Source organism: Manihot esculenta, chromosome 5, assembly GCF_001659605.2.
Source record: "Manihot esculenta cultivar AM560-2 chromosome 5, M.esculenta_v8, whole genome shotgun sequence".
Classification (NCBI taxonomy): domain Eukaryota; kingdom Viridiplantae; phylum Streptophyta; class Magnoliopsida; order Malpighiales; family Euphorbiaceae; genus Manihot; species Manihot esculenta.
The window spans coordinates 7,892,951-7,964,607 of NC_035165.2; the positions used below are offsets into that span (position 1 = coordinate 7,892,951).

Consider the following 71,657-nt stretch of genomic DNA (forward strand, 5'->3'; position numbering starts at 1 on the left):
GCAGATTGATTAAATTTTCTGACGTGTTGGCTAAGGCATACATTTACGCCTCCAACTTTGTTTTCTGACGTGTTCTGTACTAATTCAGTCATTCTCTCAAGGAAATTTCATTACACAATAAAATTAAAGTGCCAAGGAAGCCGTTATGGAATTTTTTTTATTATTATTCATGGATTTCTATCCTATGTAGAATTATAGGATACGTAATATTAATTAATTAATTATAGGAGCAGATTTATGATCACACCAACTGCTTACAGAAGATTTACTTTTAAAAAAAAAAGTTCTATTCATGTTCGAATCTTACTGGACTAGACACAAAAAAAAAGTTGTAATTCTCTATGCATAACTATAGGACTTTGGTCTTGAACAGGCAGGAAGCAACTAAAGAAAATAGCCTGCAGTGCCAATTTCTATAACCAAATAAGCGTAAAGAAATTTCTGGGAAGGTCCAGAGTAACAAGATCTTGCACCAAAAATTTGCCTTAAAGTTGGAAGATACGGCTTGGTTTTGAATTGTATGGACAATTCTGGGTCAGGATGGCCACCTTCATTTCTTAATTTTTGTACCCTTTTCTCTGTTTTTTTTTTTTGGATGCGTAATAATTCAGATTCTTTCTATTTGATTACTTTTGGAATGACTTCTGTTTCCCATGTCAACATTAAATAATTCAAAAAAGACTTGAACATAAGAACCCAAATATTGAGTTATGTTAATTTCTCTCATCTTTGTCCTTTGAACATGAGAGCCCCAATGTGCATTCATTATGTGATTCTACATACAACATCCCAGGGGCAATTGCCAATTTGGCATACGTCAATATATCAGAAAAATATAAAGATTTGGTCTTAGTTTCACCAGCAACACTAAGAAGAAGGTCTATTTCGATGCCAACAAAACGACAAGTAGAAGATCACAAATATTCACATCATCCATTAATAAAAAATTATTTAGTAAGAGATCAGCCTGTAGCAAACCAGCAGACTAGCCAGTGGTAGAATAATTATCTTTTACTCTTTTTTATTTAACTAGTTTTTCGATACGCGTTATTTATACACATTATCATAAATGATAATTTATCATATAATATTACAATGATATATTAATTTTTTACAATTAATAAAATTTAATTTAATGTTAGGATTTAAGAAAATAGTTATTTTATTTTATTTCAAATAAAAATATTATTTTATTAATAAAATAAAGTTTAAAAGTTAGTTATTTCAAATTAATAGTAGGTTTGACAAACCATACATGGAATCGCATTATGCGGTATCATTTCTCCATTTGTTTCACCATCGTATGGCCAACAATGACGTCCAATGAATAAGACTTAACTAATGGATTTGCATGAGATTGGCGATATTTGTTGCGGATTTATTGGGGACACTATGCTTGAATTCTGCCACCTGGCTCTCATCCCACGACTCATGTTTATTTCAAATTAAAAAAAAAAATTATTATATCCACTCAAATGTACGCATTTATCCAAATTAAAATTGACATGTTATTTAAAATTTAAAAAAATATATATATTAAAAAACTTATAAAATACATCTAGCTCTTCCTAATTGAGATGCTGATTATTCTTTTTTATTCAAAATTGTCTTATTGTTTGTGAGAGAAAAAAAAATAGTCTAAGATCACCCAGCTGATTTCAACTTTGGCAAATATTTTCAACCAGAATAGCGCGGTGACTGACCAAATCTTCAAATCCTTGACCCTAAAAGTCCAAAGGAAACAGGTAGTTGCTTTTCTTCAAAGGCTTATGGTTGCCAATTTTGGATTGGAAGATCTTATTGAAAGCTGCTTAGTCATTGATTGCAAAAATATTTCCTTTCTGTCAATTGACAGTAAAACAAGGTAGGGATAAAAAGTTGAAGAATTTTGCACGTGGCAGTCAATGATTTTTGCCTAACGGGGTTGCACGAGGCAAATAATTTGAAGTCAAATCCAGGTATATGTACGGGAACTTTGCATATGTCCACGTAAACACGACTTTTACCTCTTCTTATAAACCAAAATGAGCTGAAAACCAGGCAACTATTAATTCGCTATGAGTCATCTCAGCAAACTGATGCCATTAAAGAAGTGTCAGTAAATTCTTTCGAGCTCAATCTCTCTTTCACCTGTCGCTCATCAGTTCCTCCTAACTAAATCTTGTTCCGATTCCATCCGGGTAGGAGAATCTCCATCAATATTAAAGAGTAAATTCTCTCTCCACCTATGAGTGATTTTATTTTCTTAGTTTGTGTTTTTTTTTTAATTTTTGAGGCTCATAAATCCATTGTAAAATGGTGAGATCGGTAAATCTATGATACTCGAGTTTGACATTTTATTTCTTTTTTTTTTTTATCTTAATACCTTGAATTTGATATTTTACTCTTTTTTTTAAATTTTTTTGTCGAATGGTGTTTGAATAGTTTGCATGCTTGTTTTGAGCTTTATTAGTTCGATTCAAACTTCTTGGTTACATCTGCTTACGTCAGAAGGTTCAAAGGGTCCTCTCTTTGATGGCTCCTTGTCTCCTTAGTTTTACACCATCTTCGCTTGCATGTGCATCAATGGTTTGTTGATCTCTTATCAGCTATTTTGGAAAATTCCTTAATTGAGATCTCAAGATTTTTTAAGATTTTTTAACCGCTTCTCTTGCGTATTGGACAGTCGATCCTAGGGTTACTACATACTATTAAGAGCTCTTCTCAGTATCCTATTCATTAGCTCAAGCGAAACCCTTGGCTGCTCTCTTTGTGACTTTTGAGGTTCATGATTTTTGGGCGGTTCGCACGGCAACCAAGCTCTGCTTAGCAAGCTAGACTTATTTTTATGTTTGGGCCTCAGGCATTTATATTTTTAGCTTGTATTCGTAGGGGCTTTCATCTTCTCATAACTTTGGTTGGTGTACTTGGGCATCACCCCCTGTTTAATGATATACCATCTTGCGACCCAAAAAAGAAAAGAATAAGCTTGACTGAACTCTGCAGCTGAGCATTACAAAGCAGCCAAAGCATATTGGTCCAATTTAAGTGAAAAAGGAGCAAAGATTTTTTTTTTTTTTATATCCATACCATACATTCAAAACATGTTTGACATATTTGGACATCTTTATATAAACATGCCCGATTATCTAGCAGACGGGAAGTACCATTGATTACGGAAACCACATTAAAGGATCCAGTTCTAACATGACTGCAAGCAACTGTATCACCATCTCATAAGACTTATTACCTAGTCAGATAGTACACTACAAGGAAAATAACAACAAAGGACGCCACAAGTGTAAACATTCTCCTGCTTGATTTCGTCTCAAAAACCTTGCAGAAAAAACAATCATTAGTTATCACAGCCATTAAATATTCCAAATATGCAAGAAGAAAAGAAGTTAAATAATTTAGGTACCGTCTTAAATCGATCCATAGTTCCTGATAGGACACCTCGAGATGAATCCATGTCATTGCCCTATATGCAGTATTTTCCATGTCAACGGAAATAAAATAATAATTAATAAATAAAAGCAGAAACAACGTAAAAGTAACTCCATATGCATATATATACCATTCTGTCTAACATGTGATTATGAGTCTCCACCTCCTCATGTATATCACCTGACAACTACAGAAATGAAGTGCATTAATTTTGTTTAAGCATTCACAATAGCTAAAAATTTAACAAATGCAGAATTTAGTTTTCCATTGTTTCTGTTTAGTCATATTCTAATATTTGCATTCAAAAATTTAAAGTCAAGAAATACATAAAAATTTATGTTGTGATTGTTGAATTACATAAAGTTCAACAATCACGAATTTTTCTTCATAAAAAGGATTTAACAATCTTTTATTATGTTTCACGTTGGATTGCTGAGACATTGAAGTAAAAAATAACTACAAGTAGATATTAGGAATATGGCAGGGTGAGATGAAATTTCCACCTTTTTCCCCATTGTGTCGTCAAATTCTTAAGCAAAGAATAAACTAGTAATATATATATATATATATATATATTGATATATTGCACTGACACAACTCTCTTTACTGTTTGAGATAAAACTCACTCTCTTCAGAAGATTGACTCGATCTTGCAATCCTTCCATAGCTCTTTCATTATCTTGCTCATCAATTTCATGGGAGTATGAAGATGAGGCCCTGATGCCACCCTCTTCGATGCCATCAAAAAGAGCAGCTCTATTGGTGCGAACATCTCTGTAGAAAGGAGGAATTGGAATAATGCCAGATGGAGAGATCACAGACAGCTAAATTATGAATATACTGAAGAAAAAATGCACAATCCCCAATGGCATTTGAAGTAAAACTATGAAGAAGGATAGTTAAAAGATGAAGTTCACATTCAAGAGAGATGCATGCAGATTATCATATACAAAGACATGCTAGAATTATTCTGTGCCAAACAAGTAAGAAGGGATTTTAACTTTTCTAGGAATAACAAGAAATGCATAGCACGTACATGATAAATAAACCAGATCCAAGAAAATGTTGACTTGCATTGAATTTCCAAATCAGAAAGGTTATGCGTTGTTGTAAAATAAGAAACAAGGACAAAAGCTAGAGCATACACTTAATGACAAGAGGACTAATGTAAATCTCTTGCAGTGACATTTCTATGTGTGAAAACAAATAAAAAAATGAAACAGAAAGCATGTATTGAGATCATTAGCAAAACACATTTTTTGCTAACATGATCCATGGTGGTATATTACAAGCACATGACAATAATGATGTGTTACCCTTGTGCCAAGTTCATCAGAGTCAGAGTTTGGTCCAGAATAATATGAGAAGATGAGCTTATATCATGATTTCTTTCACCAAAAGAACATCTAGAACAGAATGCCTCAAGTATCAGACAACCTGCTGAGGACTTAGATGCAGTAAAAAAACTATATGTTGCAATAAAAATGAATGAAAAAAAATAATAAAATCATGGTACGTACATTTAGCAGGATAATCTTAAAGGACCTGGCACTAATTGGTTTATGGTGAAGTGATGAAAGACATCATGTTTATGAGAGCTTAATCTTAAAAAGACCAATGAACTTCAAAACAGAGTACACACATGTCATATTCTAATTCTAAAGAACCAAGTACCAGATGGATCCTCAAGGGTTTATCTTTATCATGAAATTTTTCATGGCTGAGGACAGCATAACACCATTTGCCCAATTCAACAAATAACTGACAGCTCTTCTCCAACCAAAACATGAAGTTACTGTAGATTCTGTACCACAATCATTGGAGAACTCTGTCTAGGTTCAGTATACATATCAGCCACAACTAGAACCTCAAGAGAATAAGTGTAACTTTGACAATCTCAAGTAGCCCATTACACTGGAGATCGATCAACTCAAACATGGGAGGCTCTCAAGCTAACATCCTTCTCATCCAAATCAAGTATATAGCTTTCTCTCACTCACTTTTAAGTACCTAATCTACCATATGCATTACAGCAAAATTCATTAGTTCAAAACCTCTCGCAGTACCTAAGCTTCTTCAGAGCATATACTTTTTCATAAGTCTCAAAGGGAATGTTCTAGGGAAATTAAGGATGGGTGTAGCTCTTCAAATACCGCACATGATCAAAAAAAATATCTAGCACTAAATAAGATGATTTTGGGGTAGAGTACACAAAACACGCAAAAGTCAAAGTGAATGATCCTGAGAACTGGGAAGTACTGACACGTAATAATGGAGGAAGCAAAATATCAAATTAATGTAACAGAGCTGTCAGATAGCCAACTTCTATATCAGGTATTTATGCTGAATGCAGCTATTCTAATCACCACCCAGCATATACAGAGGCTAACTGGTCTAATTTAGTGACAGAAGAATATATTCAACACGCATGCAGTCCATTGGTGCAAAGCCACTGTCATCACCTTCTTTTGCATCATATACTCTCGTAAAGAATCTGTGCAACATACAATTAGACCAGCTTATTTTTAATCTTATTCTTAAATACATCGGATTGGCACTTAATTAACTCACAAATGTATGACAATTAAATACAAGGATAAATACTTAGGACACAAACGATAACTAACCTATTAATTTCCACAGAAAAAGAAAAAAGAAACTAACATATGAAGCAATAACAATTAAGCTGAAATTGAAGCGGGAGAGGCCAGGGGTGCCTAAGACAGACAAATCACAAAAAGCTAATAATCAAATTCAGAGTGTTATCATAAACGCAACTAAACAGGGAAATCTAGGGGAAATTGAAATGTTCAAATCAAAAGCGGAAAATCATTCTTATTCAAAAATAACAGCAAATGGCTCGACGTTCATCCATGTACAGATCCTATTAGTTATCCAGACCAGCTGGATCAGATATGCAAGTACTCAAATTATATGGAGGAAGGTGGGGGCTGCAATTGGACTAACCTCCTAGGATTCATGATCTAATGATCACCGATATCAGTTTACTCAATTGCCTATCTCCAGTGAAGCAAAATTGATACACCTGAAACATCAAAAATAGGGAAAAATTTTCAAAAGATCATATACATGGATCAAATTAAACATCTTAAAATTATTAGACATGAGAGTGAAAAGAGACTAGTGGATGAGAGATTCCAGATCTGAACTGATTATCTTTTTCAGGAGAGGCACTACGAAAGAATACTCAGAGTTAAGAAGCTTGAAGCTACCTTTGGAGGGGAGCTTCCCTTACTGAGTAGACAGCATGAATGAGGAAAGGAGGAAGGTGAAGAAGTTCGCCGGGAATTATATAGAGAGAGGAAAGATTAGCAAAATTGGGTGAAATTTGCAGAATGGGTCCCGCAGAATTGCGTAAGGTGGGCAGCATTTGCATGTGAGTAGAAGAGGATAATCGTTAAGCTTTCTGTGGGACCCTAGCAGTGATCACATCTTCCCTGCCGTTGGATGAGACTGGGTATGGGATAAGCCTCACTCCCGCTACCTTTGTCAGAGGTCGTCAGGCCTACAGACCCGTCCGGCTGGGCCGGCTCATTTAAAATGCCCTGATATTAGTTTTTTTTTGTTTAAAGAAGGTTTCTATTATAATTATAAGAATATTAGACTTCAAAAAAGAAATTATAAAAATATTAGCTATCGTTCAAATATTTAAATTTTTCATCCAATTAATGAATCATATATCTTAAAAATAAATGCAAAATTTGCTAAAAAAATAATTTTTTGTAATTATAAAAATACAATATAATCAACAATTCTAAAGATATGAAATATTAAATTTATTAAAATAAAATTATGAATAAGATGAGCAATTCATTCATCATGGAATAATTGACTAGTTTTTAATTTTTTATTTTCAAATTTAATAAATTTTTTAACCATTTAAAATCATTAAATTTGAAAATAAAAATATTTAATTCATCTATTTTAATAAAATCAACCATTTAATTATTTTTAAAAAATTTATTTATTAGTCTTGTATTTTACTATGTCAATTTTTTTATCCCTTCTAATTTAAATTAAATTTTCTATTATCAATAGATGTTAAAAAAAGAAAATTACTAATACAACGACCAAATAATTTAGAAAGGAATAAAATAAAATAATTAATTAATTTCATTCACAAAATAGTAATTATCCCACTCAAAATTCTAAAGATTAATTCTCCAATACTCCATTTAGGAAAATTACGACATGCGAATTCCATTTACGCGAGCGAACACCCCGTTGCGAAGTTGGAATCCTGTGTTTTCCGCCGCAAAACTTTACTTCCAAATAACCCCGTTTCCTGCCAAATAGGGTCCGGAGGAGAGTCGGGTTCTGAGGGGCTTGGTGGCGCTACAATAGCAAAGTAGCAATCTCGAGTTATGGGTTCCTTGAACGCAGCCACCACAACCGAATCTGGATCCAAGATGGAGCAATTTCTTGGCGATCGTTTGCTCGACCCGACGCTGCCTATCTCCGAACGGTTTAGAGCCCTCTTCTCTCTCCGCAACCTCAAAGGCACCGCTCCCCGTAACGCCCTTATTCGTGGTTCGCTCTTATTCTATCCTTCCTTAAACATAATTCTTGCCTTTTAAGCGTTTGTATAATTTTGAAGCAGGGTTAGCGTTTATTAAGTTGAATTAAAGTGCATACAAGTGGTGTTGGTTCTCTTTCAGTAATATGAAGGTTTTTGACCATAGAAAGCATGAAATTATTGCTCATTTGTTAGTAAGGCGACCTCTTTAATCGTCTAAATCCAAAAATGATTTTATACTTATCGTTGTTGAAGCTTTGTGTCTCAGTTGAGCAGCCAAATTTGCTAACTTAATTTCCAGCCTGTTATGTTGGTATAATTTTTATAATTAGAGTTTATCTATCATTATTTTCTAAAAAAAAATAAATAAAGCTTATTGTTATTGTATAATTCAGGATTGATTTTGTTGTTTTAAAAATATTCTTAGTTTTCTAAGCAGATTATCTTGATTACGCTCAAATTATGTTTAACATTGAATGTCACAATATTTATTTTAGACGTTGTGTGTAAGAGAAAGGTAGGATAGCGAGGGGAGAGTTTTGTGGGGGAAGAGAGGGGAGAAGAGAGAGAGGTGAGAAACGAGAAAGAGTAGGAAAATATGGGCATTTTTATCCAAAAAATGTTATTGTTTTAACTTTGTGGAATTCATTTAAATTATTTATAATAATTCCATAGAATTGATTTTATTTTTTTCAAACCTGCATTATAATATGAAATTCAATTGAATTCCACCTTTTTTTTTGGAATTCATTTGAACCAAACAGAGGCTTACATTCTGAAACTCTTTGAGTTATTTGTGCAAATTTTCTTTGTATGTTACGTTTAGCAACAAGGGACACTTCAAATTTGCTGGCACATGAAGCTGCATTTGCATTGGGCCAAATGCAAGATACTGAAGCTATTCCTGCCTTAGCAGCAGTTCTAAATGATCTTTCCTTACATCCAATTGTGCGGCATGAGGTTAGTTTTTTATATTGAATTTAGTTGTTTCCCCCCTTTTGATTCTGTTGTAAATACTTAATTATACCCCCCTTTTGATTCTGTTATAAATACTTAATTATACTTAATGCGACTTGTGCTGTTATATTGCAGGCTGCAGAAGCTCTTGGTGCAATTGGTTTAGAGAGCAACATTCCTCTTCTGAAGAATAGCTTGTCTGTAGACCCAGCAGAGGAGGTTAGAGAAACTTGTGAACTGGCTCTCAAGCGAATTGAGCAAATGAATGCTGCAGGCACTTGTGATGATTCATCTACCACTGAAAAATCACCCTTTATGTCAGTTGACCCAGCTGCTCCGGCTGCTTCTTGTTCTTCTATTGATATGTTGAGGTATGTTTACTTATAGTTCAGAGATATAGACCCCTTCTGCTACTGTAGTTCAGAGATCAAAAAAGCATTCTTTTAGAAAAAAGCTCCACTTTAGATGTTGAAATAAGCAATTTGAATTTTTTTTCTTTTGTGTTAATTTGGTTTTCTTATGACTGAAACATACCAAATTTTGTTTTAAATCAATTTCTAAATCCTAATGCTCTTTGCTAATATATTTAAGTAAGTGCTTTCATTTAACATCTCCTGCAACATGCCCAACACATTATTTACTGACAGTAAATAACTTCTAGACCTATAAACTTTTTGCCATTTGTATTAATTTGTCAGATTGTTTACTGATGTTTAGTCACTTTTAAGGGAAGCTCTTTTGGATGAAGAAAAGGGCATGTACGAGCGTTATGCTGCTCTTTTTGCACTTAGAAATCATGGTGGAGAAGGAGCTGTTTCTGCTATAATTGAATCTCTTGGTGCAAGAAGTGCTTTGCTTAAGCATGAGGTATGTTAAACTTAGTTGAATCTATATGTTTCTGCTATCTGGGGCTTTTCTTATGTCACAATCCATATTAGCTGATATTCTATAGAAGATGCATATGTTTAAACATATTAAGTTGCCCAAATTATGTTATGTTTGTGAGAATTTGTGCTAGCAATTTCTGGAGTTTGCTTGATAGAATGCTTCTAGCATATAGTTATTTTTATGGGAACTTCTGTCCTTGTCTGACATTTTTTCACCTCTATTATGATCTCTAACCTTTCGTTGCGCACTTTTGTCCTTGTTAAAATATACAGGTTGCTTATGTTTTGGGCCAGCTGCAGAACAAAGCTGCTTCAGCTGCACTTAGCAGAATACTTAAGGATGTAAATGAGCATCCAATGGTTAGACATGAGGCTGCTGAAGCTCTTGGTTCTATTGCGGGTACATCAGTTATTTTATTTCTAATGTGTCTGATTATTCTTCTGATTGTGAATTATGATTGATTGGACTCTCGTTGGTTGGTGAACTTCCTTTTTCCACAGTAGACAATATATGTATATATATACTCACATGATTGTATAAGACATCCAAGATGGAAAAAATGAGAAAGTATGAAATATACCTCTGTTGGATAAGCTATCGTTGCGAAGTTTGTGAAACACGTCAAGGAGTAATCAACTGTAACTTAATAATGAATAGACGTGTATATGCCTTGTCACTGGCTGGTTCGGTACTGGAATTGAACCAAAAGCTGGTCTGGTTCCAGGCCAAACTTTTCCCCCCCTGTAAAAAATGGGTTCATCAAAACCAGAATTGATTTGGAAACGGAACAGGGAGAACCTTGGAGGGCCGGTATGTTCCCCTGAACCTTGAACTGGAACTGCCGGTTCAGGCCCAGAAAGGGCCCTTGGGCAGGTCTAATTTGACAGTCTGATACTGTTCTCAAAAAAATCAATATGAATAAAAGCATTGCACTTCTTGAACTACTATTATGTTCTGTAGCTTTTGAACCTCTACAGTGTTCAGTTTAATCTAACAGGTTTTGCTTTGCTACTATTTTAGATGAACAAAGTATTGCACTTCTTGAGGAATTTTCAAAGGATTCTGAGCCTATTGTATCACAAAGCTGCGAAGTTGCTCTTAGCATGCTAGAATATGAAAGATCAGGAAAATCATTTGAGGTAAGCATATTTGGAAACTAAAACTTGAGATTATTTGCAATTAGGCATTTAGCATCCTTTGATTAGAAATGACTTTTTGTAACTCTTTCTTTGCAGTACTTGTTTATGCAAGATCCTTTAGCACAAGCATAAATTGGATCATTTCATCTTCTAGAAACTCCCTTGTTAATGATGACGGGTTTCGATTCATCTCATCAACACAATCTTTGTGAAGGCAGTGTTTGTGTAACAGAGTGTCAGCAGAATAACAGAACTGAACTAGAAGAGGATATAATCTGAAATTCAGAACTGGTCTTCTTCAATCTGTACTAATTTATTCTTGTAATGCCCGACTCTTTGGTGACATGGGATCCAATTGTGGTAAACTTTTGCAAGCTATGGGATTCTGCACTTTGTTATGTCAACTTATGAGTGGGTGATTACTTACTGTCCTAACGATTATTAGAGCGGGCAATACTTATCTAGAGTGGGTTCACATGCACCGGTAGTGTAAATATATGGTTTTATGTGGATCCTACCATTATTTTACACTGTGGATCCAATCTAGGAAGGTATTTTCCTATTAAAGCTTGTCAGATAATTCTAACTCTTTTGCTAAACCTTCCAGAACAAGCCAAGCTGCAGTCTGCTTGTTGCATAAAAACAAGGTTGACTTTGAATGGCTGACATGAATGCAACCAACCGTCTAACAGATACAAGAATATAATGTCTTTGCTGTAAATTATAGAGCGAGCAATACCCGCAGGCTTGGAGTCTGTCTCCTAACCCAGCAAAATTAAGTTGACGTAACGTCCTTTGAATTTGACTTCGTTAAAATAACAATAATCTGAAAATATTTTTTGATTGGCTCAACAAATAACAAATCAAGCTTTTAAATACCAGTTGTGAAGTCAATTTTTAACAAAACCATTTAGAAGTACTTGAGTTTTTCAAATTTTTATTGTTGATTCGCTTATAGATTATCTATTTTTAGCTAAATCCTTCATCTTATCTCCTTCAATATTTATCTGCAAAAAGTAAAAACCAATTAAATATCACTCTATAAAGTTGTGTTATTGTGAAATCAAAGAAGAGTTGTGTGTCAATTGCTACGGGTCTTTCATTCTCCCCTACAGCTTAAAGCCAAGACAAATCAATCAATTTATATTCCGCATGTTTTCAATTTTAAAAAATAAACAAATAAAAGACTTTCGAATTAACTTTATAATAATATATTTTAACATTATTCTATATTGTGTATATACAGAGTTTAATTAAAATTTTAAATTATTAAACCTGTAAAATAAAATTTAGTGTCTTCTAAATAAAATTTGCTTTTTACTAACTTTAAAATTGACTAATAAACTCGTTGACAAGACAACTGAGAAAGTAATTCTATAAGAATAATGTAAAACTAAGTGGCAAATGACTTTTTTTTTTAATTTACTAAATTTTTTTAAAATAATTTTAAATATTAATAAAAAAACTATTAATTAATTATTTAATTTAAAAAATAATTAAAATATTTTTAATATTTTAAAAAATATATTAATTGGTTAATATTTTTATTAAGTATTTATTATTTAATTTTTATAATTTTAAAAAATTTACTAATTAATTTTTTAAATAATTTATGTGTTCGTATTAAAAATATTTTAAGTTTTTTTAATATTTAATCATTAAAATTAATAAAATAATTTATTTTAAATTTTTTTAATATTTAACTATTAACATTAATAAAATAATTAATTAATAAATTTTTTAAAATATTAAAGATATTTTAATAATTTTTTTTAAACGAAACGAGTTTCTTCGCTAATTCTCCTAAAAACAATTAATAATTTTAAGATATTATAATTAAAATTTGATCGGTTTTTTTTAAACGGTGACACACATACCTAATCTAATCGGATCAGTAATTGCAAAAAGAATTGGCGGTGCGGGCAAGAAATGAAAATGAATCAGTGAAGTAACAGGAACTGTAGAAAGAGTGAAAACCCAAAATTAATTGGAAGCGTCCTTGAGGCCGTCCAAAACGCCCAGAGATTCCTTCTACAACTCTTAGCGCATTTTTTTTTTCACAGCCAAACACGTACCTATATAAGTGTGAGGCAGTGCGAGTGAGAGTATCTGCACATCTTTCTGACACAGATAGAAGAGAGCAATGGCGACCCCTCCAAAGCCATGGAAGGCGGAGTACGCGAAGTCCGGGCGATCGTCATGCAAGACCTGCAAGAAACCCATCGATAAAGAGAATCTCAGGCTTGGCAAAATGGTCCAAGCCACTCAATTCGATGGTTTCATGCCTGTATGATTCTGTATCTCTATCTCATTTTTTCCCCTTGTCTTCACACACACACTCTCTCTCTCTCTCTCTGGCATTTCATGCCCTAAAGTTCTTGCCTTTTCATTTTCCCTTTCATTGCTATGTATTTATTTGTGGAAGAATCGTACATTCGCTATTCTTTTGTTTTTTTTTTTTTCCTTTGCTTCCAGGAGGTTGTGTGTCTTTACTGGTATTCAGTGGCCTTTTAGTTTTCTAGCATTTCTTCTGTTTATGAATAGGATTATTGTGAATTAATTTAAGCAATGAGGGTACGTTCATACACGTCAATTCGTAATACATTCACGCAAATGCCAATTTGGTGCTTTGTTTTTATTTGTATATTCTTTTATTTCCACTCCCATTTCACTATTTGCGAATTCCAAACGTTTCTCTCTATGTTCTGGGCTAGAGCTTATTTTGCATTTGTATTCTGCGTGAGGTCTTGCCTTGTTAGTTCACTTTTAGGTACTTCCTTTAACTGTGCAAGCAACTAGCAGCTCAAGTGGAATAATTTTTATTTTTATATTGTAAAATAGTTCGCCTTTTTACCCCCATGTATTCACCTTATCTTTTATATTTTACCATCTTTGTGTCTAGTGAAAAATCCTAATGGACAATGATTTGCAGTTTTTAGTGCCAATTATGAACCCATGGCCTATGCTATTATTCTCGGTTAGTAATTTGCTAATGCATGCTTCGAAATCTTACCTGGTGTTGTTTTTAGTTTTGTATTGCTTAGCTCTTTGGAGAATTATTACTTCATAGCTTAGCTATATCCAACCAAATTGTGAACAATCTACTGGAATTATTTCTGAAGTCTATTACTACATCCTCTGTGTCAGATTAAAAGGATGACCTAGATATTTTTTTTGCTTGAAAGTTATTGCCACTTCTTTTAATGACCTTATGCTTGGTGAAGAAAAGGAACAAAATCTAATACATTTTGTTTCTAAATAGATGTGGAACCATGTCGGTTGCATACTGAAGAAAGCAAAACAGATAAAATCGTAAGTGTTTTGTATCATATACTGTAATTACAAGATGTAATGCACATGGATTGCAATGCCTGACATCTAGGTCTTTGCCATACTTTTAGGTGTGATGATGTTGAAGGTATAGAATCACTACGGTGGGAAGATCAGCAAAACATTAGAAAATATGTCGAGGATGGTGGTTCCTTAAATACAAATGCTGCAAGTTCTATGGAATATGGTATTGAAGTTTCACAAACTTCTCGTGCTACTTGCAGAGGCTGCAACCAAAAGATTATGAAGGGACAGGTGACCATCTATATATTTTTCTCTTTGCTTTTTGGGAAATTATCTTTCAATTGCATGTTTTGCACTTCCAGTTGAGACTACATATTCATAAATCAGCTGATATTGGTGCAGTAAAGTGATACCAAAATGCATTTCTTGCCCATTTATTCGATGACATATAATTATAAAGATGCTGCAAATGTTGGACGAATAATGGAGCTGTCTTTTTTTTTTAGATGATTTTTCTGATCTGATTGTTCACTTGAAGCCTGAAGTGCAAAGTGTGTTTGTATTTTGCAATATTATGTAAATAGTTGCTTATTTAGTTGTCTGATCTGCATTTGATTGCAACCCTTAGCTCATAAGAGCATGCAACAGTAATTCCCTTATGAATTCCCTGGTTAGTTGGCTTGATGATTTTTCATTGGCCTTCATGGTACTATCTTTGGTTGTAAACTGAGATCTCTTGTAGGCCTCTTTTCATTTGTTCTTTAATTCCATGAACTTGCTTTATTACTAGACCAAATTATGGTTTCTTAGTTAAAACAACTAGGACTGGTATCTAGTGTTGGTCCCATCAATTTAAAGGAAGGGAAAAAATAGGAAGAGAACCCAGGTGGCTGAAAGCTTCTACTTTGATTTTCATAGAAATAAGATGCAGTTTCAATTAAGGGCAGGATTCATATCACCTTTTACTTTTAGGGGCTGGAACTGGAAATGCTCTATTTGGGAAAAACAAAGGAGAAATTGACAAGATAGAAGGTGTGGGTGGGAGATTATTCTCTTGTGTCTTGTTTGTAAAGGTGTAACATAGGAGGAGGGGAGATAAGAAACTTCCAATATTTTGGAAATCTAAGAAGGCAGGGGAAAGAAAATTAGGAAGTTAAAATGACATTTTTGCAAAGTTTAAAGTGTTGAGTTTTAAATAGGGGAAGAGAAAATGAGTAAACATGTTTTATGTTCTCTTCAATTTCTCCTCAAGTAGCGTAATTGTTTTTTATGGGAACAAGTTGTAGAAAGATAATATTTGTTGTATATCACAATAGAGATTACAACCTATTTATACATGAGAGACGGTATCTAAACAGGAAGGAAAATCAAGTCTATGATTATACAATCTCTAAGATTAAGTAATTAACCCATCTATCAATATTTACTTCCTATAACCTATAACACTCCCCTTCAAGTTGGAGCATAAATGTTAATCATGCCCAACTTATTACATATATAATCAACTCGAGTTTCATTTAGAGTTTTAGTAAAGATATCTCCTAATTGTTCTCCAGTTCGGATGTCCTGTTGATATTATCTTTTGTTGGACCTTTTCACGAACAAAATGACAATCAATCTCGATGTGTTTAGTCCTCTCGTGAAATACCGGATTGGAGGCAATGTGGATAGCTGCTTGATTATCACATCACAACTTAGCAGGCATTGAATTTGTGAACCCAACTTCTTCTAATAGTTGACGTACCCACAAGACTCCACAAACGGCTTGTGCCTTGGCTCGATATTCAGATTCAGCACTAGAACGGGAGAACACATTTTGCTTCTTACTTTTCTATGAGACCAAGTTACCTCCCACAAAAACACAATACCCAGTAGTTGACCTCCTATCAACCTTCGAGCCTGCCCAATTAGCATCAGAAAAGCATTCAATATTTGAGTGCCTATGGTTGCCATAGAATAGCCCTCGCCCTGGGCCCCTTTAAGGTAACAAAGAATTTGTCCCAAAGCATCCCACTGGGCAACAGTAGGAGACGACATAAACTGACTTACCATACTCGCTGAATATGCAATATCAGGACGAGTCACTGTCAAATAATTCAACTTGCCAACTAATCTTCTATAACTTTCAGGATCTGCAAATGGCTCACTGTCTTCTGTGGTAAGTTGAAGGTTAGGGGTCATTGGGGCACTACAAGGCTTAGCACCCAATTTTCCTGTTTCTGCTAACAAATCAAGAACATATTTTCTTTGAGACAAGAAGATGCCTTTCTTATACTGCATAACTTTGATTCCCAAGAAATATTTCAATGAACCCAAATCCTTTGTATGAAACTGTGTTTTAAGAAATTCTTTTAGGGATGTGATGCCAGCAATATCACTTCCTGTGATAACAATATCATCCACATATATTACAAGCAGAATTACTCCACTATCAGAATTTCTATAAAACACTGAGTGAGCACACTTACTCATTTTCATTCCAAACTGTTGGACCACCTCACTAAACCTGCCAAACCATGCCTGAGGACTCTGTTTCAAGCCATAAAGGGATTTTCGAAGTCTACAAATCTTGCCCGACTCCCCCTGAGCAACAAAACCAGGTGGTTGCTCAATATAAACTTCCTCCTGAAGATCATCATGAAGAAAAGTATTTTTAATATCCAGTTGATGCAAAGATTAATCATGTGTAGCTGCCAAGGAAATAAACAATCGAACAGATGCGAGCTTGGCAACTGGGGAAAATGTATCAGAATAGTCAACTCCATAAGTTTGTGCATAACCTTTGGCCACTAAATGGGCCTTGAGGCGAGCAAACAGATCCATCAGGATTTACTCTTACTGCAAACACCCATTTGCACCCAATAGCCAGCTTTCCTTGCGGCAAGGACATCAACTCCCAAGTACCATTAGTGTCAAGGGCCATCATTTCCTCTTCCATTGCAGCACGCCAACCAGGATGGGACAAAGCCTCAATAACAGTTTTGGGAACTGAAATAGAATCTAAAGCAGTGGCAAAACAACGAGAAGAAGAGGATAATTGATCATAAGAGACACAAGCTGAAATAGGATAAGTGCAAGTACATTTACCTTTGCGAAGAGCAATGGGCAAATCCAAATCAGACAGTGAAGGATCAGTGGGAGCAGGATCTGTCGACGAAGAAGCGGGTAGCGGAGCGGAGTCAGAGTCCTCTAAGCGTCTGGAATACACATGAAAGATGGGAGGGCGACCTGGCACATGAGCGAAAGGTGTAGGAGTAGTCTGAGGAGACAGAGAGCGAACAGTGTATAACAAAAGGTCATCTTCCTCACCTTGGGTGTTATAAACAGAGGATGGTGGAAAAAACGGAGTAGACTCAAAGAATGTTACATCTACAGACACAAGATACCGATTCAGATCAGGAGAAAAACAACGATACCTTTTTTACGTCGAGAGTAGCCAAGTAAGACACATTTGAGTGATTTGGGATCCAATTTAGTAACCTGTGGACGAACATCACGAACAAAACAAGTACACCCAAAGATACGTGGCTCAATAGGAAACAAAGATTTAGTGGGAAATAAAATATTATAAGGGATATCACCATGAAGGATGGAGGAAGGCATGCGATTAATCAAAAAACAAGCAGTGGATACAGCATCAGCCCAAAAACATTTAGGTACTTTCATTTGGAATAAGAGGGCTCTGGCTACTTCAAGAAGATGTCAATTTTTTCTTTCGGCAACTCCATTTTGTGAAAGAGTGTCAACACAAGAGGACTAATGAAGAATCCCTTTTTGTAACAAATAAGATTGAAATTCCCCAGAGAGATACTCTTTAGCATTATCACTTTGCAATATACTCATTGAATTGGATTTGGATTTCAGCATAAAATGCACAAAAGATAGAAAATAATTCTCAACGACTCTTCATTAAAAATAACTAAGTAGTACGAGAGAAGTCATCAACAAAGGTAACAAAGTACTTAAAGCCAGACTTAGACACAGTAAGACAAGGACCCCAAACATTTGAATGTACTAACTCAAAGGGGGACGAAGCCCGTTTATTGACTCGAGATACTGAAGGCAAACGATGATGTTTGGCAAATTGACAAGACTCACAATCTAAAACAGACAAAGAATGAAATTGTGGATATAACTTCTTCAAAGCTGAGAGAGAAGGATGCCCCAAACGACAATGAACATAAAAAGGTGTTAAACGCGTGGAACATGCAAGTGATCTAGGTAGTTGCTGATCCAAGGCGTAGAGACCCTCTGACTCACGTCCTCTACCAATAATCTGCTTCGTCGAAAGATCCTGAAAAATACAGTGATCAGGAAAGAATGAGACACAACAATTCAATGCACGAGTGAGTTTACTAACAGAAAGCAAATTAAATGCGAATTTAGGGAGACATAACACAGAGGATACAGAAAGAGAAGGGGTTAAGTTGACATGACCAGAACCCATGATAAAAGATTTAGTATCATCAGCAAGAGTAACATAAGAAGTCGATGCATGAGACTCAAGATTGGACAAAAGGGTAGAATTACCTGACATATGATCGGTAGCACCAGAATCAATAACCCATTTGGAGGATGAAAGCACAAGACATGCAGTAGATTTACCTGACTCGGCAATTGCAGTGATAGAGGAGGAATTAGAGGATTTCAGAGATGCCTGGTATTGGGTGAATTGTGTATACTCATCTTCAGATATCAAAATCCCCTGATCTGAAGGGGCCTCAACTGCCATATGCGCCATTTGTGTGCGCTGATTCTTATTCTGTAGTTTTTGACATGTCTTCTTAGTATGTCCTGGTTCGCGGCAGTAATAACAAATGATTCCTCCTGAGTTAGAAGTAGAACTTGTTTCCCCAGAACACTGAGATCTTTTACCACCATTAAAACCTCCCCTTTGCCCACCTCTATTATTCTGTCTGCCACTATCATTGCGGCTAACAAGGGCACTAGTGGGGTGTGAAGGAATTGGAGATTCTTACGCAATACCCTAGTGAACGCATCATGTAATGATGATATTTCAGAGTTAGAAAGAATCTGAGATTTAGCTGTCTCAAACTCTGGAGGGAGACCTGCAAGAAAGCTCATAACAGCCATTTGCTCTCGTTGAGCTTGTTGAGTTTTCACATCTGTACCAAAGGGCATCAATACATTAAGTTCTTCATAAACTTTTTTAAAATCCATAAAATAGGATGTGAAAGTTCTATCATTTTTCTGGGCTCGGTAAAACGCCTTACACACATCATAAATACGGGAAATATTCCCTTTGCCAGAATATAGAAATTCCAAAAACTCCATTAATTCTTTAACAAATTCTCAGTGATTAATAAGACTAATCACCTCACTATGAATAGAATTTCAAATCTGCAGAAACAAACGAGCATCATCCCTCATCCAATCTCTATGAGTTTCATCAGTTGGAGGATCCTTGGTAAGATGATCATCTATGCAATACTTCGTAAATAAATACAGATAGTCTTACTCCAATCTAAAAAATTAGATCCATTTAATTTGTGTTCTGTGATTTTAGTCATCACAAGAATCACATCAGTTACGATGGTTTTAACTTCAGCTATCGGAACAACCAACCCAAAACAATCAAAATAGCAAAGGATCAATACCTGTGAACAAGTGCCAATGAACAGTACCTGTGAACAGTGCCGATGAACACCTCCACCCAACACCCGAACAGCAAACAAACCTCAGATCCGACAAGGGGTCGGTGTGGCGACTCCAGCGATGGTGAGATCCAAATGTTACCCTTTATGGATAACTCAAATGAACGGAGCCCTAAGTCTCCAAAAAAAAAAATTTTAAATTTGACGAGAGAGAAAAGAAAAAAAAAATCTCTACGAGAATGGCTCTGATACCATGTAGAAAGATAATATTTGTTGTATATCACAATAGAGATTACAACCTATTTATACATGAGAGACGATATCTAAACAGGAAGGAAAATCAAGCCTGTGATTATAAAATCGCTAAGATTAAGTAACTAACCCATCTATCAATATTTACTTCCTATATTAACATATTTACTTCCTATAACCTATAACACAAGTAATTGGTGTTTAATCTATTTCTCTGTCCTGGGTTGTGGATCTGGTTATGGGTCTGTGGGCTAAGGGTATGGCAGGAGTTTGAGTGTTTGGGTTAAGAGTCTTTTTACGACTTCTGGTCATTAACAATTCAGGCTCTAAAAGAGGAAATCTGAAACCTCTGAGACTTAAAGCGCTCAAGACTTAATTGATTTTGGAAGCTGTCCTCTTCACTTAAATACAGAAAAGAAGCATAACTCCTTCCTGCATCAAAGGAGCACTACTTCAACATGGAGGAACACCCTTCTCAACTAACCACATGAAATAAAAAGTGGTCCTACATCAAAGGAGCACTACTTCAACATGGAGGAACACCCTCAACTAACCACATGAAATAAAAAGTAGAGGAATATCCTCCTATAAATAGGGAATCATTAAAACAATTAACTGAAAGATAACTGAAAGATAACTGAAATATTTGACTAATTCAGAGGCTCAATATGTGGCTGCTTTGACTTGGATCCATGACTGAAGGTATAGACTTGCAGTGGTTTGGTAACATTACTTCCCACCCCCAAGGGAAGCTTGTCCTCAAGCTGAAAATCTGGATATTTGGCAGAGAATGCATGTACCTTCTCCCATGAAGCATCGGCAGGAGAAGAATGATTCCAGTGGACGAGAACCTCCTTACTTCCTCCTTTAATACGGTGGTCTAGAATGGCCAAAGGATGAATAGGTTCTGGCAGCAGAAAAGATGGCAGCGATGGTGTAGGAGAAGATTGACCTTCATGATAAGGTTTTAGACTTGAAATATGAAACACTGGATGGAGCTTTGAATCGGCAGGAAGACCCAACTTATAGGCCATGGAACCGACACGTTCCACTATCACAAAGGGGCCATAGAATCGTGCTGAAAGTTTCTGATGGCATACTACCATTGAATGTCTAAAGTATGCCACTGGTTTGTTTTGCTGTAACAGAACAGCTCCGATTCCTATACCCGAGGCATCACATTCTATGAAAAAGGTTAGTTCAAAATCAGGGAGAACCAAGATTGGAGTTGATGTCATTGCTTGCAATTCGATCAAGGTTCCCTGTTGAAAGAAACACATTCTCATGACAGCAAAATCCCAGAGAATGGGTCCCAAAGTTCGAAGCCAATTAACTCCCAAAACCACATCGAAATCGGTTAGTGGCAGAACAAATAAGTCCACGGAAAAAGAGTGGGAATCTAGTAGAATTGGGATTCCCTTGCATATACCTGGGTTGTCCAGTAGCTCACCATTGGCGACATTAACTTTCAAGCCATACTGCTCGTTTACTTCGGCACCAAGTTCCTCGACTTTTGTTGCAAACACAAAATTGTGAGTGCTGCCAGAATCAATTAGAATTAAGACTTGTCCCCCCTTCCAACATCCCTGTAGTTGCATGGACTGAGGATTTCGAATTCCAGTGATAGCGTTAAATGAAATCTCTGGTTCTAGCTCTGGATCAGAATTTGTGTCCTCTATTTCTTCGGTCTCCACCAAGTCTATCCAGAAAAGCTTTTTACATTGGTGGCCGCGAACAAACTGTTCATCACTGTTAAAACACAGTCCCTTTTTTCTGTCTTTCTTCCATCTCCTCACGGTTCAGTCGCTTCACCAATCGGTTGGCACGAGGTGCAGATGTGAAGGCAGCGCGAAGAGTGTCTCTCACAGCCGAAGAACTTGGGAAAAGTTTCTGTTCATACAGCCAGGAGATGCTTATTGCATTCACCAAATCTTTTGGATGATGTAGCTCGACCTCAACAGCAATGGAGTCTTGCAATCCACTGAGGTACAACTGGACCTTTTGATCCTGCGTGAGGGTGCCAGTGCGTTACACCAAGGCTTCGAAACGATTCTGATATTCTGCAACAGAACCAATTTGCTTTAGCTTCGCCAATTCGCCTAATTTGTTGCTGCGGATTGGAGGCCCAAAACGAAGATTGCATTGATGTGTGAACTCATCCCAATTGGGATTTGGAATGTCATCCAGTAGCTGCATATACCACAGCTGAGCAATCCCCTCCAAATGGTACGAAGCTAAACTCACCTTCTACTCTTCGGGTGTTTGTTGGTGCCTAAAAAAATGCTGGCATCGGGCAAGCCACCCCAAAGAGTCTTCCAGCCCATCATAACGAGGAAAATCAAACTTTGTGAATTTCGGTACTATCGAACTTCCTCCCGAACTTTCGGAAACCGAAGCACCCGAAATTCCCTTATCTCTCCTTGATTTTGCTTGACTGCCAGTGCTGCTAAATTGCAACCCTTTCTTAGTCGATTCCAATTCCTGAGACATTGCATCCAATTTGGCGTGCAATTGCTCAACTTTTTCATTTCGGTCTTTGTTTGCTTGCTGCTCAGCCAACAACAATTCAAAGAGCTTGGCGAGTTGATCTTGAACAGAGTCCCCCATAACTGCAGGCTCTGATACCAAACTATTATGGCTCCGAGTTGTGGATTTGGTTATGGGTCTGTGGGCTAAGGGTATGGCAGGAGTTTGAGTGTTTGGGTTAAGAGTCTTTTTACGACCTCTGGTCATTAACAATTCAGGATCTAAAAGAGGGAACCTGAAACCTCTGAGACTTAAAGCGCTCAAGACTTAATTGATTTTGAAGTTGTCCTCTTCATTGATGTTATTGCTTAAATACAGAAAGGAAGCATAACTGCTTCCTACATCAAAGGAGCACTACTTCAACATAGAGGAACACCCTCCTCAGCTAACCACATGAAATAAAAAGTGGTCCTACATCAAAGGAGCACTACTTCAACATGGAGGAACACCCTCCTCAACTAACCATATGAAATTAAAAGTGGAGGAATATCCCCCTACAAACAGGGAATCATTAAAACATCTAACTAAAAGATAACTGAAATATTTGACTAATTCAGAGGCTCAATATGTGGCTGCTTTGACTTGGATCCATGACTGAAGGTATAGACTAGCAGTGGTTTGGTAACATTCTCCTTCCTTCCTTTTCTTCCTCTCCCTACCAGGTGGATTTTATCTCCACCTTTCTAATTCTATCCCCTTTCTATCTCCCTGACAGCTCCCCTCTTCACTTCATTTTTTGTGTGTTTGGTTCAAGCCTTCAAGTATCAACATTTCCAATTTTAATGTTAACTTCAAAGGGTTAGTTTGAAGGCCATGAATAGAAAGGGTGAGAAAATCATCACACCTGCCCCAGCTGCATCATTGTTGTACTGTTGTTCAAATTACCACATCAACAAGCCTAAGCTAGGAAATAAAAAGCTAAAATGATGAAAATTTTCATCCTTTTTGCATCAACTTTAACCTTGTACAAGACATATCAGACCATTATCCCTTAACAATTACTTCTTATTTATAGGTGCAACCAAATACACTTCAAATAATCATGATTACACGGAAAATTCCTCCTGTAATATTTCACTCTTTTCCTTCCCTGTACCAAATTCGGCCTTGGTTGTTATTAGGAAGTTGTGACCACTTATAGCAGTAATTTCCTAATGTTGGAAAATTATAATGCCTGTAAGTCCATCCTGTGCATTTCCTTGGGTATGTTATCTTAATATCATCCTTTGGCATTTCCTAACTCTCTTAGTTCCCCTGTACATATTTCTTAATATTCTGAATGTTCTTATTTTCTGATGATTTTGATATAGTTGCTATATGATTAAATATGACACATGTTCCTTGTTGAACACAAATGCAATTAGGTTCGTTTATCTTCAAAGCCTGAAGAGCCACGAGCTAAAGGGTTGGCTTGGCATCACCTCAATTGTTTTGTGGATTTGTACCCATCTGTCCAAGTGGAGAAGTTGTCTGGATGGGAAAGTCTCCCACCAGCTGATCAGGCAGTAGTTCATGCACTGGTTAAGGAGGTTCCTTCTACTGCAAAGAGTGGTATCATATATAAAACATTATCCTACGCTGCAGTAATGTGTTTGTATTGTAAATGAATAGTGAAAACTATGGATGACCGTTTCTTACTCGTTAGAATTTTCTTCTCAGGTGCTGTTGAGGGAAGAAAGGATAAAGGCTTGCAACAATCAACTCCCACAGTTGGTACAAAACGTAGAAAAGATAGTGATGGCAATCAAAACTCAAAAGCTGCTAAGGCCATTGGAGATGTGTCAAGTAGCAGGTCTGCATCTACAAAGAATCATAATGAATTGGAAAGCAAACTGGAGGCTCAATCTAAAGAATTGTGGACTTTAAAGGATAGCCTTAAAAAGCATGTCACAACTGCAGAGTTGCGTCAAATGCTTGAAGCAAATGATCAAGATTCTTCTGGATCAGAACTTGATTTGCGGGATAAATGGTAATTTTTCCTGGAAGAATGAAGTTAAATATGCATTTATAGATTCTTTCTTCTGTGGGTTTACCGCTTGATCAAGGATTTTCTTGAATGCTTTCCATACTCTCTTTTTTTTTTCACTTCATTAGTGCTGATGGAATGATGTTTGGAGCACTTGGTCATTGCCCAATCTGTTCTGGTTTTCTCCGATATTCTGGAGGAACATATCGGTGCACTGGGTTCCTGTCAGCATGGAGCAAATGTTCATACTCCACTTGTGAACCAGAGCGTCTAAAAGGGAAGTGGAAAGTCCCAGAAGACACAAATAATCAATATCTCAGCAATGTATGAAACTGACTTGTCTCAGTTACCAAGATTTTGTTACCTTAACTTAATGTACTGCATTTCCTGCAGTGGTTTAAATCACAGAAGAGCAACAAACCTGTTAGGTTACTGCCTCCACCATCATCTGACAATTCTTCTAGAACTCAAGCTGGCAACAGCCACTCTCCATATTCAAAGAGTGAAAATTTGAGAGATCTGAAAGTTGCTATTGCTGGATTACCTAAGGAGTCTATGGTACGACCATGAATTCCCCAGATTGGTGAATTATCCATCATACTTAATTTTGTACTTTTACACATTTGATACGTGCACTGGTTGTGCAGGAAGAATGGAAGAGTAAAATTGAGGGAGTAGGTGGAGAGGTTCATGCAAAGATAAAGAAAGGTATTTGCTTTACGGAGTAGGTTTTGATCGAAAAATTGTTGAGCACACAGAAAGCCATGGATATTTTTTACTTGAGATATTTTGCTTAATGAATTACAGATACAAACTGCTTTATTGTGAGTGGAGTACCAGATCGTGAAGATGCTGAGATGAGGAAGGCCAGGTAAGGATTCTTCTCATTAACTGGTCTTTAGTGTCTTCTTTCTTAATGTTAATTTGACTTCGAATGGTTCAATTGATAGGAGAATGAAATTACCAATAGTCAGGGAGGATTACCTGGTTGAATGTTTTAAAAAACACAAAAAGCTTCCATTTGATCTGTACAAAGTGGAAGCTGTAGGTGGTGCCTCTAGCATGGTCACTGTCAAAGTGAAAGGGCGAAGTGCTGTGCATGAAGCTTCTGGTTTGCAAGATACAGGTCACATTCTTGAGGATGGGAAGAGTATCTATAATACGACTCTAAACATGTCTGATTTATCAACTGGTGTTAACAGGTGGGTCTATGAAATTCTGCTTGTTTGCTATAACTGTCTTTCCAGATGCTAGCTATGGCTTTCCCTAGTTTGGTCTTATTCCATTTATTTGTTTATTTGTCTGTCAATGTGAATTGTGCAAAACCTGAAACTGATAGGGAATTACAGGATCACTGAACTTTCTATTTCTTTTCTGAGGCAAATTGGTAATCTAAAGGAAACACTATAGGTGAATGTGAAGGCAGCATGGCGTACATTAAGATGCTGATCAAGTGCTTTGCTTGTTTTGATTTTAGTGTAGTGTTAAATATGTTTCAGAGCAGCTCCCATTCCAAGTAAGGTCATCCATAAAGAGTAGACCAGTAGCACCTCATTAAGAACAGTGCAATTCCTAGGAGGTGTTCCATCAATTGACATGCAAATGATCTTTCATCATGTTTCTAACTTCCATCTTTCATCATTTTTCTAACTTTCTATGCATTGAAAAACAGGTAAAGTTTTGTATTTTTGAAATCTAGAGACAAATTGGATTATTTTCTGGTAAGTATTTTCAGTTGGAGAAGTTTGGTTTCTAGATTTGGCTGTGTGAAATGGTTGAGTTGTTCCACATAGACCTGGTATTGTCCTTTCAAATTGTGAACTGGACTGCCAGTCAAACATAGGACTGGAACTGGTCAAATGGTTCCAGTTCATGAACTGGACCAGGACTGTCCTTTTATGGGTTCCTTTCTTGTACCAGGACCGAAACTGGCAGGTTCAAATTGCCAGGTTTGATCTGGAATCAGACCAATCCAATTCTATATTATTTTCTTTTTTTTCTTAAAAATAATTTTTTATGGATTGACATGGTTCCCTTTAATTTATTTACTGTAGGAACTTAAATAAAGGATGCACTAAAGTTCTAAACCTTGTAAATATATGTATTCTAATGTGTAGAACATTAAGATTATTGAAGCTATAAGATATTTCAAACTTGGACTGAACCAGATTGAAACAGAACCAGATCTTCTTTGCACTATAATTATTTTTGAATCTTAACTGTTTCAAACTGAAACTGGTTCAAATGGTCAAGCCTGTTAAACCGGGTTGAACCTGTGGTTTTGACAAAACCGGACTGGAACTGGCCTGTGGTCAAGTCTAGTTCTACAACCATTCTCATACTCCCCTGTGTTTTAGATATTCCTATTAATTGGAATTTCCATAATCGATGGAAATGAGTCGTCAATAAGACATCACAGTTCTCAAATATCTATTTTTCAACTTTTTGTCCAATCTATAGTAAGTGGTACATCAACTTTGGCTGATAGATTATTGAGTGTTGCCTTTTTATATTGTTTTTTCCATAGTTACTAGATTCTCTCAACCCCCCCCCCCCTCCCGTGCAGCGAGAACTGCAATCTGGGTACTGCACAGTCCATATCGAAACGTGATACTTTTGCGTCCCAAATCACTAGGGGACTCTCAATTGGAGTCACCAAAATTGACATTCCAACGAGAAATGAAAAGATGGAAGGAAGGAAGAAAGAAGTAAGATCAACAAATATGCATGCGTGCAATAGCATGCAGGCACAGGAAGAAGAGGAAAAAGAGGAGGGAGAAAGGCTATAGCAAAAGAAAAATAGAAAGAAGACAATATATTCTGAAAAACCTTAAATGAGGTAGTGGATTAGGTGGCAATGTTAATTTGGGAGTGTAAATGACTATTTATTAGTTAAATTTAAATTTTTTTTAGAAAATATAAATATTATCAACTATTAGTCTTATATGTAATTATTTAAAATGGTATATTATATTGAATTAATATAATTTACTTTGCCTTAATTAAATTGGGGTATCAACTACATCTACTGCTGATTGAAATAGCATACCAATGAAGGCTACCCTTTACATATCGTATATTTTACTAATTGGCGTACCAAGTACCTGGACGGCGATTTAAGAGTATCACTTTCCAGGTAAATATGGTTTTGTTTCCTTTTTTCATTTGACTGACTTGGTGGTGGTCTTTCTAGTATTAAATATTGTTAGCAGTTGGACGACTGCGATTTTTGTTTTTAAAGAAAAATTGAATGTCTTTCCTGAGGACTTCTGGAAATTTTTGTCTGAATGCCCTCACAATGTACACAGCAACAACATTTAGTTCTATTTACATTTGAGTAAATGCATGTCATACTTATAACACTGGTCCTGAGAGTTGCATGCCCTGAGTTTGAATGTTGGATAACTTGTTGCTTTCAGAGAGCAGTTCATGTGTCACTTAGTAATCATGATAGGAAATATTTTAGCCGGTGAATGAATGTACTAAATCATAAAAGAAAGACATGGGAGGACAAGCTGCCAAGGATAGAACAGCATAAAGGAGTTTCAGATATTCCCCTCGCTGGAACAGGATAATGCACAAATCATACGTGACATTAGGGCCAAGTTGGGTTTTATAACTTTTATTATGAAACGAGCATTCAACGTGACTGAAATTCAGAATGTTGCCTTTTCTATAAGAGTTTCTACTATAAATATTAACTACTCTCTTTTTCCCCCTCATCTGACTAAAATCTTCTGGCTATGTAAAGCTACTATATCCTTCAGATAATCCAAGATGACAAGGGTTCAGATTGTTACATGTTCCGTAAATGGGGTCGTGTGGGAAATGCCAAAATTGGAGGAATCAAACTTGATGCAATGTCAAAATCCGATGCAGTCAGTGAATTTAAACGTTTATTCCTTGAGAAAACTGGAAATTCATGGGAGGCATGGGAACAAAAGCAGAATTTTCAGAAGAAACCTGGCAGATTCTTCCCATTGGACATTGTACTGCTTCTTTTTCTTTTTCTTTTCTCGTTTTCTCAATTCCTTGGAGTACTCCACAGGTGGAGGGTTACCTTTCTTTTAGTTATTCTAACTATTTGAATTTTAGGACTATGGAGTCAACAAACAACCTAGTTATAAAAATAGAAGTGGTGTGGACAGCCAACTTCCTCGTCCACTTGTGGAGTTAATGAAGATGCTCTTTAATGTGGAAGCATACAGGTAAAATATTGCTATCTTTTACCCTTTTTGTTTTGTAATTTATATCTGAAGATCATACCTTGTGTTCTGCAGAGCTGCAATGATGGAATTTGAGATTAATATGTCAGAAATGCCGCTTGGGAAATTAAGCAAAAATAACATCCAGAAGGGTAATTTACCTGGAAAAATATGATTCGTTTCTTCTAAAGAGCCAAAATTGTTTTATCTGTTCTGTGATTGAATTTGCATTATAACTATACATGGTACTGGGAAGTGGGAACCATGACATGGTTGCAATTGATTAATGCCCATCATTTTTTTTTTCCAGGTTTTGAAGCGTTGACAGAAATCCAGAATTTATTAAACAGTAGTGCTCATGACCCTTCCATTAAAGAAAGCTTGATTGTAGATGCCAGTAACAGATTTTTCACTGTTATCCCTTCTGTTCATCCTCGTGTTATTAGAGATGAAGATGATTTTAAGTCAAAGGTATGTTCATTTCATACATGGTGTGTTTGCATATTCTCAACTTAAACATCAACTTATTGCACCTTGGTTACTTTTGTTTTTTCACTTTGCAACTTTTTGTCGTTGATCTGCTAATTGAAGCTAATTTTGACATTTTTTCCCTGAAAAAATTCTGTTTACTTTTGGCAAGGCTCCTGTTTCTGTATACCATTTAGCATTCTAATAAGTGCAGAGGTTTTTCTCAAAAAACATTCATCATGTGAATCCCTTATCTTTGTAAACCTTCATTTTAATTAATCTTTGAAATTTACTGTTCTTGAATTAGATTAAATTATAAGAATTTGACAAATCTCATTAATGCAGTATATGTTAAATATGAAAATTAGAGTTGAAGCTATATTAAGATGTTGGGCTATGTCGATGACACTCTGATTAACACTGGTAGCCAAAGTATTGTTCTATTTGTGTCCTTGCAGCATAAGGAATAACACTTGCTATTTCTTGCTCACAATTTAGGTGAAAATGTTAGAAGCACTTCAGGATATTGAGATAGCGTCAAGATTGGTGGGTTTCGATGCTGATGACGATGAATCATTTGATGATAAGTACAGGAAGCTTCGTTGTGAGATAACTCCGCTTCCTCATGATAGTGTGGATTACCAGTTGATTGAGAAGTACCTTCATACTACTCATGCTCCTACTCATACGGTGTGTTAACTTAGGATGAGTTTTTACTTCTCCATCTCTGTCTTTTCTAACTCTTCTTCCCACTTTTTTGACAAGTTAGCTTCTAATGATACTCTCAGGATTGGAGTCTTGAACTGGAGGAAGTTTTTTCACTAGAAAGGAAAGGGGAAATTGATAAGTTTGCTCCATACAGAAAAAAGCTCAAGAACAAAATGCTACTCTGGCATGGTAAGTTGCAACTTTTATCAACTATTTTTCTTGGATACTGGTCTACATCATGGTCTATAGGACCCACCCAGTTGACTGTGCAACTGAGGGGGAAAAACAAATTACTTCTCTGCAGGTTCTCGGTTGACAAACTTCGTGGGAATACTTAGCCAAGGACTGAGAATAGCGCCTCCTGAAGCTCCAGCAACTGGATATATGGTTCTCTCTCTCTCTCTCTCTCTCTCTCTAAGAGAGTGTGTGTGTGTGCGCACGCGTGTGCGCATGTTCCTGCTGTTTAATAGCTGCAGATATACATTTGTCCTACATGTGCATGTGCATTGTTGTGTGGTCTTCTTAAGGCTGATGCTTGATTACTTTATTTTGCAGTTTGGTAAAGGAATTTATTTTGCTGACCTGGTTAGTAAGAGTGCTCAGTACTGCTTTACTGATAAGGAAAATCCAGTGGGATTAATGCTTCTTAGTGAAGTTGCCTTGGGGGAGGTCTATGAGCTGAAGAATGCCATGGTGAGTTAACATGTCATGATTCATGTATTTATTTGTGTGTTCATGCTAGCATGTGTATGGTAGTACTTGTGTTTGGATATTGAATTGGCAACTGTTGGTGCATGCCTTCGTTAAATCTGATGTTAATCAATTGTCACAGTATATGGATAAACCTCCTGAAGGAAAGCATTCCACAAAAGGACTTGGCAAGAAAGTACCTCAAGAGTCGGAATTTGTGAAGTGGAGGAATGATGTCACTGTTCCTTGTGGTAAACCAGTGCCATCAAAAGTCAAGGCCTCTGAGCTGATGTATAACGAGTACATTGTCTATAATACAGCTCAAGTAAGTCCTGTCTTTGCTCATTTTAATACTCATTACTTGTGCTGTGCATCCTAACTATTTACATGATAAGTCTCACGTCTTCAAATTTTTTGTACGGCACTCTTAATACTGCATTCCCATGTACTGAATTTTAAAAGTTGTTGGAGACTATGCTGTCTTTGACTGCACACTATTGTGAAAATTGAGAGATTATATATAGGCAAAGGCTGCAGATTGAATATGCCAAGGCAAGGCCCTTGGTGTATTCACATGATTATGCTTTTCGAGGCTTAATACATTTTGGTGTGCACCGGTATCTGATGAGAGGTGGTTTTGTTGGACAGGTTAAGATGCAATTCTTGTTGAAGGTCAAGTTTCATCACAAGAGGTGATGAATAGGGGAAGGGAATGTTTTTAGCAGAGGCGAGCAGATTTTTGTTTTGTAAGGTCTCATTTTGGGGTTTGATGGAGAGAGGTATCAACTTGGGTTTTGTTTCTATAAATAGCATGGGCATGGTGGGAAGGGAAGTCTAAATAGAATATTTTGAGCAGAATATCAGCTTTTGATATCTTGTGTTTATGGCTTTATGGGATCTTCATAGCCAATGTGAGCCTCATGGAAATGTGATTTATGAAAGTTATCCGGTTGATTGCAAAGAAACCATTGCAGCTAGGTATAGCCAAGTCGAGCTGAACTTTGATAAGTTCAGGTTCGATTAGAAAAATACAACTAAGTCGAGCTAACTTTGATAAGTTGAGGCTCAATTAAAAAATAAATTTAAAGTCTCGAATTAAAACTCGACTTGAACATCGCTAATGAGTTCGAGCTTGATTCATAAAAAAATATTAAAAATGAGCTTGATTCGTAATGATTTTATTTACCACATTAGTGAATTGATTCAAACTCCAATCAAAAGGTCGAATTGCAGGTTGAATTTTCGAGTTTGAGTTCGTTTCAAACTCCAATCAAAATGTTGTTTAGGGTTGAATTTGAGTTTATTTAAATTTAAAATTTGAGCTCATTTTAAATTATAAATAAATTTAAATTAAAAATAAAATTATAATTATAAGAATATCGAGAGATTTTTAAATTAATTTTTTAAATTTAATTAAAATCTCTCATATCTAAAATTTAAGAAAAAAATGTGGAAGGGTTATCTTGTTAAATAGAGGTTGCAATTCTCCATATTCTGAGTTGCCCTTTCATACGAAGGTTATAATTCTCTACATCCCTCCAACCTCCATATTCTGGATTGTTTATAAAAGATTACAATTCTCCAAATTCGTGTTGGTGCATTAACACTTTTATACTTTAAAGAATCCTGATTTTTAAAATACTAATAAGTTTTTTTTATGTCTTGGATTTAATCCTAGCAAATTAATTTTGTTTTCAATTGTATTTTTTTTATTACTTATAAAAAAATATTATATATTATAACTTTAAAATATTTTAAAATTTCAATATTATTATTACTATTATTATTTATAATTTTAAATATTAATATTTGTTATTTCACTTTTAATATTTAAGAGAAGGAGAAAGAGTTTCTATTTAAATTATATAGTTTAATTTGATTAAAATTATATAGTTTTGCTGTTAGTATTAAATGATATTTTTATACTAAATTTATTAGTGTAATATATTATTAATAATATTTTTTTTAGTTTTAATCTAAATATATTATTTATATTAAATTATTATATACAATATAAAAATTGCTATTAGAATATAAATATAAACTATTATATGAAACGAATATATTAATACAAGTATAATTAATTTAATTACATAATTATATATAATATTATACTAAACAGTACTAGCACTCAATTATATTATATTATATTAATAATTGAATTTATAAATTTAAATATGTAATAAATTAAAATAATATTAAATATGAAAATAATCATAAAAGTGGACACAAAAATGTACATATAATAATAATAGCTTATTGTGAGAATTTAAGAGAGATATTTTTTAAGTTTATAAAAATAGTATTTATTTAAGAGATATATAGTAATAAATAAGTATATAGATTAATAATGTAATTACTCAATTAAGGGAGAGATAAATATAGTTTATTGTTATTTAATATTTTAAGAGTTCAAAAGTAAGAGAAAGAAATAATGTAAATAAATATTAAAAATTGAGAGAAAAAAAATTATGATAATATCATTTATACCATCATCCATATAATATTTATAATTTATTTATATTAAAAAAATATTTATTATTATAAAGTATTTATTGTTTTATATTAAAAATATATTTATATTTAATACACTAGGTTTATTCCCATATATATCATTAACTTCTTTATTTCAAATTTAAAATTAACTTATAAATTATTATCATTTATAAAATATATTTTTTTGTAATTATTGTATTTTAATTTTAAATAGTAAATTATCTATAAAAAATAATATAATTACAGATTTATAAAATATAATGTTAATATAAATATTTAAACAATAAATGATATAATTCATGATATTATTTAATAATTTATAAATGAGTATTGTAAATCAACTTGTTTACAAGTTTGATTTATGAGTCGGTTCATAAATTTATTAAATTTATTCATGAATCGATTCATGAATTTGTTCGAAAGTCGGTTTATGAATATGTTCATGAATCCAGTCAATGAAACAGCTTGCAAGATTATTTATAAACTTAAAAATGAGTCGAGCAAATGAGTCAAGTACTGCTAAACTCAAACTCGATTCAATTTATTAAATTTAGCAAACTCAATTCAATTTATTAAATGAATTTAAAAAGTGAGTTCAAATTTATCTTATTTTCTAAATGAACTTAGTCCGATTGAGATTTTATCAAGTCGAATTTTAAATAATTCACTAGTTTGATTCATGACTCAGTTCATAAATTTATTCATGAATCGATTCATGAATTTATTTGCAAGTCGGTTCACGAATATGTTACAAACTTAGTAAATGAAACAGTTTGCAAGATTGTTTATAAACTTAAAAATGAGTCGACCAAATGAGTTAAGTACTGCTAAATTCAAACTCGATTCAATTTATTAAATGAGTTTAAAAGGTGAGTTTAAATTTGCTTTATTTTCTAAATGAATTTAGTCCGATTGAAATTTTATCGAGTCGACTCTTAAATAATTAACGAGCAGTTTAGTGTTTATCCAAATTTTTAGTTGTAGGAATTGAGTGTAAACTGAAACTTAGATGATTGTGAGAACTATTTTGGCCGATTGTGAGAACTATTTTGGCCGAGACCATGGAACAAACAGATGGCAACCTACATCTATTTATCGTCGTGAGCTTTGACTTACAAAGGTTCAGTAAATTTTAGAATGGTTTGAATTATTGAACATTTTCATATACAAGTATAAGCAACACGGAGCAATGACATTAGATGGGATGAATTTTCTAAACCTAAAACGCAACTGAAAACCGAGTGGTGACTAGAAATCAGGTCTGGGTGAGTCTCACCTTCACATAATGTAAAGGCTGCACGTGAGCCATGTGGAAGGATGATGTGGGAAAATGGACTTGAGAATCCAAAATGAATGATGATAATGTGATGGATCATTAAACTCAGAGACGGGTGAGAGTAGGCGTTGGCATTTGCATTTGCATTTTGGCAAGGAAGATGTGACGCAGTGAAGGAACATCATCCTCTTTTCCTACTTTATTTAGGTACGCTAACATCCATTTTCCTTGGTTAGCCATGACGTTTTCTTCTCATGCCATGCCCTTTCTGTTTCTCCTTTTACCATTTTCACTCTCCTTTTCTTTTTTTATCTTTTCCCTCTTCTCATCCTCCGGTTTCCCTCATCCTCGTCTCTATTCTAGTTCATGTATTTATTATTATGTGCTGTATTCTCTTTTTTTTTTTTAAATAATCAAATCAATTGAGATATTTTAGATTTATAAAGTACGTAAAATTAAAATTATATATATTAATTAACATGAAACTATTAAATAATTTAATCATTTTAAATTATATCATATATTTTGTATCATATTATATATTGATTGAGAGAGAGAGCTTATTCTAAAAACTTGATCAACACTGCTTCCACAGAAGATCAATCACGTTTTGATGGTGGGTGCATTTTGATCTTTCATGCTCGGAGGAAATCATCCTCCCTCCCATCACTTGCTTCATTCTGCCTACAACTTACCTTCTTCCTTTTTGTCTCTCCCATAAATTGGAGCCAAGATAAAGAAGGAATTAACACTACTTTTACCAACTTTACTAGCCTATTTAAGTAATATATACGGATAGGATATCCGTGAAAATTAAATTATTAAATTTAAAATTCGATTTATATTAATAATATTTAAATCTAATTAAAAATTAATCTAAATTCCTGACATTCTCCTCAAACTCTATTATTATTATTTGAATAAACTCAAATCTGTTTAGTTTTATATTTTTTAATTAATAATTTATATAAAAATATATTTTTCATTAATAATTTTCATTTAAAAAATTTAATACATTTAAAAAAAATATTTAAATTTTAATTTATTAAATAAAAATATATATAAATAATTTATAAATATTATTATAAAATATATTTTTTATATTAAATTAATTATTTATATAATCTTATATATAAAATTTAAAATTAAAACCCGCTACGGATATCTTTTTAAATTTAAATTTATTTCAAATTCGATCTATTTTTTAAATTTAAACTCATTTTAAATTTGACCCATCATATTAACGTTTAATCAAAATTAACATTAAAAAATATCCAAATCATTGATTGAAATAAATACTTAAAAATATCCAATCCATTGTCATTCTACTCGCAATTAGTCTTCTGTTTAAAAACATAATAATAATAATAATAATAATAATGAATTTAGCTATTTTAAACAAAAGACTCCAATTGGGCTACGCAGACTGACTTCCCACCCTGCCCACTCCTTTGCATAAGTAATCATTCAAAACTCAAAACTGAAAAAATTAAATTAGAAATTGAAAATCGAAAACTGCTGTTTATAAAAACACAAAAGTGAAGTGTTTGAAATAGAAGAGCGGTTGTCGGTAAAGGTAGAGGGTAACCGGCAGGTGGCTGTAGGCCGAGAGCCACAAAGCGACAAACAGCAGCAGTTCCCAGGTGCGGCGTTCGGCGGAAAAAAGAAAAATAATAACAACTCAACTTAATATTATTAAACTGAACCAAATTTAAAAGCTAGAAATTTCAAAAGCAAAGCTATTTTTTAACCTAAAAAAAATAAAAAGAAGATAAGAAAAATAAAACCGTGCAATTAAAATATAAGCTCCATATTGCATCAACCATTAGCAAATGTTTCCATGGAACCCTACATCAGGACCTTCCATGTCCCCCATTCACTTCCCTTATAAGGACCCTCCCTTTTATGTCCCTCTGTCCCAAAACCCACTTAGCCTATTTTCCTGCACCATTTCCTAGTCTGCTCGTGTGCCTAAAATTAAATTCCAAGATTCTCCCATCTCCATATCTCTCTCCTATATTTTTATTGTTTTGCACCGCCATGGCTTCATCTGGAAGTGGCACCGGCTCTCCCTGCGGAGCATGCAAGTTTCTCCGGCGAAAATGTGCATCCGATTGTATTTTTGCACCTTATTTTTGCTCGGAGCAAGGCCCTGCTAGATTTGCAGCTATTCACAAAGTTTTTGGTGCTAGTAATGTGTCTAAGCTTCTTTTGCATGTACCAGTAGCTGATCGCTGCGAGGCTGTGGTCACTATCGCCTATGAAGCTCAAGCTAGGATTCGAGACCCCGTTTATGGCTGCGTTGCTCATATTTTCGCCTTACAACAACAGGTTCCAAGCTAACTTTATTTACTTATTCAAATCTAATAATTATAATAATAACAATAATAATAACAAATCTACAAAAATATTCCCAGGTCGCATGCTTGCAGGCGCAGCTGATGCAAGTGAAAGCTCAACTGGCACAAAATATAGCGGACTCATCACACAATATGGAGAATCAATGGCAAGGAAATATTTATGGGGTTCCATTTCCTCATCATCATCAAGCAAATTATTATAATCGTATGATGAATCCGATCTCTCCACAGAGCTCAATGGAATCTGTTGAGCATGGCAATGATGGGATCATAAGCATGCAAGATATACAAAGCAACAGCCAAGATTTTCCATTCCAAGCTTGTACCAAGAAAAGACCTTACAATCCTGACTTGGGTGAGCTTCAAGCACTTGCACTTAGGATGATGAAGAACTAATTCTGATCTTATTATTATTATCATTATAAATATATTAATAAGTTTAAAATACATCTTGTTTCTTTGTGTGTGCTCAAACTCATGTGTATATACTGATGAGACCATCTAAGAAACTTAAAGTTTTGATAAGCCTAATGATCAATACAGGCATTCTCTTTTGATTTACTAGGGTGGTTAAGTTTCTAATAAAGATTATTTAATTATTTTTTATTTTAATTAAAATCAGTCTAAATGTTTAATTTTATATTGTCCTTCTATCAAGTTAAGCGACAACATAAATAGAGACAAATTTGAACTCTCTATTGTCCTTTGCCAGAACAATAATAATAAATAGATAGGTGTTGTAGGTTGTGTAGATGACGATCTTGAATGTGTATTTCTTAATTATATAGGAAACCCACGAGGTTAGTTCTATGTGTTTCTTTCTAATTCTTGTCAAGGGGACTTCTCTCTTCCTGGCTTTCTTTGTCCATTGTCAAGCTTGACAATGATGGATGCCAAATTCAGTCAAGCAGAGAAAGGGATTGGTGATTATGATACAAAAATATTAATTTGAGTTATTTTCTTTCTTTAATTTCAATAAACTCATAAACTGTCTTAATATAATAATAAGTAGATTCGAGAAATCTCATGTTATACTATTTCAGTCTCTATTTTAAAATAAAGAAAAGAAATGAACTAAGAAGAAATTTAAGTTAAGTTTTGTATTGATAAAAATGGACAAAGTGTTCCCTAGATTGAATGCAAGAGGCTACATTATGATGGAGTTAGTAGGCATTTGTCAACTTTTATCAACCCAATTAACCTAATTAATTAAATTATATATTTCTTCTGCCTGTAATAATTATGCCCTTCCTACGAAACCATCTCTTTATTTTATTCATAATTTAATTCTACTCTTGCCCACTTTCAATATGAGCTTAATCATAACAAACATGCCCTATTTTTACAAATTAGGTAAAATTATATACTCCCATTTATAGGTCATTTTATTTAAATTACAAAATAATTATTATAATATATAGTTATTATTATTAAAAAATTCAAAAAAAATAATTATAATTAAATATATAGTGATATAGATGAGGGGGCTAGGCTTTTATAGATGCTATTGATGGATGCAAGAAAGACAAAGATAAAATTGGCTCAACTATGGAAGTAATGATTTCCATCAAGATTTTCCTTTTTATAGTGCAACAACTAACTACTATTTCCTACACTTCCCAAGTGAAATTTGTAATTTTGAATCAATTAAATTTTTTTATATTTAAAATAACAAAATTTAATTTTTAACTTAAAAATATGTAAATGTAAAAAAATTAGAAATCATACCTAATTATTTAAGAATTTAATTAAATTCTTTTTGTAGTAAATGATTTCTTCCAAACCGATGATAAGAAAATAAAGTCTCGTGCTTTATGATTTAATAAGTAATATAATTTCTTACATAAATAAAATAATGTTTTTTTTCAAAATTCTTAAAAGTAAAGTAGGAATAAATAGTTGACAAACAATGTAATAAATATCCATAAACATGCCTAGATGAAATGACATGAACACATACCACAAGGTTTTTTATTTAAAAAAAATTAATTTCTGGATTGGTTAATTTGAGTTTATTCCAAAGACCCAATAATTAAATGAGATGATTAGTTGAATGTGCTGAAGAAAGAGAAATATTAATTAGAAACCCTAAAGAATCAAAGGAGAAGACAAGAAAAGCAAAAACTAGACTTTAATAAGTTAAGCCCCCATGGCCTTTAAAGATAAAAAGAGATGGAATTTTTTATTTCTTTTTGAAATTTCTTTTCCATTCTTTTGTCTTTTTGAATATATTAAAGCTAAAAAAATTAATTAATTATTTTGAGTCAAGTTGTCTAAATTAAATTCATTGTTTATGAACAATAATTCACAAATTCTGGAGATAAGTCATTAATGGAAAATAACGTGAACCCACAAATTCTTTTTTTATTATTATTATTAAAATTTATTTATTTATATAAGTTTGTTGTACGATTGATTTGTTGTAAAGCAATTTTCATTCACATGACGCCAATCTTTAATGATTTGTTTGTGTTTGTTAAAATTTTTAAAAAAAATGAAAGAAAACAGAAAGATGAAATAAAGCATATAATAATAATAATAATAATATAAGCAAGGCGAGATTACCACAATTTGATTTTTCTTTTTTTAGGATTTAATAATCCAAAAGTGTTTGATAATAGAATTTGGACGCACGTGTAAACTTAGATTGTGGGGCCAGTGATGTGTTGAATGGATGTGGAAGAATATGTCTTTACATATGACCCTATTTAATTATGCAATGATAGTGTTATTTACAAAAAAAAAAAAAAAAAAAAAAGGGAGGTAGCCCATAAGCCCAACCCAGTTTGACCATGCTTTTTGAATGCTATGTACATGGGCAAGATACAAGGATAAATGGGCCAACCCCAAATACAATTAATATTTAATTGAATTTTGAGATATTTAATTTAAAATAAAATATTCATCAAATTTTAATTTGTAAATACAAAAAATTCGAATGATTAATTTAATTAATTTTTTTATATTTTTTCTATGAGAATTAAATAATTTTAATGTTTTCATTTTACTTCTAAAATATAAATTAAAAACTAGAGATTATACTATAAATTTTTTATGAACCAATTAATGAAAACTAAAAATTTATCACTGTTATATAATTTTTTTTTATTAATATTTAGAGACGTTAATAAAATTAGACTAAATAATAAGAAATTAAACTATATTAACCTATTAAAATATTTTTAAAAATATTTAAAGAATTTAATTTTTTTTATTATCTATTGTATTTTAAATCTTATTATTAATTTTATAGGATTCAATGTAAAATAATTATATATATATATAAAATATTTGGGGGGAGGGGGCTAGTCCCTCCTAATTACGCTCCTGGAGTTTCCGATGGTCAATCCCTCCAAATCTATCATACAGTATCCATGGCAGAAGGTCCGGAGGAGAGACAATTTTCAATTCTTCTTATAGTTTATATAAAAGTCTAAGCAAAAACTTATAATCGTTGATAGGGTCACCATCGATTTAATAATATATAAATTATTTAGCATAATTTATAATTCACCAACCAAAAATATTCAATATTAATAAATTACTAAAATATTAAATAATCAGTATCAAAATGAATATTTTTTTTTTGTCTGATTGATATATCAAATTTTGAAAAAAATTATTATAAATATTTTTTTTAAAAAAAAATTTGTGTTTGATAAAATCATTGAATTCTTGTAAAATTTGATTTTGAATTAAAAGTAAATTTTATTAAAATTATTAAAATTTTACAGAAAATAATTTTATTTAAGGTTATTTATATTAAAATTATTTAATTAATTTTTAAAAATTCTTTTTATTTTTTATCTTTTATTTTTATTTTAATTTTAAATTTATTTTTTATTTTTAATTAATAATTGCTCTTTACAATAATTATTTTAATTCAGTTGTTACTATCCATACTTAATACACTTATAATTAATATTAAAATTTTATTATATTATTTTGTTAATTTAAAAAAATAATTTTTATATTTTTAATGGTAAAAACTTATATAAAATTCAGTTTTTAAATATTATAAAAATATTAATAATATTTTTTTTAATGAATGTAGTAAAAATAATTGTTATTGGGATAAATATTTATGTTTAGTTCAAAAATAATAAGAATGATGAATAAATTAAATTAATTTAAAATTTTATTATTAATTTGTCTAATATCTTAAATTTTATTATATTTAAATTAATTTTAAATAAAAAAAAATTATGAATAAAAATAAATTTTATTTTATTAATAAAACTTAATTTTTTATGAATAAAAGAAATTAAATATCAAATAAAGACTTAAATAAAATTGTGATTTGATATACTTTAATAAATGGGTTAGGTGCAAACAGAATAATAGCCCGTTATTAGCTTTGTTTAAATGACATGAGGTTTGTTGTTTTTTAGCATTAGGTATTGACGAATAGAAAAATGTGGAGGTTTTGCTGTAGAATGCTAAAAGCGTGGGTTCGTATTTCTAGGAACAAGATAGGAAAAAGACGATGCATTGGATCGCTTTTTACGTGGCATTTTCGTGAACTTGGTCCTTTCACTTGGCAAAAATTACATGTTATTTTTTAAAATTTATAATTTTAAATATTTTATTTATACGAAAATATGTTTCTAGCTAAAAAAATTATATACTCTTATTTTGAATAAAATTTTCATAAAAAATTAATTTTTATTTGAAATCAGAGATTCTGTTTTAATTTAATTTTTAAAAAAAGATTTTTAAATATTGCAAATGAAGGGATAAAAGAAAGAGTTAGAAATATGGGAACGTGAAAGACACGTTCGGAACATTCTAATTTTAGAGTGGAACCGACCAAATGGGTGTTGGATAGGAACGAGCCATCCCGCAAAACGCGGCGATCAGTAAAAGGGTGGTCCCTCAAGCCACATGAACTTGAAGAAGATCACCATCCCTTGGTTCCGTTGTGGTTAGAAATTTCTTTGACCTATCCCTCTCTCTCACGTGGTAACCGCGAAGGGACGAGTGTGGGCCCCTAACAATTGGATAAGTTGGAGCGTGACGCGTGTTTTTTGCGGTAGTGGAAGAGGAAAATGGACGATGAAGGAACGAAGTTGTCTTTTTGGAATCCTCGTCCCTTCCCTTCTCATTAACCTTCTAGGAAACTAGGCTCATTGTTCTATCAAATTACCCATATGCCATCGCACCATTGACCCTTTTGCCTTCATTTCTTTCTCTCAAAAAATTTTCTACTTTTTTAGGTTTGGAAAACTTTTTAAAAAATTAATAAACGAAGATATTTTTTATGCAAATATAATTTTACATCTATTTATATAAATTTAATTTTATAAATAAATTATATATCCATTAATAAATTTATTTGTATATATTTAATTAAATAAAAAAATATATTTTTATGAAAATAGAAAAAAAAAAAAGAAAGGAAAGAAAGCAAATGGCTTTTGAAAATGTAAAGAGTGGCGCTCGTGCGATTAAAGATTGCTACAAATGAGCAATTATTCCACCACTATCTAAAGCTAAAACACTCGCACAAGTCGCTTTCTCAGGATTCAACTTTTCCACTCACACCATTAGCTATCCATCGGTAGGTTAATATTGCAATTGAGAAGCAAGCATGTAAAGTATAATATTAATTTTAGTTAGCTAGTTAACCAATCAGTTAGCAGTCAACTAGAGTTTGTTTAGCTTTAGTTAGTTGGTTATTGCCAGCTTGGTTTATACCTTTTTTTAATAAATTATTTCTTAAATTATATAATCACACATGATTTTTATTTTTTCAGATGAATTTTTTAAATTAAAAAAACATTTTTTATTTCAAATACAGACACAAACAAAAAAAAAAACTTCATATGTCCTGTGGCACTCTAGATCAGGACAGGCAGACGTCTATTATTGATGAACAGAAACATTGATTCTCAAAATTGTGATATATGCCCTCTCTTTAAACAACAAAGATTTTTTTTTTTTTTTTCTCTTTTTAAACCAAGAGCAACATTCATGTGCTCCACCCATTTGAACTCATCGTCCACGCACATTTTGGGACCATTCAAATGTCCATCTTTTTTAAGAGTTCAGTATGTTCTTAATATAGCTGATGAATATTCTAGAATACTCTATAGTAATCTGGACATGCACTCTCATAAAAAAAATATAAACACAAATCTAAATTAATTTATTTTTTTAAATAATGACTAAGTTACATAAAAAAAAAATCTCTTACTAATTGAAAAACCTCATTTGAAAAACTCCTTGATCACTTAAACCATGGAGTTTAAGACAAAGGTCAACCTCAAACAGTAAGTTTGACTTTAGAGCACTTAAATCTGCTTTCATATGCTGGACAGAAGACATACAAATTCAATTTGTCCCTCTTCTTAATTAAGAGATATTAAATTACATAAGTCAAAATTTCCATTTCATTTCATATAGCCATCCTAAGACTGAGTTGGCTTTTATGGTCCTCCATAAACTTATAAGTCTACATATTAAGTGGTCTGTAAAGTACTCGTTTCATTTTATAATTTTTTTTATAATTATATTTATTTTAAATATATTTAATTTTATTAAAAATTAAAAGATATTTTAAATATTTATTTTAAAATAATAAAAAATAAATAAAAATTATACTAATTTACATTAGTTTTAGTTAACTAATCAAGTAGTAGTTAACTATAGTTTGTTTAGGTTTATTTATTTGGTTAGGTAGCTCAAGTCGTGTGTCCAGCTGAACAGTTACCAGACAATTTCCTTGAATATAAATTCCTTTTAGCCTCCACTTCAACTGTACTATTCATTCGTCAGAATTTAGTCACTTTTCTTAATTTGTTTCCATGGCGACTTAGTTATGTTCAAAGCATCTGGTGAGCAGTCCCGACTCCAATGAAAAAAAAATTATGATCATATTTAATTGAGGTAATTTAATTAAGAAATTTAAAATTTTTTAAAAATATTAAAATTTTATTTATTTAATTATTAATATTTTTTAATTTTTAAAAATTTAAATAATTTTCTTCCTTTAAAATTATTTTCTTTAATTCTATTCAAACTAAATAAAGTCTATAATAATAAAATTAAATTATACATATCTGTGTGTTATTTTTTTCAACTGACTTTGATATCCTACTTTCTTTTAAAAGAATTAAAAGATGTGTGCCGAACAAAACACCATTTTAGTCTAAATGGCATCCGGGCAAACAAAAAAAAATTATAATTTAAAAAATAAAAAATAATTATTTTTAAAATTCATTTTTTAATGATTAAAAATATAAAATATTAATATTTTATTCAAAAAATTGGAAAATATAGTTCTTTTCATTATATTAATTGAAAATAGTGAAATTTATAATTTTTATATTAATAGTTTATGAGTTTCATATGTATACTTTAATTTTTTTTTTTTTCTTCTATTCATAGGGGATAAGTTGTTAGAATTTGACCAAATCCACGTAAACAATTTGAGAATTAACCCTTCCATTGTAATTCCAAAAAGAAAAGCGAATGCCACGTGAGTTATATGTCTCGTGTGAAAGCATTTCCATTTTTAATTTTGTAATGCTTATCCAGTTTAGTTGATGTATGGGCCGCGATTGCCCACTTAAAGTTCCCTTTTTACAATTTTACCCTTTGATATTCTGTTTTAAAAAAATATATATATATATATTTTTTTTTTTGAAATGAAGAAGGCGGTACGCCACCATGGTCTTTAGCTTTTTGTTTACCAACCTTAGCCGAAGCCTTAGTAGCTGTCATTTACAAGCACACAGCTCATCTCATCTTCTGACAGATTGCGTTTTTTATATTTTGTCACTGTCACCCATTGTCCTCCTTTCCTACTAACATGTTCAGAAAATTATCTTTTAATTTGTATGATATAAGAAAAAGTTTTTTTTTATAAATATATTAATTAACTTTTTTTATTAATTTTAATTATTTAACTCATATAATATAAAAACATACTTTTATAGTTATTTTTTTTATTTTAAAAAATGTATTAAAGCTTTCATTTTTTTAATTTTAATTGGTCAATCCATATATATCCCTTGAATTGATTGAAACATATTAGGAGGAAAAGTGGCAATAGAATAAACTGAGAAAAGATTTTGGTGTTTAATTAATATAATTTATTTTAAATGTATATAATTATATTAGAAATAAGTGATATAAATTTAAATATGTTAATTTTTAAAGGTATACTATAAAGTAAATTTAGATTTGACAACCGCCGCATTTTCTAAAATTTCAAGATTTTGGGTTCAACTGAATTCAATAAATTGTACGAAACAAAATGAAAAGAGGAAAAAAAATATTGAGATGCACCATTTTATTGAACTTCAGCAAACTTTCTCTATATCAGTTAGCTATCACTGACAGCTCAAAAATTTGTTGGACAAATTATAAAACATTAATGTTTTCTTATTTTCTGAGTGATTCAAATTAATGACACAAATTTGATATGGAGGCCGGAGCTTTTCGTATAATTATGGAAATTGATTGTGCTTGAGCTTGTATACAAGTATCAGCTAAGAATAATAAAAGACCCCAAGTTTCTTTATTGTGCCTATCACTTGTTCTGTAAAATTCCACTTAGAAAGAATATTATCTCTTCGTTTTCTAATTTCAGTGCGTAACAACGTAAACGAAAGGCGACTCGACATCTTTGTTGAAAATCAAATTAAGTGCCAATTCAACCATTGCCAGCAACAACCCGAGGAATCTAGCGCCAAGAAACATTGCTTGCTTGTTGCTATTGTTGAGACGCTGATGGGCCTCTTGACCTTAATCGTGCATTCTTTTGTGGGATTTGCACGGTCATTTAGCGACTGCGAAATAAGAAGTACAACCGTATGGTTATTATTATAGCAACATGATGCGTTTTATGTTTTATTTTAAAGCGATGTGAATATAAGTTTCAATTGAGTAATCAAGCATGTGAGAAACAATTATTATTATTTTTTATTTTATAATATTATATTTTATATCCTAATTTGAATATGTATTAAAAATATATTGATATTTGTGTTTTTATATATTTATATTTGAATAATTCTTTGATCAAATTGCATTGCTAGAAAATCTTAGATTGTTTTTATTTATTAAATTTTCACTTACTATAATTTTTTAAAGTTCAATGGGCTGAAAATGTCTATTATAAACTGTAATTATTTGTTTAATACAGTGGTTGAACTTGAATCCCTAATAACAGCTAAGAGATGTTGGTTAGACCATAAATTATTGACCCATACTCAAAAAATAAATAATTAACAAGAAAGCAAGAGAGAGAAAGAGAGACAATTGTTTTTTTTTTTTCTGTGATTTTTTAAAACCAAGTTCCATGAGTGACAGGTTGAAAGTTGCATTCATAATCATGGATATGATTTGGAGGGCTAAAACCCAACCCTATAGATTAAGGCAATAGATAAAGAAATTAAATAAATCGCATTTGTAATTGAGGAAAAAAAAAAGATAAATTCATTTGGCGTGTTAGCGGAGGATATTATAGATAATTCAGACCTGAAAAGAAACTCCCAAATTTTTTAAATGCCTAAATTACCCCTTATCCTCTTTCATTTTCTCACGTAATTTCAGAGTTGGCATTAACATCAACAACCTATGTTGACCATTTTTGAAAAATAAATATTAAAGGTGAGCTCTTCTGGCAATTGATAAGAAAGTGACCAATTTCAAATCCCATTTGCCTTCCTTCCTCCATATTCTCCTGTCATCTCAATCAACATTGACTAACAAACTTAATGGTAACTTTCTATTTAATTGCTGGTAAGCTCAGGCTAATTTCTCAAGCATCTTGCTTTCAGTTGAAATTATTTATTATTATTATTTAATTTATATAGTATAGAAAAAATTTTTAATTTTAAAAAATATATTATAAGTAAAAAACTAAACATTAATATTTTTTTTAAAAATGTGGATAAAAAAGGAAGGGCAGTTTGGTAAATGGAAGGGGGAGGGGGGAGTTGAAAACTTGAAACGTGATCCAAAATGAAAACCAGAGTTAAAGAGTAACCAGAGTGGATAGTTGGGTCGACGCTGACTCTATCTCTATCCAATACAGAGACGTCGCATATCATATATATGCATCTTCTTCTCTCACATTTTCATCTTTCCTTTCTCCGTTTCATTGCCATTTCTCCTCTCTCTCTCTCTCTCTCTCTCTTCATCTCTATTGATAATCCAACACAGCTTCCATTTCCCATCTCTTTAACCATCTTTTCAGTTCTGTTTCCCTCTTTTTCTAGACCTAATAACCAATCCCAACCCTCCGGTTTCTCACCTAACTTACTCTCCGGTCACCGGTTTATTAACCGCAAGGTAAGTCCTCCAATCGTTTTTCCTTATTTTTCGTCCACTGTTGAATTGAGCTTCCTTTTTTCTCAAAATTTCCTGCATCTTTTCTGCTTGTTTACCGTGAAAATGAGGAGGACGAGAGATAAGAGGGGAGAGAAATTTTATTTATTTATTTTTGTAATTGGGACTTGGGAGCGGTTTATTGGCAACCAAACAGAGAGAAAATGTTGATAACTTGATCTGATTTTGGTTTAAATTTGGTTTTAGAATTGTAGTCTATAAATATGTCTATGTATGTATAGGATGATCGACTTTGAATTATATTTAGAAAGTTAAGGTCCAGTAACTTCAGCTCTACCCTGTGGCCTTGTCTGTGAATCGTGCTGCTTTTATATATAGTTTTGTGACTATTGGCTTCCTTTATACTTTGGCTTTGGTTTATTGAAGTCGAGTTTTTAAATAAATTGTAAATCTACAGGTATTGCTTTCGTTGAATTATATTCTAGTTTCATTTATTTACCCATAGAGAGAGACAGAGTCCTCTTTGCATAGCCTTCTTTTATTGTAAACTTTAGGTGCCAAACAAATACTTCCAATGAAAAATTGAATTGTTATTCTCCAATAACATGTACAGAATTCCTTAACAACTTATTGACTATAAATTCACCCATGGAACCCAAGTGAAAATTTTGAAAAAGAAGTGGAAATTTGAGGTATGAAATAGCCGGAGTGGGTGAACTCCTCTTACAGGCCCATGATATTACCTTACACGTGTTGGGAAATGGGAACTCTATGTTAATAATTCTTTTTTCTGTTTCCCCATTTTCTTATTAATAATCATGTTGGCAGAGGATTTTATTTTCCTTCTGGTGGTTGTTTTCCACCTTTTATACTGGTTTATACGTTGGAGGCTTAGCAATTGTAATATGTGCATGATTCTGTTGTGCTTAACTTGCTTGTGTGATTGTGCTGTCTTCACATCCAAAGTGCGTTAAAGTTTTCAAATATAGTTGTAGAGGTAAATGATAGAGAACGGTTAAAAATGGATGAAGTTTTGAAGGACTAAATGTCCATGTTTATTCTAGACTTGGGCAATGTCATTGGTGCAGCCTTCAGTCGTGTTGTAAATCAGGGGAATGAATAAATTCTTGTTTCATTTTTGTAGACTTCTTCTAGATTTTATGTTGACCATTAGTGCTCTTTGCAATTGCAAATGAAAATGCAACCATCAGTGTGTCTAAATAATGTCAAGGTAATATCTGAGGGCAAACAGGTAAATAGAGATTGAGAGAATGGATGGAAAGAGAAATGATAACAAACTTTATATTAGTTGGTATTACCTATATTTGAGAAACCTCAAATTGTAATAAATTTCATTAATCATCTGCTAAAACTTAGGGTTTTTCCTTCTTTTCCAATCTGCCAAAACTTAGGGTTTTTTTTTTTTTTATCAACAGTAGTCATACATATAGAAATATGAACACATAGTCATACGTGTAGAAATACTAACACAGATTCTTCATACTTCTCTCACACCCCTGTCCAGCCTGGATGCTGGCAGCAGCAGAAACCATTGCTTATACAGTTTTCTTCATGCATAGCTCCACTGTCGTTGATGCATCTCTTTCTACTGCCATGATCACCCTTATCTCTGCCCTGTGGTTGCACCTTCATCTTTGCTGGCTGACTATTGGCAAATTTTTATTGCCATCAATGTTGCAGCCATGTGGAACGAACTTTTTGGTTTTGTGTTTTTGTCTTGGAAGGGTGAATTTCTGATTATTTTTTTGTTGCACTATTCAAAGAAACTGGAAAAATTAAATGTTACTTTTGTTTATTGTGATGATTATTTTTGTAAAGTTGCAAGTGGATGGCGTCTCAACAGCGCCCAACCCAACCCTCACAACAACAGAACAAAACCTACATGTTGCTTATCTTGTTTGGACTATTTATTTTTAAGGATGGATGGGTATTCTGCACATACAATAAAGTGGAAATTCTTATAGGTCATATTGTGCTTGATGCTTATTTATTATAATGATCTTACAATGTAGTGAAACTAAAAATATGCAAATGGCATAAATGTTATGTTCAAATGAATATAAATATATTTTTTTTCTGTAGGTCTGTGGGCAAACAATTTGTTTGTGGAAGTGTGATATTTTTATGAGTGATGGTGTCAAGATCCTGTATGAATTTCTTAGACTTGGCTTCTGGGAACCTGTTGGAAATTCCTCATACTCCAAGATCTATTCCTAGAGTGATGACTGTCCCTGGAATTATCTCAGATTTGGATGGTTATGGGCCTTATGGGAGTAATGATGAGGACTCAGAGATTGCTTCATCTATTTGCCGCGAGCGGAAAATTATAGTGGCAAATATGTTACCTTTACAAGCTAAAAAAGATCCAGGAACTGCCAAGTGGTGCTTCAGTTGGGATGAAGATTCGCTTTTTTTGCAACTGAAGGATGGTTTTTCTCCTGAAACTGAAGTTATTTATGTGGGGTCTCTGAAGGCTGATATAGATGCTACTGACCAGGAAGAAGTTTCCCAAAAACTGCTTGAGGATTTCAACTGTGTTCCTACATTTCTACCCCAAGACCTACAGAGGAAATTTTATCTTGGGTTTTGTAAACAGCAATTGTGGCCTCTTTTCCACTACATGCTGCCCATGTGCCCAGACCATGGTGATCGCTTTGACCGTAATCTTTGGCAGGCCTATGTTTCAGCTAACAAAATTTTTGCTGACAAGGTCATGGAAATAATTAGCCCGGATGAAGATTATGTTTGGATTCATGACTATCACTTAATGCTTCTTCCAACTTTTCTGAGGAAGGGCTACAATCGTGTCAAGCTTGGATTTTTCCTCCACAGTCCATTTCCTTCATCAGAAATATACCGAACTCTGCCAGTTCGTGATGAAATTCTGAGGGGACTTTTGAATTGTGATCTAATTGGGTTTCAAACATTCGATTATGCACGGCACTTCCTCTCCTGCTGCAGCAGAATGCTTGGCTTGGACTATGAATCAAAGAGGGGACACATTGGACTTGATTACTTTGGCCGAACAGTGTACATCAAAATATTGCCTGTAGGTATACACGTTTGCCGGCTTGAATCAGTAATGAATCTTCCCTATACGTCTGCAAAAGTGAAAGAAATTCAAGAGCAGTTCAGTGGGAAAAAGGTAATTCTTGGTATTGATGACATGGACATATTCAAAGGCATCAGTCTGAAACTATTGGCAATGGAACAACTCCTGCAGCAACATCCAGACTTGCAGGGAAAAGTAGTCCTGGTTCAGATTGTTAACCCTGCAAGGGGATCAGGGAAAGATGTCCAAGAAGCAAAGCGGGAGACATATTTAATTGCCAAAAGGATCAATGACGTTTATGGTTCACATGAATATGAGCCAGTAATTCTGATTGACCGTCCTGTTCCTCGTTATGAGAAGACTGCCTATTATGCTGTAGCCGAATGTTGCATAGTGAATGCAGTGAGAGATGGGATGAATTTGGTGCCTTATAAATATATTGTTTGTAGGCAGGGAACCCCATATATGGACAAAGCCATGGGCATAACATCGGATTCTCCTCGCACTAGCATGCTTGTTGTGTCTGAGTTTGTTGGTTGTTCACCTTCTTTGAGTGGAGCAATTAGGGTAAATCCATGGGACATTGATGCTGTGGCTGATGCCTTGAATTTGGCTATTACCATGCGTGAATCTGAGAAGCAGTTGCGTCATGAGAAACATTACCGGTATGTCAGTACTCATGATGTGGCATATTGGGCACGCAGCTTTATGCAGGATTTGGAGAGAGCTTGCCAAGATCATTATAATAAAAGATGTTGGGGAATTGGGTTTGGCCTGGGATTCAGAGTTGTGTCTCTCTCTCCGAGCTTCAGGAAGCTGTGTATTGAACACATTGTCTCGGCTTATAAAAGGACAAATAGAAGAGCAATATTTCTGGACTATGATGGTACTGTTGTACCACAGACTTCTATTGTTAAAAGCCCCAGTGCTGAAGTCATCTCTGTTCTGAAAACTCTGTGCAATGATCAAAATAACACAGTGTTTATTGTCAGTGGGAGGGGGAAAAATTCATTGAGTGAATGGCTTGATCCATGTGAGAGATTAGGAATAGCAGCTGAACATGGATACTTCATGAGGTATGTGAATGATATGATTAGCACAAAGCTTGGGATTGCAAAAATTTACAAAATGTTGATTTTTTCTGTCCTTTTTTTTTGTCTTTTCAGGTACAATAAAACCTCTGATTGGGAAACCAATCCTGTTACCGACAATGATCTTGATTGGAAAAATATCGTTGAGCCTATAATGAGATCATATACGGAGGCAACTGATGGCTCCAGTATAGAGGTTAAGGAGAGTGCTCTGGTATGGCACCATCAAGATGCAGACCCTGACTTTGGATCATGCCAAGCCAAAGAGTTGCTGGATCATCTTGAAAATGTCCTTGCAAATGAACCAGCTGTTGTTAAGCGTGGTCAACATATTGTTGAAGTTAAGCCACAGGTACAAGGCCTCCTTAGCTCCCTCCAACACCGGGAAAAAAGGAAAAAAAAAAGACACACACACATGCATTCACATGCATGACCTCTCTCTCTTGCACAAACAAAATCACATATGCCTGTTTTGGAGAAAATTTTTATCATATTAGCTGATGCATTGTATGTTTTAACATTCAGGGAATAAGTAAAGGATCTGTTGCTGAAAAGGTTCTTTTGGACATGGTTAATCATGGGAAGCCACCTGACTTTGTGCTGTGCATTGGTGATGATAAATCAGATGAGGACATGTTTGGGAGTATACTAAGCACGGTTTCTGATCCCACTTTGCCTGTAGCACCAGAGATATTTGCCTGCACTGTCGGTCAGAAGCCAAGCAAGGCTAAATATTATCTCGATGATGCTGTTGATGTTGTGAAATTGCTCCAAGGCCTTGCAACTGCTTCATGCCCAAAGCCCAAGCATACTGAACAGGTCCTGGTCTCTTTTGAGAGTGCTATTTGAGTAAGCTGGCAAATTCCATGCACTGTGACCATCAACTTGATTTTGAGGCTTTTATACCTGTGAATGAAGATAGAATGTTTGGCCGTTGATATTTGATTTGATCTGATGCATGATCGAACCTTGCCGGTGCAGTTGTGGTTTTTGGGCATCTCTTAAAATGCTTGGCGGAATAGAAAAAGATGGATTTTTTGGAGAGACAACTGACAATTCCATTTCAGTTATTCCTGAGATAAGTCGTGCTTTTACTGGTGGTGCCATTAAGATTAATTCTCAGCCGCTAGCTTCCAAAAATATTCCTTCCCCCCTTTTTCTTTTCTAGACTATGATGCACCTTAAATTGTATAGATACACTGTTATTTGACACCACACACATGTCAATTTGATACTAAAATGACTATTGGCTATACGCGAGTTGAATGTGTCCGATTATTTGAATTGTTGGAGTTGGGTGGCTCGGCAAGTTGTAAATACTTCTATAGTTTTTTTTTTTTTTAAATTTTCCATAGAATGTTGCTCTCTCAATCCGTTTTTGTTTAATATGCTTGTGAACTGAGGCAAGATACTAACAATTTGTTTCCTGTTAATGAATGCGTATAGATTTATATTATCACTTCAATTTCTTCACTATTGGAGTCGTTGACATTGAAGTTCATGAAGAAACTAAATGAAACAAAAGTGAGCGTTGGTCCAGAATTTCTATCCCAGACTGCAATTTGTCATTATTTAGCCAATTAGAAGGAAGCTGTTGGGTATTGGTGGCTAAAGAATGATTGACATCACAATTGTCGAAATCTAGGATAGTCTTGTGGTCCTTTCATTTCATGTATCTGTTGTATGAAGAGGACATGACTCGGGCTATTCGAAAAAATGAAAAGGAAAAAAAAAAACTCAACTTATTAAACTTATTTAAAATTGGAATTAATTTAGTCCGTTTTATTTCTCCAGTACCTAAATTCATAAGAAAGACCTTATAATGAACTATAAATATAAATTAATCGTATATTATTATTTCTTATATTCTAAAAGATGAATTCTGTTTTTTTCTCTTTCGTTCTTTTTATTTTTGAAATAATAATTTATTTATTTACTTAGTAATATACTTATATTTAATGTACATTGAAAAAAAATTTTAATAGTGCATAAGTGAGGGAAATTTCAATGAACTCCATCACTAAAACTAATAGATCAATGCAAGTGGAGGTAATAAATCAATATTTAATTTAGTATTATGTCAAAATTAACTAATTAATCTTAGTATTTATGAAAATACACTAAATAGTTTTGCATTCTTAAAAACTCAACTAGAAGGTTTCTACTATCAAATTTCAGCATTGTTACTATTAGTTTCTCTCCTTTTTAACATATAGACCAATGATAACACTGTTAAAATTTAATGTGAGTGATTTTTTATTTGGTTTTCAAAACTACAAATATTATTCAATGCTTTTTGCAAATACAAAACATAAGTGTTATTATATTATAGAAATTAAATAATAAATTTTCATAATTTTAATAATTATTTGAGAATAGTATAACATCATACATAACCCAATTTAAAACCTTACTAAAATTCACAGCCCAAAAGTAAGTGCATTTTCTTCTCGAAGCTTTCTTTGTTATTTTCAAATGTTTTCCAACAAGAACTAATTCACGTTGGCGAGTAATGTATATACCTTTACGTTATTTGTATTTTTTCCTCGCTCTTTTAATACATCCAAAAATTACCTCTTTTATTAGTTGTTCCGAGAAATATTCATAATAGTTATTTTGTTAATAATTATTTAATATTTTTATTTTATTAAATAAAAAGTCTGTACTTAATTATACATTTTAATTAATACAATAGAAGTGTTTGGACAAATATTTTTCTAAGTGATTATTTCTAGCATTCCTCTTATTGTTTTTCTTAGATAATCAGTCAACTCTTCTTATGCACATCAACCTTCTAAGTTCCACCAATAAAACAACGTGATTCTCACACATGAAATCCTGAAGGAACCCATCTTGATTCAGGCGGTTTGCTAATATATTGATAGGATATTCATTACTGATATCCAAATCTTGCTCTTCTTCCTCTTATTCTTCTCTTCTTCAGGATTACAACCATCCAGATTCCAGTAAGTTGGTGCACTATCAGAGTAAGGTTCTTGGCTAGCTAATCAAATTGAGGGCCCCCATTCAATTCATTCTTTAAACAAACAAATTACAGCATATAGAATTGTCAATAACCAACAATACCCCATATCAAAAACTGCTAAGAAACAAATAAAATTCCCTTGAAAGAAATTTCAAGGAGTTAAAGAAAGAAATGAAGCAAACCCAGTAACAGAACATCACAGATACAGATGAACAGGTTTAAACGCAATTAATGTTTACTAATTAAACCCATGACTCATAATTTAAAGAGATGAACGACATGCAAAGATACCGAAAGCTTTATGAAGGACTGTGTCTGTTGGGAGTTCAGGTCACACATGGCCATGTTCGGCGGCTGAGAATAGAGGCCAAACAAGCATTAGTAGCGACAAGTGTTGAAACGATAGAAGTGTTTTTTGCTGGCTGATATTGCCTAGGAGTGGAGCTGAACTTGTTTGAAGTACAGTAACTTGAGCATATTGACGTTCATCTGCTTTCAAAGGGGCCCCGTAATTAAAATTTATTTGGGTGAAAATTCAGAGATTTTATGATCAGAAGCCATGGTCCTTTGTCGTCATGCTTAACTGCTCTGGCATGTGGTCCCTTGAAGCGAAGAGAAGGACGCCGTAGTTTTGGAAGTGGAGGGCCAGAGTGGCAGAGGGGTGGGGTTAGGCCAATGTAAGAGAGGGCCCAGCCACCCTGCCCACACTACTGACTGTCGTCACTCGGCCATTATGGAGCTCAACAAGCCAGGACAAGTGGGTCTTACGAGCTTCATTCAGCCCATAGGTCTTAGTGCAAGTGCTTATTAGCTGTCAGCCTTGTCTTGGGATAGATGTTCCCTGGCCGACTAATCCCACTGCCCATCTCAACAGGCCAATCTCCGGATACCCTTGAAGCTTGAACCACTCGACAATCAATTGAAGAGGAGCATTGGAGTCACCATCAATGTTAATTTTCTCCAAAATTTTTTTCTTTCTTGCGCTCATGGTAATGCGTATATGCTAAATACTTGTAATTAGTAAGAGATTAAGAGTAGCCTATTTCACAAACCTGTATGTGATCACCTACCTAATTTCTTGAATCTGAATTTTCAGCCTTAATTACAGAAATAATAAGACCCAAATCGAAAATCGAATCCCCAATTAAGAAATAAATTGAGAAAAAAAAAAGAGGAGGTGGAAGTCAAGAACCTATTAGAGGCCCCTGCAGGTTGAATTATAAGCTACGAAGTACACAGTATGAACAGAGGCAAGAAGGCGAGAGTTAGGTGGAGAATAAATGTTCTGTTGCTTCTTGTTGCCAGTGTGGACCAACCATGATTCTCTCTCCCCTCCCACTGCACTGCCCCCAACTGCGCCAGTGACCTCTCTCTCTCTCTCTCTCTCTCTCCTTTTAGCCTTTCCTATCCTCCATTCTCACTTTCTAGAAAACTGTTTTGAGCATCTCCCTTTAGTTTCATTCATATCCAAGCCATTTTTTTTTATTGCAACCCATATAAGAAGTAGGGCTTGTTGCAAATGCCCAGAGCTTGAATCTTCATTTTGTGGTGTTAGTTGGTCTCCTCTTCAGAATAGAAGAAATGTGTGTAATGTATAAGAAATTGTTAGTTTTATTCCTTATGCTCTCGCTGCTTTTTGGAAGTGTTTCTTCAGCTCCTTCTACTACTTCACCTGCAAGTGAGTTTGTGTATATTGGCTTGGAAGCTGCTATTTTGTTGATCTCTTTTCTGCTTGCTTGTTTGCAGCTAATTTTGTTTTCTTTGCAGAGATTGTCAATGGATTATTTTCAAATATCGCTTCTGCTTTCATGAAATGGTTATGGTCTCTCAAAGCCACTACTAAAACAGGTTTAAATCTCTCATACTTGCACCCATTTAGTTTTTTCATCTTCTTTTCGTTCTCTTCTTCCTTTGGTATTCAACTGTTTCTGTGTGGATTTATGTGAGAATCGGTTCATGAAATTTGTTTGCGCAGCGATTTCTGGCCGCCCAATGATGAAGTTTGAGAGTGGATATACTGTTGAGACGGTGTTTGATGGAAGCAAGCTCGGGATTGAGCCATACTCTGTGGAGGTGCTGCCCAGTGGGGAGCTTCTTATTTTGGACTCCGACAACAGTAACATTCACAGGATGTCCTCTTCCTTATCTCTATGTAAGTGGGTTTTTTTATGGCCTGGGATATTGATTGATTGGCCTTGTTTTGTTGAATAACTACTGCTAGTTTGTTTGGCACTGTCATATTTAGTATATTATTTGTCAACATTTTGCCTCTACCAAACTTCTATTTTGTCCAAATTTTACTCTCTTTAATTGGTTTTTGTTGAAACCACAATCAACTTCAGCTTTTGTGAAACATCAAAGAATTTCAGCTATAAATCCACAAACAGCTTTAGCTTATTTGTCAGTAGATTGCGTTAATTAGTAACTAGGTGTTTGACAAAGGTAGCTCTATGCTTTTAATAATTTTACGTGGCTTTTATCTAAATTTTGTGCTTAAAATATCCAATGTAGGGAATGCATAAGTTGTTCATGCAATATCGAAGCCAGTTGCCTTAAGTGGCCAGCATTACATTAAGTGCAATTGTGCTCTAGTTACTTTTGGAGAGATGAGATCCAGAAAATGATTCTGTAAAATAAAATATTGTTTTTCTATAACTTTTTGAAGCATTTGTCTCATGTAGTAGGCTTTTTAGTGTAATCCAAATTTGTTTTCGGTGACAATTTATTTGATTTTGGGAAGATTGGTTCTAAAGAATGATTTTTATACTATTTGGTGGAAATGAAAAACTTAGAATGGTACTCGAAATGGTAAGTCAATATTAGGAAGATGTTGAGAGATTCTAGCACAAACTTTGTCAGGAAAAATGTTTGCCCCATATAAGCTTCCTTAAAGAAAACAGAACCTTAATATAGGGCAGTAAAATTTCAGCATATGCACATCTGCATCCTTTCTTCCTATGTGTTAAGAGTAAGAGGTCCAATTATTTGAGCTTGGGGGTTTACCAGAGATACTTAAAATATCATTTTGTTGATGAATTATCACTTTCTGTATGTGTGATGTCATAGAAGTTATTTGTTGTCCATTTCCCCCCTTCTCTGTCATATTTGTCTAAAGAAATTTTGCTGCAGACAGCAGACCAAAGCTGGTTGCTGGATCTCCTGAAGGTTACCCCGGACATGTAGATGGGAAAACCAGAGAAGCAAGAATGAACCACCCGAAAGGGCTTACAGTTGATGACAGAGGAAATATATATATTGCTGACACCATGAATATGGCAATCAGGAAGATAAGTGATGCAGGTAATTGCAATCCCTAAAGTATGTGAAATCTCATAGAAAATCTCTCCTTTTTTCGGTGGGAGGGTAAATCTATGTATCATTGTGGGAGCTGAGTTCCTATCATCACTATAAGTTCTTAATGTTGGGAATTAAAGTTCAGTCTGAAGATACAAATGCTGATATGATGAAATCTTCCTGCAGGGGTTACAACAATTGCTGGAGGGAAATCAGGCCGTGGAGCAGGCCATGTAGATGGAGCAAGTGAAGATGCAAAATTTTCTAATGATTTTGATGTGGTATACATTGGGAGTAGTTGCTCTCTGCTTGTTATAGACAGAGGAAATCAAGCCATTAGAGAGATCCAACTCCATTTTGACGACTGTGCTTATCAATATGGAAGTGGCTTTCCCTTCGGTAAGCAAACTTTTGTATCAGAATCTAAAATTGTATTGTTTCCTCAATATGATAAATTCATAGGCAATCTCTTTATCGTTCCAGGGTTAGCAGTTCTTATAGTAGCTGGCTTCCTTGGTTACATGCTGGCTTTGCTGCAAAGGAGGGTGGGAACAATTGTTTCTTCTCAGAATGTAAGTGTTACTTGTCAATCATTCTCAGTTTATTTCCTCACCAACTTTATTCCATCAGATAATTATCAGGGCAGGATTTACATCTTGATTCTCCATTCATTTGTTTGAAATTATATATTGTTCTGCTTTCTCTTTTTTGGAACTTTGCTGTTGTTGGTAAATGGATAAGTAGCTTCAAGTAAGATCTCCGGACTCTGCTCTCATGTGCATGTCAAAAGGAAATACAAACATGCAAACTAAATCCAAACGAAGTTTAGTTTCTCCGGCATTACCTGCTTGAGGATTGGCTTTGCTTCTTTCTTCCAGCTGTACATTTCTAAGTTGCAATTGTAGTTTAACATAGAAATGGTGTAGCCCAAGAGATATTGAAGTGAGTTTTATCTTTCTTTTCTTTTCATGGAGGACCCACTTGTTCATGTCTTGGCATGGTGGACCGGGTCTCCAGATGTACTAATCTGAAGTGCCAAAAATGGCCTAGTTTTCTGTGCAAAACATATGAATAGGTTTACCGTCTAATGGGTTTTTTTTTCGGCTATGAAGGACCAGGATACAATGACAAGCACTGCAGCAAATCCATATCAGAAACCTCTTAAATCTGTCAGGCCTCAATTAATTCCAACTGAAGATGAACAGGAGAAGCATCAAGAAGGCTTCTTTGGATCCCTGGGCAAACTTTTTGCCAATGGTGGGGCATGGATTCCTGAAATTTTGGGAGGAATAATCCCTGGTTTTAGAAAGAAATCATTAAGCTATCAATATCAAAACCAGCCGGAGAAGCATCCAAACTCCTGGCCTGTACAGGACAGCTTCGTGATACTAGATGAAGATGAGCCTCCTTCAGTTGAAACTAGAACGTCAACACCAAGGAAAACCTACCCATTCATGTCCAAGGACGTAGAAAATATGCATCAATGGAGGCAAAGTCGAGCTTTCTATACTGGGTGGGATGATGATTTTCAGCAGCAGCAGCATCATCATAGGTATCAATCTACCATCCCGCAAACATACTATGAGAAAACCTGTGAAAAAACCAATGGGATCGTGTTTGGGGCAGTTCAGGAGCAGGATGAGAAACGTGAAGCTGTAGTGAGTGAGCCTGTTGATTGTGGAAATCCCATTTTTAATCACCGCAGCTTTCGCTCAAGAACAAACTCTATGGGTTACAGTAACGGGTATTAATCAATAATCAGATACAAAGAGATTTCGCAGTTATAACCCGATTTTATTATTGGTCCTTGAAAATTTACTTGGAAGGTTCGTTTAGGTTTGGTCATAACATTGTTGGCATGTTCCTTAACATAAAGTGGCACTTGTACATGTACAGGACTGGTTGAAGAAGAGAAAGAAGCAATCTTTCCTATGATTCTTTGTGTCTGATCACTGATGATTCACGTATTTATATATGAGATTCATGATGATTGAGTTTAGTAAAATATTGCTCTTAAAATTATAATTTTTTAATTATTTTTATTGAAAAGTTCAGGGGTTTATTTTACTTTTTACTATATTTTAGAATGAAATAAATCTAGTTAATCTCTTTTTTTTTCAGTTTTGTTATTATAAAAATTATTTATTATTTTTATATTTTTTAAAATTTTATATTAATTAAAATAATAAAATTTAATATTTTAAATTAAAAAATATTTTATTATTAAAAAATACGTCAAGATTTATTTAGGACTTAATAAAAATATATGAAGTTAATTGATTAAAAAAATTAACTTAGACTTATAGCTCTTAGTAAAAATAAAGGAGTTTAATTATATTTATTTTCAGCACTTCAAGGCTTAGGACAGTGCATTCTATAGCCTTGAAAGGTCTAAAATTCGACTTCCTCAACCCCTATTTTGAAAAAAAAAATTATATTTATTTTCAGTAATGCATTTTCGCACTTTCTCATGGATTAATGCATTTTCAAATAAAATCTTATATTTTAATTTAGAACGAATATTACTAGTTAATTATAATATGCTCTCTGATATTTAGTAGAAAATATATTTTAATCCCTTATATTTTTAAAATTTAGTGTTTTGTTTAATTAATAAAATAATTTCTTAATTTAAAATTTATATGTTTAATTAAAATTAATTTTAACATTTTTTCGATATTTGAATCCTTAGAAAATTTAACTAATAAAAAATATTTTTCTAATAAAAAAAATTAATCATGAAAATAACTTTTTTTTTTAAATAATCATTTTTCACTGAAATATCTTATTTTGAATTCTTTCCATGGAATTGAATTCATTTTTATCGGTAAAATAAATAAATAAATAAATAAATATATATATATATATATATATATATTATAATTATATTATATATTATGATATAATAAATATATGAAAGATATAATAAATTCTATTCAAAGTAAAACTATATTATTTTTACATTATTCTTTATCAAATTAAAGTAAAATAGAATATATTATTATGAAATTTAATATGTATAATATAGATAAATAAATATTGTAATATCACACACAAATTAATTAATAAATACTATATTAATAAAAATTTATAATTTTTTAATATATAATAAAGATCATAAAATTTTAAAAAAAGTATAGTTTAACTTTAATAATATATGTATAATTAGAAAATAAAAATTAGCATCCTATTTATAAAAATTTTTATTTTTAAATTCAAAAAATACTTAACATTTATTTATTTTTAATCTTTTCATTTTATATTATGTTTATCTTAAAAAAAAGAATCTATATGTTTTAAACTCAAAAATTATAATTCTTTTCGATTATGATTTATCTTGAATATTATATAAAATATTTAAAAATTAAATTAAATATAAATATAAATATAAATAACCTGATAATAAAAAATCATACCATTAAAGAGAAAATGATTTAATTTTTAAATTTTATTTAAATAAGTGCCTCAAATACATAACAACTAATATATAAATCTAAACAATAATTTTTCTAAAATATAAAGGGGCTAATGTTTTAATATATATACATAATTTTAAATTAATTGAGGATATATTTTGATAAAAAGAAAACGGAAAATACACATAATTTTTAAATATTATAAATATTAATCAATTTAAGATAACATTTAGTTTTGTTTTTAAAAATAGGTTAAGTTTACAATTATTTAAATATTTTAATTTGTGAAGTTTTTTTAAATATTTTAATTTAGAAAATTAAAAAAATAAAAAATTTTATTTTTAATCGAACATATCTATTTTTAAAATATATAATTGACTCAATTCTTATCCTGCTTTAAAATATTAAATTTATTATTAGCATAACTTATAATTTTTTAAATAAATAAAAATACTAACAATAATTTATAATTTTTAAAACAAATAAAAATATTTCTTTTATGTTTGATACACTGTAATTTATTAATAAATTTTTTATATTAATTAAAAATAATAATATAATTTTATTTAATATTTTATTTTTTATTAAAAAAATCAATTCACGCACCACCCATTAATTTAAAATCTAATATTATAAAATATATTTATAATATATTTCTCAATTTATAATGTAAAAAATTTTATAATTTTATTTTTAAATATAATATATCATAAAATTTTGATTTTCAATATAAAATACTAATTTTTATATTTTTATATACAATTTTTTAATTTATTATTATTTTTTAAAAAAATTTAATTTACAATAAAATCTCAATAAATAGAACTTAAATGTAAAAATAATCTTCTGTAATAAAATTTAATCAAGAACATCTTCAATCAATTTAAATTTAAATAAATTAATAATATAATTAAAAAATTAAATTAAAATTTAAATAATAACAAACTATAAATATTTTTTAAAAAAATTATAGTTTAACTTATGATAAAATTTAAATATAAATAATTTAAATATTAAGAGAATCCTTCCTGAATAAAATTTAATCAACTATAATTTAAATATTAAGAGATTTTTTTAATTAATTTAAATTTAAATAAAATATTAATATAATTAAATAATTAAATTAAAAATTTTTAAATAATAGTGATATAAGATTTACTAGACTCTGACAAAAATTTTAATCAATAATATTTGATTAAAATGAAATAATAAAAATGAGAGATTAGAAATCAAAAATTCTTATTGAGATTTTTAAAAAATTGAAGAGTATCTCTAAATTATTTATAATAAAAATTTTTAATATAAAAAATTATAATAAAAATCTAAAAAACATAATTAAAATATAAAATTAATTTCGAAACGGTGAAATTTTTGTTTTAACTTTCGTGATAGATTTATGTCCTGATTACACTTTTAAACATCGTGTATCTCGAATTTTTTTTTAAAAAGAGTATCGTGGGTCTCTATCGAATGTGGATCCGGTTCAAATTTGTTATAAAATTTAAAATTAATTGTTTTTTATTAAATAATAAATTTATAATTAACAAAATATAAAAGAGGTAGTTTAAAAATTCTAATATTTCTTTTTTTTTTAATTTTTATATATATAGTATAAATATATAAAAAGTCTAATACGATGAAAAATAATAATGTGCATAGTGGCAAAACATTATTGTTTCAAAAAATAATTTATTTATAATTATTGAGTTAAATTTTTACTTAATAATATTTATACATAAAAAAATTCAGTAATATTAAATAGATTCTCAAATTTTAGAAAATATATTTTAAATTTTCTTTTATTATATTTGATTAATATTTTTGACCGTCCTAGACGTCATAAAATGTAAAATACGAAGCAAAAGGAAGATCCATTAAATAGAAAGATAACATTTAGATCAATGGAAGAATAACCGCTTGATAAGATCAGAGTTTTACTAATTACTTTAAATATTGTTTTGATTAATTATATCTCTTCTAAATTTTATTTAATTATATAATTTTTATATTAATATTTGTATTTTAATTAATTAACGTCATGAATGGATAATATTAAAAGTGCACACATGCTTGAACTGATACCTGAAATTACATAGTTTATAGATATTTTAATATATTTTTTAAAATTAATGAATTTTTTATATTATAAAAATTAAATAATAATTTTTTTCTTTATTAAATAGAAAAAGTGAAAGAGACAACAATCAATAGTAAAAGAAGAAAGGAAACTATATTAAAATACAAAAGAAGAAGCTGAAGTGAGATTTCCATGCACAACCATGCAAGGTATCTAACGTGAGGATTTATAATCCTTATTTAAATACGTGTTTTATTTATTTGGAGGAGCGCATGTAAATGATCCCACTAATTCTTGGGGCAGTGACCAGGATCTGTTACTGGAAGATTAGAGCAAGGGTTAGGGCTTGATGTTTTTGGGTCACCATTTCTCTCTGGATTAGCCACCTCCGCCTTCTTACCTACAAAGATTTCCCTCGTAGGATACAGAGGTCTTGCTTCAGCTACAAGAGAATTAGCTGCAACGAGGCTAAGGATGAAGATGATTGCCACTTTAAGGGCTTGGAGAAGAGAGTTTCTGTTTGAGTTCATCGTTAAGCGGAGAAAGAAGGAAAAATTTAAGGAGGGAAAAAAAAAAGTAGAAGAGAGAAAGAGAGTTATGGGTACAGAAGCGAGAATGATAGTGCCCTATATATAGAAATGTTTCCACAATAGTACATTGAATTCAAGCCAAGACTCCATAATTTTTCTTTTTTCAGTAATTTTTATAGTAATTTGAATTGAGACTAGTTCATGGTATTCATTTTTTTTTCTTCGTAAATACATATAAACAAATTGTTTTCACACTTACGAATTTAATATGATGATAAACATATTTAAATAAATTTAAAATGTCTTAAATTCTACTCTTTCAATTTTTTATTTTTATTTAAAAAAACAAAAATTACACTCTTTCTTGAATAGATTTTTTTATATTATTATTAATTAAAGTTTTTTTTAAATTAATATAATTATGGTGTTCATTTTTTTTTAACAAATATATATAAACAAACCGTGTTTGGGATGCGGGTAAAACAGGAGAAGTGGACTAGTGAAAAGCGTGGGAAACATGCATGCATAACAAGACCAATGACTCCAAAGTTTTCGTCAAAGGTTGAATTTACTTTGGAAAAAAATTAATTGTATTTGCTCGTCGGAATTTATGTTCGTTTAATAGAAAAATAAATACCGAAATTAATGCATGGCCAGTCTTCATTTATTTAACCATGAGAATTTTAGCCTTCGTTTGGGATAAAAATGTTTTTAAAATAATTTAAAGAAATTTTATATTATTTTTATTTTTCTAAATAAAAATTTTTAAAATTTAAAAAATATTCTCTTTCGACCATAATTTTTATCTATTTTAAAATATAGCTTTTGATTAACTTTCCAGTTCTATTCATATTAAAAATATTAAATTTTATTTTTTAAAAATAAAATAAAATAAAATAAGTTTATAATAATTCATTTATAAATTATTATAATGTAAAAAAGAAAAATGAATAATAATTTTAAGATAATTAAATTAACTTTTGTGTTTCAATATTTAATTGATTAATTTAACATTAATCGAAATTATCAAATTTGCAGCATTACAGAAAATCTTGACTTCATCTCAACTTTATAATCTTATATTTCACAAAATAGAACTTATTTTCTTTAATCACTACTCTTAGATTATTAATTGATAAACTTTCATTCAACACTGGAAAAAGTTAAAACAATTTTGAAATAAATAATTTAAATAATAATTATATTTATTTTGAAATAAATTATTTTAAATTAAAAATTTATAGTGCTTCAAATTTAAATATGAAAATTAGCAAAAAAAAATAATAAATTAATGGAGGAAAAACGGATAAGTGGTCAAATTCGTTGCTTATAATAGGGTAAAATTTACATCCGGTCAATGTCACCTTGACACCTAAAATAGGGTAAAGTTTACATATTAATCTGAACAAATACAACCCACTTTGTAAAATAATAGTATGTGATTAATACCCTACCCTCAGTTCTAGCTGAGCTCAGGCCTCAACCAATCCACTAAATTTTCATTTGTCTGCATCACCATTAATCGGACCTGCCCACTGGTCCAATTTGGATCAGAACAAAAAATTCGGAGTTGAAATTGAAATCAGACCAGACGGAGATAGTTTTTATCCATTGAAATCAGGCCAGACCCAAGTTGATTCTCCTTGGTGATCTGGGCCCAAATACAGTCGGCGAAAATTCATTCAAGTTCAGTTTTTTACGTGTCAAGTTTTTATTTTTTTATTTTTTTTATTTTTTTTATTTTTTTTATTTTTTTTTAAGCAAGAGATCAATAAAAAAATTAGTTTAATCAGATTTAATGAGTCATTCAGCAATAAAATTTTTAGACTAGTATGTGGTTGCTTCAAAATTTCGAGTGATTCTAATGCAAAATACAAATGTAGCTATGATATAGATATAATAGTTAGTTTCACATGAGACGTGAAAAAAAATTAGTCCGAGTAAATTTAAAATAATGAAATTTTCTTAATTTGAATTATTAAAAATATACATAGTAGTTCTATGGTCACATTAAATAAGTTGTCACATTCTATAATAAATTCACTGTATCTCAAAATTTTAGCAATTTTAAAGCTAATTAAAATTATTTCCATCTCAATATTATATACGAAATTTCTGCTAAGAAAAATAAAGAAATCTTTCAATTAATATTCTGTTTAATTTTTGAATATTCATTTTTCAAGCTTCTAAATATAAAAATATTTTTATTCAGTTTAACATAATTTGTAAGGAATTGTTATCAAGTGATAGTGACTTTTTATGACGATGCCATAATTTTTAAGCAGATATTTTAAAAAGCAGAGGTCAATAGGGGTTCTGTTAGAACTTAGAAATTTTATTTTAGATTTCACTGGCAGGCTTTGCACCGACTTTTTATGCTGTATTTAATTATTTATAACTTTTATAATAATAAATGAAGGAATGTCAGAAGGAAATTAAATATGAAAAAAAAAAAGGAAAAGTCATAACTTACTGTACAACATACATGTGGTTTATACTTGTGAAAATCTAATCTAATCCGTGAAAATTAAATTGTATATACAATGAAAAAATTATTATGAAAATATTTTTTTATTATTATTTAAATGTAACGTTCAAAATAAATTAATGATAATTTTTTAATTTTTATAATATAGAAAAATTTATTAATTTTAAAAAATACATTAAAAAAGTCTTTAAAATTTTAAAAATCTAATAATTAAATTTTTTATTAATTTTATGAGTAAAATATTTTATTATATAATCTTTTTAATATAAAAAAATTTATTAGTTCTTTTTTAATTATATAAAAAATATTTATTAATTAGTATTTTTATATTCAAGATATTTTTAATTTTTTTATAATATTTAATAATTAAAATTAATAGAATGAATAAAAGTAAAGCCTTTTAAAATCTTAGAGTATTTTAATATATTTTTTAAAATTAGTGAACTCATTAATAAATTTTTTTATATTAATTAATAATAAATAATATTTTAAAAAATATTAATAATCACTCACAATAAATCTGTGATAATTGGTAAAGTGCATTTTTAATATCATATTTTACTTTTCTAATATCCAATGCCACATTTCATAAAAAAAAATATTAATAAGAGTTTTAGAATCTAAACATAAAATAAATGTGCCTTGGATACGGAGATAATTTAAGAAAGTTTTAAAACTTTCTATATATATAAAAGTGTACAACTTATATTAGCTAATTTAAGAAAGCAAGAGCAAGAAACGAGAAGAATAAAAGAAAAAGGGAAACTATATAAAAGACAAAAGAAGCTGAAAGTGAGAGATTTCCATTTACAACCATGCGAGATATCTAACGTGGAGACTTCTTTTTGGCACTCCAACCAAACATATACGCAGGAATGCATGTCCCACTAATTCTTGGGGCAATGCCCAGGATCTGTTACGGGGAGATTAGTGCAAGGGTTAGGGCTTGATGTTTTAGGGTCGCCATTTCTCTCTGGAATGGCCACCTCCACCTTCTTAACTGCAATGGATTCCTTTGCATGATGCAGAGTTCTTGCTTCAGCTGTCAAAGAATTAGCTGCAGTGAGGGTGAGGATCAATATGATTGCCACTTTAAGGGCTTGAAGAAGAAGGGAGTTGGTGTTGGAGTTCATGGTTAAGTGGAGAAAGAAAGGAAAACGGAAGGAGAGAAAATTAAAGAAGAAGAGAGGTGAAGAAGCAGAGAATCGCAGTGTTAGAATATTTATAGGAAAAAGAAAGGAGAAGAGATATGTACGATTACGTTACAAGGAATATTTATAGTATCGGAGTGTTACAAATCTTCACTCTTAATTCAATTAGTATTTATTAATATTTAATTTATTATTTGGCCTTAAAAAATATATTCTTTTGATGTTAATTTCAAATAAAATCATTTAACATTTTCGTGCTCAACATAATTAATTTAAAAATTAAATAATAGTTAGATAAAAAAAATAACCTAGATAAATTAAAATGAATTTATAATTCAATCCATAGATTTCAGAATTTAGTTACTCATAATAAATAATTCAAGTATAAATTTTATTGAAAAATTATCTAAAATCATATAAAATAATTTTGAAAATATATATCAAAAGAAAAAAATTTAAAAATATGAATTTCTCCGTTTAAATTTTTCAATTTTTTTTTAACTCTTTTCATTTTTTTTACACTTTTACCATGTAAAAATATAAAAAAATACGTAAAAAATATTTTGACTTAAATTTTTATTTCATAACTTTACATATAAATTTGAAAAATCAAATTTCTTTTATAAAAATACAGTGTAAAACATGTTTGAAATAGTAAATATGGAATAAATTATAAAAATATGAGTATATATAATGTTATTTACTTTTTTACTTTATTATTTTTTTTCATATGCAAATACAGAATAATAAGCAAAAACAGAAGACAATTTAGATAATACAGGGCTATCTCATATTTTTATTTATTATTAGTAAGATTGCTCCAAAAATTTTTAAATATTTTTTGGGTGTGCCTTCTTTTTTTTATTAACTTATTTTAATCTATAAAAAAGTAAAATAAGTAAAAAAATATCAAATAATAATATAAAATTAAAAATTTAACATAAATATTTAATAAAAATAAAAAATAATAAAATTAATTTAATATAATTTTAAAATTATGTGAAATAATTGGAGTGAAAACATGATTTGCTTTTCTTGGTAACCCCCTGAATTTAAAGGCTTAGCGTATGAATTAAGCTTTGTATATGGAATTTTCCAGGCAAACCACGGCCCACTTAATCCGATGTTATCAGGCGCTTTCTACTTTGTCTTATCAGATTAAGTGGGCTATGTCATTTTCATCAGTGACCTCACGTGAAGGCAAGCATCGCATCTAAAAGAAGGAAAAAAAAATAAATAAATACATCAAATTAATTTTTTTAATAAAAAAATAATTTAAATATAAAAAAATTAAAATTTTAGGTTTAGAGCTGAAATAAAAAAATATTTTGGATAATAATTAATTTGTTCATTTTATTTTGGAGAACAAAAAAGAAAATCTTTTTTTAATATTACTCTTTCAAAAACTTACTATATTTGTGGTTCACAAAAAATATACAGAAATAGAATAAGGGACTATCTTTATGATTTTATTAGATGAGGAGACATTTTATTTTTATTTAATAAATCAGAAAAAAAAAAAAAACGAAAAAGGAAAATCAGTAGTTACTAATTGTGCTTTCCTAGCACATGGAATAACCGCTAGAGAATAAGCACGTCAAATCTGGCGGCTCCCACATAAATAGGTAAATGTTACTTTCAGTATGGTCTACATGGATAGCAACTATGCTGTGTATTATCAATGATTTCCACAAAACGCGGTAAGATGATATCTTGAGCAGTTATATATTCAGGACTCTGGTCGATCAACAAGCAACAATATAGTCGATCATTGTGGATATAATAGTAAATGTTCGATAATTACATTATTATTATTTTTTTTATTTTTATAAATAAATTATATATAAAAAAATCATTTATATTTATTTAATTTTATATTTATTTAATTTTATCACAAATTATACATTTATTTAAAAAATCATCTATACCCATTTATAAATTAAATAGATTATATATTTATTTATAAATTTATTTACGTTCATTTAATATTATAAATAAATTTTAAATATTTATTTTTTAATTTATTTATGTCAATTTAATTTTATAAACGGATTATGTATCCATTTAAGAACTTATCTGTATCTATTTAATTTTAAAAATAGATTATATGTCTATTTGTGAATCCGTTTATATCTATTTTATTTTACAAATGGATTAATGTCAGTTTGTAAATCTCTTTATATTCATTTAATTTTTTCAATAAATTACATGACCAGTTATATTTATTTAATTTTACAAATAGATTATACGGTTATTTGAAAAGTTATTTATATCCATTTAATTTTAATCTCACATAAATTATAAACAATGATTGAGTTCTTTTTTTATATAAAAAGAGAGGTTTCTCCTTTTTTCAATATTAGTATATAATTTGTATTATATTATGAAACTTTTGTATGATCCATAGGAAAGTTTAAATATTTTTATTTAATTTTATTTTTAAATTATTTTCTAACTCTAACTAACAATTGAATTTAAATATAAATTCACCACTAATCACTCAAATTTATTAAATATTTTATAAATCAAAATCGAACTTATAAATTTTTTTAATAAAAAAATTTAAATTTTGAAAAGTTCAGTTGAATTCCATTTTATCCTTAACGATTCGAATTACAAATTGATTAACATATTATATTATAAATGAATTTACAATTTATTTGAAATTCCACACTTATTTTCATTTGTTTGCGAAATTCCACACTTATTTCGTTTGTCAAATGGATTTTAATATAAATGAATTATTTTTTATTTAAAAAATTATAAAATAAATGTATACACACAAACAAAATTATGTTTGTAATCTATTTATAAATTAAATTATAAATAAAATTTTATAATTTAAAATAAAATTATCCATTTATAAATTTATTTTTTAAGGCATTATGTAAATCGTGACTTTATCTTTATAATTTTATTTTTGACCCAATAAACTTTTTTTAATAAATACTCTTAGATGAATTGATAAAATTTAATTAAATGTTAAAAATTATAAATTAAAAATAAAATATATATATATATATATATGGAAGGTAGAATTGAATAAAGACTGGGTGAGAGGTGGACTAGCAGCATTAGCGTGGGAGAGACGTTATTCCATAAGACAAGACTCCAAAGTTTTCCTCAACATTGAATTTCAATTTGAAGCAATTAATTAGTTTTGTAACATTTAGATTTTTGGGTCAAAATTCATGTTTGTTTGATGAAAAAAAAAAAGTCAAGATGAATACAGTATTCATTTATTTTGAAATAAATAATTCCAATTAAAATTTAATTATAATATAATATAAAATTGTATGATATTTTTTTATCAATGTAAATTTTATTTTATATATATCAATAGTTTATTTAATAACAAAAATAAGAAGTAAAAATAAAATAGACAAATAAAATAGATAAAAAAAAATTGACAAAAGACACTTCAAACTAAAAAACGTTAATAATTAATATTTTTTATAATTGATATTATATCATAATCGCCCAATAAAAATATATGGTCATTCAGAGAATAAAATCATGTGATAAAAATCTGATAAGATGATTATTGATTTTATTGAAGGAAAAAATTAGGACATTTTACTGTTAAATATTATATTATTTTATTTTTATAATTTTAAAAAATTTATTAATTAATTTATTAAATTTTTAAAAAATTTATTAATTAGTCACTCTATAAAAATATTTTAATTTTTTTAATAATATTTAATGATTAAAATTAATAGAGAAATTAATTAGTAATTTTTTAAAAAATATTAAATATATTTTAATATATTTTTTAAAATTGAGAAATAATTAATAAAATTTTTGTATTAATGATAGAAGATAATTAATAAAAAAATTATTTCTTTTAAATTATTTCAAAATTTGGCATTCCGAATAAAGATATTAAGATTTATCTATATCAATTTGTTAATATATTTTATTTTTTAAATTAAAATTAAAAATAAAAATAAATTATTTTGTTAAAAATATGTTTTATAAAAAAATTTTTCTACTCAAATATTTTTCTAAAGACAAATTTTATATATACATACTAAAAATTATATTTTTTAAATTTCAAAACCTCACATATAATTCTTTTTATCACAAATTATTTATTTAATCTATTTAAAAAAATATCAAAATACAGTAGTTTTTATATTTATCACTTATCTTTTTGTCATTAACCGTTTCGGAAGTTTCTAGAAAAAAATTAATCAAAAGGCTAACTTGTTAATCTGTTGAATTTCTTGTGAAATTAATCCGACGGGACAAAAAAGAGAATATGGTGACGAGGATCCGATTATCGAGATTTGGATGCAAAAACAAACCATTTTACCGAGGTCCTTGGTTAGTGGTTACTACAATCTCCTTTCAGGTACCGACTTTATCGCCCAGGCACTAATAGTATTTTTATAGGGAAAAGGCTGCTTTTTTCCGCAATAGATACACGAAATGGCATTGGAAGCA

At 31.4% G+C, this 71,657-nt stretch overlaps 7 protein-coding genes across 7 annotated transcripts in view; 6 read left to right on the plus strand and 1 right to left on the minus strand.

Moving 5' to 3' along the window:
- Nucleotides 1-1,060, plus strand: part of LOC110616285 (probable transcriptional regulator RABBIT EARS) — a 3,126-nt gene extending 2,066 nt beyond the window's left edge. The window contains exon 1 of the mRNA XM_021758664.2: nucleotides 1-1,060. This exon is cut by the window's left edge and continues 2,066 nt beyond it. The gene's annotated coding sequence lies outside the window, so the exon portion shown is untranslated.
- Nucleotides 1,061-3,022: 1,962 nt separating this feature from the next.
- On the minus strand, nucleotides 3,023-6,816 carry LOC110614437 (bet1-like SNARE 1-1). The gene is made up of 6 exons (XM_021755970.2): nucleotides 6,660-6,816; nucleotides 6,394-6,472; nucleotides 4,053-4,200; nucleotides 3,557-3,613; nucleotides 3,401-3,460; nucleotides 3,023-3,315 (listed from the first exon to the last, which is right to left on the minus strand). Exons 2-6 carry the CDS (start codon nucleotides 6,405-6,407, stop codon nucleotides 3,226-3,228), a joined length of 369 nt encoding a protein of 122 aa, XP_021611662.1. The 5' UTR covers nucleotides 6,408-6,472; nucleotides 6,660-6,816; the 3' UTR covers nucleotides 3,023-3,225.
- Nucleotides 6,817-7,589: 773 nt separating this feature from the next.
- Nucleotides 7,590-11,351, plus strand: LOC110616369 (deoxyhypusine hydroxylase). Its single transcript, XM_021758775.2, has 7 exons — nucleotides 7,590-7,977; nucleotides 8,790-8,923; nucleotides 9,056-9,291; nucleotides 9,649-9,787; nucleotides 10,081-10,207; nucleotides 10,829-10,947; nucleotides 11,044-11,351. The coding sequence occupies exons 1-7, from the start codon at nucleotides 7,812-7,814 to the stop codon at nucleotides 11,077-11,079; spliced, it is 957 nt and encodes a 318-aa protein (XP_021614467.1). The 5' UTR covers nucleotides 7,590-7,811; the 3' UTR covers nucleotides 11,080-11,351.
- A 1,533-nt stretch (nucleotides 11,352-12,884) lies between these two features.
- On the plus strand, nucleotides 12,885-31,632 carry LOC110616013 (poly [ADP-ribose] polymerase 1). Its single transcript, XM_021758310.2, has 20 exons — nucleotides 12,885-13,234; nucleotides 14,210-14,259; nucleotides 14,349-14,532; nucleotides 23,999-24,185; nucleotides 24,294-24,603; nucleotides 24,729-24,924; nucleotides 24,994-25,158; nucleotides 25,248-25,308; nucleotides 25,408-25,471; nucleotides 25,551-25,802; nucleotides 28,352-28,589; nucleotides 28,696-28,808; nucleotides 28,881-28,957; nucleotides 29,116-29,276; nucleotides 29,772-29,963; nucleotides 30,062-30,170; nucleotides 30,286-30,368; nucleotides 30,537-30,674; nucleotides 30,814-30,996; nucleotides 31,320-31,632. Exons 1-20 carry the CDS (start codon nucleotides 13,091-13,093, stop codon nucleotides 31,365-31,367), a joined length of 2,955 nt encoding a protein of 984 aa, XP_021614002.1. The 5' UTR covers nucleotides 12,885-13,090; the 3' UTR covers nucleotides 31,368-31,632.
- A 4,562-nt stretch (nucleotides 31,633-36,194) lies between these two features.
- LOC110616259 (LOB domain-containing protein 16) lies at nucleotides 36,195-37,367 on the plus strand. The gene is made up of 2 exons (XM_021758625.2): nucleotides 36,195-36,774; nucleotides 36,861-37,367. The coding sequence occupies exons 1-2, from the start codon at nucleotides 36,349-36,351 to the stop codon at nucleotides 37,197-37,199; spliced, it is 765 nt and encodes a 254-aa protein (XP_021614317.1). The 5' UTR covers nucleotides 36,195-36,348; the 3' UTR covers nucleotides 37,200-37,367.
- Nucleotides 37,368-46,841: 9,474 nt separating this feature from the next.
- Nucleotides 46,842-52,725, plus strand: LOC110615034 (probable alpha,alpha-trehalose-phosphate synthase [UDP-forming] 9). The gene is made up of 4 exons (XM_021756741.2): nucleotides 46,842-47,105; nucleotides 49,206-51,251; nucleotides 51,342-51,618; nucleotides 51,792-52,725. The coding sequence occupies exons 2-4, from the start codon at nucleotides 49,255-49,257 to the stop codon at nucleotides 52,113-52,115; spliced, it is 2,598 nt and encodes an 865-aa protein (XP_021612433.1). The 5' UTR covers nucleotides 46,842-47,105; nucleotides 49,206-49,254; the 3' UTR covers nucleotides 52,116-52,725.
- Nucleotides 52,726-54,712: 1,987 nt separating this feature from the next.
- Nucleotides 54,713-59,481, plus strand: LOC110616081. The gene is made up of 7 exons (XM_021758395.2): nucleotides 54,713-55,930; nucleotides 56,020-56,100; nucleotides 56,228-56,404; nucleotides 57,382-57,552; nucleotides 57,733-57,945; nucleotides 58,030-58,118; nucleotides 58,659-59,481. Exons 1-7 carry the CDS (start codon nucleotides 55,834-55,836, stop codon nucleotides 59,295-59,297), a joined length of 1,467 nt encoding a protein of 488 aa, XP_021614087.1. The 5' UTR covers nucleotides 54,713-55,833; the 3' UTR covers nucleotides 59,298-59,481.
- Nucleotides 59,482-71,657: the final 12,176 nt, after the last annotated feature.

Bases quoted from the DNA above. Each gene is read 5' to 3' on its own strand.
- LOC110614437 (XM_021755970.2), bottom strand. The intron at 3,614-4,052 runs GTGAGTTTTATC...TCATTTCTGTAG, and splicing joins GAGTCAATCTTCTGAAGAGA to TTGTCAGGTGATATACATGA. The intron at 3,316-3,400 runs GTACCTAAATTA...TTTTTCTGCAAG, and splicing joins CTATGGATCGATTTAAGACG to GTTTTTGAGACGAAATCAAG.
- LOC110616369 (XM_021758775.2), top strand. From the start codon at position 7,812: ATGGGTTCCTTGAACGCAGCCACCACAACCGAATCTGGATCCAAGATG. The intron at 8,924-9,055 runs GTTAGTTTTTTA...GTTATATTGCAG, and splicing joins ATCCAATTGTGCGGCATGAG to GCTGCAGAAGCTCTTGGTGC. The intron at 10,208-10,828 runs GTACATCAGTTA...CTACTATTTTAG, and splicing joins AGCTCTTGGTTCTATTGCGG to ATGAACAAAGTATTGCACTT.
- LOC110616013 (XM_021758310.2), top strand. From the start codon at position 13,091: ATGGCGACCCCTCCAAAGCCATGGAAGGCGGAGTACGCGAAGTCCGGG. The intron at 29,964-30,061 runs GTGTGTTAACTT...TGATACTCTCAG, and splicing joins CTCATGCTCCTACTCATACG to GATTGGAGTCTTGAACTGGA. The intron at 30,369-30,536 runs GTTCTCTCTCTC...TTTATTTTGCAG, and splicing joins CTCCAGCAACTGGATATATG to TTTGGTAAAGGAATTTATTT.
- LOC110616259 (XM_021758625.2), top strand. From the start codon at position 36,349: ATGTCCCTCTGTCCCAAAACCCACTTAGCCTATTTTCCTGCACCATTT. The intron at 36,775-36,860 runs GTTCCAAGCTAA...AAATATTCCCAG, and splicing joins TTTTCGCCTTACAACAACAG to GTCGCATGCTTGCAGGCGCA.
- LOC110615034 (XM_021756741.2), top strand. From the start codon at position 49,255: ATGGTGTCAAGATCCTGTATGAATTTCTTAGACTTGGCTTCTGGGAAC. The intron at 51,252-51,341 runs GTATGTGAATGA...TTGTCTTTTCAG, and splicing joins GAACATGGATACTTCATGAG to GTACAATAAAACCTCTGATT. The intron at 51,619-51,791 runs GTACAAGGCCTC...TTTAACATTCAG, and splicing joins TTGTTGAAGTTAAGCCACAG to GGAATAAGTAAAGGATCTGT.
- LOC110616081 (XM_021758395.2), top strand. From the start codon at position 55,834: ATGTGTGTAATGTATAAGAAATTGTTAGTTTTATTCCTTATGCTCTCG. The intron at 57,946-58,029 runs GTAAGCAAACTT...TTATCGTTCCAG, and splicing joins TGGAAGTGGCTTTCCCTTCG to GGTTAGCAGTTCTTATAGTA. The intron at 58,119-58,658 runs GTAAGTGTTACT...TCGGCTATGAAG, and splicing joins CAATTGTTTCTTCTCAGAAT to GACCAGGATACAATGACAAG.